The sequence below is a fragment of the Manihot esculenta genome, chromosome 13 (genome assembly GCF_001659605.2).
Source record: "Manihot esculenta cultivar AM560-2 chromosome 13, M.esculenta_v8, whole genome shotgun sequence".
In the NCBI taxonomy this organism is placed as follows: Eukaryota; Viridiplantae; Streptophyta; class Magnoliopsida; order Malpighiales; family Euphorbiaceae; genus Manihot; species Manihot esculenta.
Genome location: NC_035173.2, coordinates 13,225,362 through 13,297,450, shown reverse-complemented (window position 1 = coordinate 13,297,450; position 72,089 = coordinate 13,225,362). Strand labels below are relative to the sequence as shown.

Genomic DNA, 72,089 nt, shown 5'->3' with positions numbered 1-72,089 from the left:
GAGTTTCAACCACTCATGGCTGAAACAAAACTCAAAAAGAAAAATATGAAGAAGAAGAAGCCAATCGACATGAATAAGAGATGGGCGTTCGGCCACTTGTTGGAGGAGAAGAACCAAGATGTGGGGCGGCTCCTTTGTGGTTCTTTTATATGTGAAGGTGTTGCCCAAGTTTATCTTGCTGCCCAAGTTTGCCTTTGATGAGGTGGAGCCTTCTTTTGAATTTTGAATTTTGAATGTTGAAGACTTGGGAGGCAAGTATCTTCTTGAGATTTGGCTTCCTCAATAAGGGAGAGGCTTCTTGAAGATTTGAAATTTAAATTTCAAATTACTTTACTGAATGTACTTTCCTTATTTATCTCTTCTTCAGTTGCAACTTGGCTTGTGCAAGTATGCTTGTTCTTCTTCATCCTATTTTAGGTAGTTTTAAGAGCATTTTCACCAAATTACCTCTTTACACCATTTTCTGCAAAATAAGATCAAAACTACAGAATTAGGCAGAAAAAGTGTAAATTAACATTAATAACAACATAATAAAATGGTCTAAATTTGGACTGATCAACTATCAGCCTTCGATATCAGGTATGTCCTAAGAAAAGCAATGAAGGCTCAGGCGGTAGCCGATTTTATCGCAGAGATGACTCAGCCATTGGAGACTTTGGAATTACTTGAATTGCCTATTGAGGAGTCGAAGGTTTGGGTGGATGGTGCTTGCAGAGCTGGGGGTTTCGAAATTGAAATCCTCCTACAGAGTCAAATGGAGATAAAGTTTTGCTACGCGACAAAACTCGCCTTCAACGCTACCAACAACTTAGCCAAGTACGAAACTATGATTATGGCCCTAAAAATCATTGTGGAAATAGGTATACGGAAATCAATTATTTTTAGTGACTTTCAATTGGTTGTTAATTAGTGCTAGAGACAGTTTAAAATTCGAGAACTGAATCTTGTCAAATACAAATAGAAGGTTCACTCCTTAATGACGAGGATCAAAGATAGGCACGGTAACTGCGAGCTTTACCAGTTGGCTAGAGGTGACAATGAAGAAGCTGATTTTCTGGCCAAAATGGCAGCGGCAGGTGAACAACACTTGACCTAACCATTTTAGTTTGAGGAGCTACACAAACTCGCAACCGACAAGGAAGAATATTTCTCCATAGAGGAAGGAGAATCATGGATGACACCCGTGTATAGGTTTCTGACAGAGGATAAACTGTCGGTCAATAAATTATCAGCTAAACAGGTAATAAGAAAGTCCTATAAATATGCACTAATTAATGGTTAGTTGTACAGGAAATCCTAAACTCAACCATGGCTATGATGCATAAAGGAAAATGAGGACCAAGAAATCCTTGAAGACATTCATGAAGGAGATTGTGGAAGTCACAAAGGAACTCGGATGATCGATCAGAAAGCATTCAGACAATGATATTACTAACAAATGATAATGCAAGATGCAAAAAAATTGTCCAGAGGTGTCATCGATATCAAGTGCATGCAAGCATTCTAATAACTCCTAGAGAGATGCAAGCAGCAATTGGAAGCCCTTGGCTTTTCTTTCAATGGGGGGTAGACATCTTTGGCCCATTCCCAAAAGTAACTGGGTCAAGAAAATTCATAATTGTGGCAGTGGATCATTTCAGTAAGTGGGCTAAGGCTTAAGCAGTTCAATCCATTACCACTTAATAAGCAATCTCTTTTGTTAGCAGAAACATCTTCACTCGGTTTGAAATCCCAAAGGTAGTAATCACTGACAATGGAATTTAGTTTGCGAGTTCTAAGTTCAAAGATTGTTACAGGAAATGAAAGATTGACTTGAGATTCAATTCGACCTATCACCCACAGAATAATTGAATAACTAAGGTTACAAATAGGACCATCCTAGAAGGGCTAAAGAAAAGACTTGATAAAGCCAGGGGCAACTGGCCTAAGAAATTGCCTCATATACTTTGGACATACAGAACAATCCCGAGAACAGCCACAGGGGAAACATCTTTCTCTCTTATGTACGAGGCCGAAGTAGTAATCCCCATGAAAATTCATGTAAGCAATTTCAGGACACAATACCTTGAGATTTCAGGAAGTCCTCCTAAAGAAATGCAACTCAATTTGGATCAAGCTGAATTTTTACGAGAAAAGGTTGTAATCAGAATGTTCGATGGTAGAGTCAAGTCACGTGATTTTAATGTGGGGGACTTAATCCTTAGAAGAATAAATGTAGCAGGCGGTAATACCCGGTCTGTTAAGTTGCGCAAAAAATGGAAAGACTGTTTAGGGTCTCGAAGGTTATTCATCCAGAGTTTTATAAGCTAGCCAAATTAGATGTCCGAGTCATTCCCCATTCCTAGAATATTTGAAATCTGAGAAAATTTTATAAATAACAGTTAATGATATATTTTTTCATGTGTTGTATTATTCAGTAATAAGGAACGATAGGGTTGCCTTCTTCAAAAAAATTAAAGAGCATTCGTCAAAAGTCACAAGGTGGGTATCCATCAGCCTCCATAATCTATTTCTTAGTGTAATACCCGGCTAGACCCCGGCATCGAAATTTCTACCTTCCGGCGGAATCTCCGTTGGAATCCGGAATTTCCTCGGATGTCGGAAGCATTCTAGAAGGGGTAAAATAAAAGTTTTCTAAAATTTTTTACATGTTTTTATGGTTTGATCAAGAAAGAAATTTGAGTTTTGAAAGAAAAGAAAGTTTTGAAGGAAAATGCCAGGTTCGGCAGCCGAACCTCATGTTCGGCCGCCGAAGGTGGCTCCCTTTTGCTGCCGCCGAACCTCAAGTTCGGCCGCCGAACATGGTGGAGTTATGGAAGCACCTTTGGTCTCCGAAGGTGGTCTGGCCAGCCACCTATAAAAGGCCTCATGTCCGAAAAGGGGCGAGTTTTCTCTCTCCTTTTTCGGGCAAAGGTGAGTTATTGACCCTCCATGGTTGATTTTATGTTTTCCTTCAAATCTCCCAGAGTTTTTATGAGTTTTTTTACCATGTTTTGAAGATTTTAAACTAAGATCAAGGTTTTAGAAGCTTGGAGACCTTCAGAGTTCGTTTTCTCCACATCTCCAAGTTTGGGATCGCATCTCCTCTCGATCTTCAAGAGGTAAGTGTAGATCCTCCTCTTCTTTCATGTTTTAAGTAAGTTTTAAGAAGGGATTAAGGGTTTTAATGCATGTTTAGAGTAGATGTAGGATGTTAGGGTTTATGTACCCTTTATGTTAAATGTATGCTTAATGTGATGTTTGTTGGGGTATAAGCTAGTTTTAAGCCCCTAAATGCTTGAAAATCTGTTTATGCATGCTTTTGTGTGAGTTGGTATGAATTGAGAGGCTTTGGGGTGGCTGGATGTGCATGTGAGGCTCGGGTTCTGCCCTTTGGGAGAGCCCAGGTCGGCCGTCGAAGCCAGTTTCGGCCGCCGAACCTGCCTGGAGGCAGCTTTAGGCCGCCTAAACTCGCCCCCGAAAGTTTGGACTTTCGGCTCTAGAGGGGAGTTTCGGCCGCCGAACCTGCCCCCAAAAGTGGGTGACTTTCAGCTCTGGAAGGACTTTCGTCCGCCGAACCCTGCCCCCGAAAGTGCCTGACTTTCGGCTCTGGAGGGACTTTCGGCCGCCGAAAATGCCCTGTCTAGCCTTCCTTTGCATGTTTTCTATGAATGTTTTGTGATGTTTTAGGGAATTTTTGGAGAGATGTTTAGGGTTATGTTAGAGTATGTTTGGTCCCTCATTTGAGTCCACCTGTGTAGGATCAGACCTGAGAGACCGAGGAGGTCAGCAGTGAGCTAGCTGCTACAGAGTCAGTAAAGCGTCAGCCAGAGGTGAGTAGAACACAACTCTTTTATTTTGAAGCAATGAAATCTTTTTAGCATGATCCATGCATCACGAATGCCATGATATGTATTAGGTTGTTTGCATTAGAATTCACGAATATGATGCATTGCATAATATATTGTTGATGTGGATGGATATTGGATGATCCATTAGCCCTCGATGTGATATGATATGTTATGAGATGGAAAGAACAGGTGTGGCCGTATCGCCCCTGGCAATATGTATATGTAAGAGAAGACCAGGTCTGGCCGTATCGCCCATGGCAATATGTAAGAGAAGACCAGGTGTGGCCGTATTGCCCCTGGCACAGTTGGACATGTTATATTATGTTTAAGAGGAAGTCCTGAGGAGCTCCGTCGAGGGCCGGACATTTATTAGATATGTAAATGGCTATTAGTGACAATACCATCTTAAGGTGATTTACTTGTGTTGTGATGCATTTCATGATGGCATACCTTTATAAACTGTTTTACTGTTCTGCTCACTGGGCTTTAGTAGCTCACCCCTTCCCCTAACCCCCAGGTTTGCAGGACCAGAGATAGCACAGGGAGTCAGCAAGGGTAATGGCCATGGTTATGTCATGTAATAGAGTGTTAGTGGACATGTAATGTAATGAAATGTAAAATGATGTAATGTAAAGTATTGTAATGAGGATTAGTATTGTGCTTGGCCCTATTGTTAATTGTAAATCCCTGTTGTACATGATCTTGATGTAAATGTTTTAATGATGAGACATGTTGAACCAGGCTTAACTTATAAGATGTTGACCCAACTGGAGTATTTGATGAGGGCTCCAGTAAGGGGTTTTATGTATACAGTTATGGTGCATGCACAGGTCAAGCTTGGTACATATGTGAAAAGTTTAAAGTTTTTATGTATTTGTTTGATCATGTATGGGATTTATCAGGTATGACAGGATGTATGTTAGGCTTGCTACGGGTCCCGGCGACCTTAAGTCGATCTGGATCCTAGCGCCGGTAGCGGTCCGATTTTCGGGTCGTTACAATTAGTCCCGCTAAAAAGGCATCTTATGTTATGTCACAAGGCGGGTTCCACCAGGCCACCTAATCTGGGTGTTAATCCCGCTAAACAAGACATCTTATGCCAGGCCACAAGGTGAGTTCCTCCAGGACACCTAATCCGGGTGTTAGTCCCACTAAATAAGGCATTTTATGCTAGGTTAGAAGATGGGCATTTGATAGGCCACGCGATCGGATATTAGTCCTACTTTATAAAAAGTTTTTAAGGCATTTTATGTCAGACTATAAAGTGGGTATCTGTCAGGCCATATGACCGAGTGTTAATCTCGCCCCACAAAAAGTTACTAAGGCATTTAATGCCCGGGCAATAAGGCACATATCTGCCAGGCCACATGTCCCGTTGTTGGTCCCATTCTACAAATTTTCCAAGTTTGGCAACGAAGAGGGCACTAGTTAGGCTAGTGACCAAATGTTATGTCATATTAGTGAGCTTGTTTTAATCATTTTTTGGCAAAGACATTGTTTACTAAGTTTTTTGATTGGGTGTTAAACCTTTAGCCTAATTTGTAAATAATTATTTAAGTCTTGATTGGACGAGGGTCCTGAACAAATCAGTGAAGATAATGACAAGATATGCAAAAGAAATATTTTCATTGAAAGATTATAAAAGATTACATAGGAGGAGAGATGTCTTCAGTTTCATCCTCCCGAGTCTCTGTTACATTTTTATTCTCTACCTCTATTACATCATTTATAGAGACCTGGCCGATGGGATTGTCCTTAGCTTGTCCCTCCTCCTCTTGCTCGTCCTCATCTCTCTCCTCCTTTGGAAGATGTCGTCTATCTAAGTAAAGTCTTGAGGAGAAAACCATTTCACTAGCTCCTTCTTGACAGAGTCTTATCCCTCGACGAACATCTCCCCTCCCTAGGCCACTGTCTCTTGAAGCTTGGCCTCTAGTTCAACAATTCTATTGGAGGCAGCCTAGTTCTCCTCAACTTGAGACTGCAGCTCCTGGACTTGGTGTTGAAGCATGAACACTTGATCCTCGGCTGCTTTTGCCTGATTCTCAAAGTATTTGCATGATCCAGGTCTGCTTGGAGCTTGTCCACCGACTCGAGTGTCTCCTTTATCGTACCCTCCACTTCCTCGAATCGAGCCTTCAACCTCGAGCATTCCTCTTGCCTGAGACCTTTGTCTGTCTCTTGGGCACTGAACTCTTAACTCAGAGCCTTGTTACACTCCTTGGCCATATAAGTATAGAGAGCACTCCATTGCAGAGTGGATAATATTATCATAAAGATCGTCTATTTTGATAGCCTTCAGCTGATGATAATCCACGGGCCTCAAGGCATTCTTAGCTATAAGGATTGACAGCCGGGGCTTCTCGAGAAGAGAGTTTACTCGGGTCAAGGTCAGTGCTAGGAACTGGATTACCTGAGGCCATATGACTTCCACTTCAACCTTTCCTTGTGAAGTTCTGGCTTAGGCAGTAACTGCGTTAGGTTCACGCCTCGTGGAAGACTATGGTTGAGTGGGGGCTGGTGCCCGGCAGCAGGAGTAGGAGGGGGAGGAGGAAGCATGATGCCCTCCTCAGCCCAACGAGCTCGCTTAGGTGGAGGTCAGGTCATACCAACAACAGCTTTACCCTTTTGGGCAGCATATGCCGCTTTAGCGAACTTGTTTTATGATTCAGCCCTATTTGCATATAGAAAAAGTTAGCAAGTAAGGCAGTTTGAAGTACAAAAGAGGTTGAAAAGAAAAATACCCTCTTCGCTAGCCAGGGAGGTGCTTTCCCCAAGGCTGGGAAGACTGGGTGGGTGAGGACCCCAAGTCTAACTCGCCTGGAGATGGCTTTGCCAAGATAAAATGGCGTTCCTCACCTCTTTGGTGATGTCTATTTTCTAGGATGTGGCTATCGTCTAAAGAAGGTCCAAAGCCTCTTCCTCACTCCTTCATAGCTGGACCCCATCCTTTATCAGCTCCATATATATGTTCCAGCTCATTCGAGGGGACCAAAACCCTTAGACACCCAATAGTGAAGAATAAAAGATTTATTTTTCCATCGTTTTAAGGATGAGGGGATCCGGTTGAAGAGCGTCTGACATTTCCTCCCGCTGAAGAACCAGAACTCCTCATTCTTTCATGTACCCAGCTAGTATAGTTGGGAGAAAAGCGCAATGTTGGGCTCTATGTTATTGTCAAAACAAACGAACCGGAAGGCCACCAAGATCCTCCAGCTGTTGGGGTGCAGTTGGGCAACTGACAGCTTATAGAATTGAAGGACCTTAGTAAAAAATGGGTCCATGGGAAACCAAAGACCTACCTTCAGCTGCTCTTTATAAACTATGATGCTATCCTCCGTAGGGATTTGGTCATTTGCGTGAACACTTAGGGATGCAGCGAAGACACAAAAAATTTCTCGAGAGATGTGGTATTTATCGTGAAGACGTTCTATATCTTTCTCAATTAGTATGGAAGGGATGTCGCTGATCAGGCTGCCTTCGCTTTCATGCACTGCCCTAAGTGGATTGATGGGAGCTGGAGCCGGAGCATGAATGGAACCGTCGGGAGGAGCTTGAGGCAAAACTTCCACTAGAAGCAATAGAAGAAGTATTTCTATTCGTTGCTATGAAGCTGAAAACGAATAGGAATTACCTTAAGTGTGTGAATGAAAAGTGAGTGGTCGAATCTTTTCTAAAGCAAATAAGTCAGTTGTTTGTAAAAGTGGTATTTGGAGGAGAAGTAGGGATTTTATATGGCAATTTCAACGGTAGGTTTTAGATGCAGCTCGAAGAACAAGGCAATCGTCATTTATACTCAGGGGCAGGCAGAGTAACGCAAGTATGAAAAGCCAATCTAGATATGCCACATACCCAAGATCGTGTAGACAACTATCACCTTCAAATATGAAGAATCGAATACTAGCGGGGGGACTTCTGATATAATACAACAATCACCCAAAGTAAGTTATGAGCTGTCACCATAAGACAGGGTCACGTAGTAAGAGTCTGATAAGCCGATACACAATCCTACCCGTAGAAAGGAAGACTTAGTCACCGTTGTAACAGCCCGGAAACCGGTACCCTCTCTGTAACGGCCCAAACTGCTCGGCACTAGGATCCAGATCGGCTTAAGGCCGCCTAGACCCGTAGTAAGCCTATCCTGAACTCTGTGTACCTGTTAAAATCCCATACATGATCCGACTTTTCTCTAAACCAACCAGACTTAACCTTTAAAACACTCGCTGTAGGTCCAATCATATGAACCCAAATGCTCAGATGTACTAATCTGAACTAGCCCTCGGGCTAACTATAACACACCAGTGATGCTTTACCAAGTAACCTCCATACCCTATGCGCTCTGCAGCATAGAACCCACTCTGTAAGGGTCAGCATATCATAAGTTAACTTGGTTACCATAGAGTCACAGGAATCAAACCTGATCTTCTCTAGTGGTCTACTCTGTGGATCACAGGAATCAAACCTGGTCTTTCCTCTGCACTGGTCTTGGGTCAAAGGAATTAATCCCTGTCTTCCCTCACAGTTATTATTCACTGGGTTTTCGAAACACAACATATATCAAGTCTGGTCTGACCCATTTCTCATCAAGAAACTGTAAAACAGGATACATGCATACACAAGGGATAAACCAACACTAGGCAAAGCACATTCTAAACCATCTCATACTGACTTACTAGCTATTACATGCCTTTACATATCTTTCTTTAATTTACATCATGTCCATACTAGCTATACACAAGCAGTCTTCTAATCAACACTCTGCTGTTGCTGACTTTCCCTGCAATACTGAACCTGCAAAACTGGGATTAAGGGAAAGGGATGAGCTTCTAAAGCCCAGTGAGTAGAAACACTGAAAACAGTTCATTCATACGCACTATATATGCAAATGCATCACAGAACAAACATCTCAATATATCTTGGATTAGACATGACCCCAAAACTCCCTCGTCGGGCTATTGAAGTCGCCTTGGTCCAATCCCCATTAAGGTAGACATGACCCCAAAAATACCCTCTGTCAAAACTGGCCCCCCAAAGGAGCTACACAGGGCATTCCAACATGTACTTGCCCAACTGACCTGACACAATGACAGGAGCCGAAGCTTAGGCTATTGGAGTCGCCTGGGTCCACCTAATCTCTGATCACATAATATGCAATGCTTCATATTCGTGATTCTAATGCAATCACCCTAATACATCTCATAGCATTCATGATGCATGAACGATGCTAAAGCATTATGTTTCTTTAATAAAAGATTAAGTTTAGTTCTACTCACCTCTGCTCCTCAAGCAGAAACCTGACTGACGCTGCAACTGCTAATCCTGACGACCTCCCTGCACTGTCGGGTCCAATCCTACACAAATGGACTCGAATGAGGTGGCAAATATACTCTTATTACCTCACAATCAACTTCCCAAAACCCCTCTAAAAGCTCATAGGACAATCACATAAAGCATGCAAAAGAACAGCTAGACAGAACACATTCGGCGGCAGCTTCGGCGGCCGAATACCCTGTCCAGAGACGAAACTTGCATACCTTCGGCGGCCGAATCTCCTCTTTCGGCGGCCGAACCCTTTCGGGGGCAAGGTTCGGGGGTCACAACACACTCCAGAGACGAAAGTCTCTAACCTTCGGCGGCACCTTCGGCGGCCGAAACCCCTAAACAGAGCCGAACCTTAACACACTCGGGGGCAAGCTGTGGCAGCCTAAGCCACCATGCAAGAGGTTCGGCGGCCGAATGCTCCTTCGGCTGCCGAACCTGAGTTCTTCTAAGAACGCAGCTGCACCCGCAACCTAGCTCCTCCATCCTTTTCACCTCTCTAAACATGCATAACTCCAATCCTCAACTCGCATATACTCAAGTATATGCTCCAAGGGGTCCAAAACTACCTATCAACCCCAACAAAACAGCAAACATAACATGTAATCAAACTTCTCCATAAACACATCAACCTAAGCATACACCTCATGCATCTCTACCCTTGACCACTTTTGGAGCCGTTAAACCTTAGTAAAAGAAACATAAAAGCTTCCCTTACCTCCTAAAACCAGAAGAGGAACAACCTGGACACTGAACTCAGCAACTCCTCTTCAACTATTACCAAAACCTCACTTTTCTCTCAAAACCTTCAAAACGTTCAAACCCTTTGCAAATGACCAAACCCTCTGCATGAGCTGATTAAAGCTTGCAGATGAGTCATGGGAGACGTGGCCTAACCCTCTGTGGTGATTTGGAGGCGAACACCTGGCCAAACCACGGACTGAGGAGTGTGCACAACGAACCGACCATCCCAGTTTCGGCTGCCCAAACTGCATGCAAAACCATGCAACTTTCGGGGGCCGAACATAAACTTCGGGGGCCGAACATTGGGCACTTTCGGCGGCCGAACTTAACATTCGGGGGCCGAACCTGACAGAAACTCCTTTGGCCACTTCTCCTCAAAACTTAACTCTTTTCTTAATCAAAAGCTTAAAGCACTTTAAAACATTTTAGAAAACCTTCACTCTATTCTCAGGAAACCTCTGACATCCTTGAATCCCACCGAACGGTAAGAATTCCGATGCCGGGTTTAGCCGGGTATTACAACCGTAACACCCGGTTCTGCATCAAGACTCCCGCTCTCCTAGATAGGTTGAGTTTTCACATGAAATTACCATTAGCAGGAAATAATCCAGCAACTATCTATTACACCTATAATCAGGGGATCTCCTGTCAATTAGTCATTGATCCCACTGGATTTTCAGAATATGCGATCATTAACTCTATCTTCTTATAGTATAAAAACTAATGATCGTAGAGACCAAAGTACAATATTTTATACAACTACTCTTAAATTCTAAGTAATTTCTTATATTCGTTCTTTTCTTCAATTTACTGACTTGAGCGCCAGAGTGGCTGCTATAAGTGCCGGCCATCTCACTTTTTCTTTCTTGTAGATTCGCCAATCGTAGCACAATTTTTTTTCGGCCATATCAATAAAATTAGGTGAAAAATATTAAGTATGAAAACCATTTCTTATAGTATAAAAATTAATGATTGCAGAGATCAAGGTACACAATTTCTTACACAATTACTTTTAACTTTTAAGTAATTCCTTATATTTGCCATTTTCTTCAGTTTGCTGACTTAAATATTAGAGTGGTTGTTGTAGTTACCAATCATCTCACTTTTTCTTTCTTGCATATTAGTCAATCACCGCACAGTTTTATTTCGGACATATCAATAAAATTAAATGGATTAATATTAAGTATAAAAATAATCATAAAAAATATATATAAGCATATTAAAACAATAATAATAAAAATAGCTTATTAAGAGAGTCAATGTAAATATTTTTTAAATGTATAAGGGAAATATCTATTTAGAAAGACATATAATTAAAGATAAATTATAAATTATTAGTATAGTTACACAAACAAGAATATAAATATATGATTACATAGTTTAATTTTATTTAATTTTTTAAAAATTCAAAAATTAAGGAAGAGATACAAATAATACAAATAAATATTAAAAATAGAATATTTATAACTTTTCATATGAAAAAATATTATAATATTACTTAATATTTATTAGTAGTATTTATTATTTTATATTAATAATGTATTTTTATTTGATATATTAAATTTTTTTATATACAGTGATAATATTAATTTTTTTTTATTATAAATTTAAAATAAAATTATACATAATTATATTTTAGAAATATACAATTTTTATAATATTTATATTTAATAAGTTCATAAACGAGAGTATTATTAAATCTATTTATAAGTCTTATAAATTAATTTAATGGACTTATAAATTAATTTAACTTGTAAATCTCTTAATTAGTTCATTCATGAGTTTTTTAACAAGTTTAAGTAAATTCATGAACATTTTACGAGGTTGCTTGATGAGTCCATTCACGGGCATTTTAAGAAGTATGCTTAATGAGTAAGTTCATGAATCTCTTAAAGAGCCGGCTCATAAATTTTAATGAGTCAAATACTACTAATTTCAAGTTTGATTTATTTAAAAAATAAATTTTAAAAAATAAACTAAATTTAATCAAATTTTTATTGAATCGATCAATTCTCCTTTAACTTTTAATTATAATTTATTTATTATAAATTATAAATTATAAATATATAAATTATAATATTATTTTATATGTCTCATAATTTTTATTTATTTTATTTTGTATATATATAAAAAATAAAATTTTTAATTATATTTATTTTAAATATATTAAATTTTATTAAATATAAAAAATATTTTAATTTTTTTAAAAATAATATAAAATTACATAAAATTATAATAATCAATTTAAATATTATTATAGTATAAAAAATAAATAATAATATTAAAATAATAAAAAAATGGAAAGATGGAGAATGTAATTGTTTTGAAAATGACGTCCTAGTCAAGAAAAGTTTTTTGGGAGACAAAAGTTATCAACAATTTTACCAAATTCTCCCAATTAAAGTGCAATTAATACGGATACAAAGTAGGGGTATTATTGGAATCCAAAGTTCCCGAAACCGAACCTGAATAAAGGTTCATTAGTTCTCTCTCCCAAATTTGTCGCTTTCTAATTCCATAAAGGAGAGGTTTTGGTGTTGGTTGCATCCTGATTTCACCCGACGGAGGAGAGGATTTTGGGGAAGCTGCATTTTCCGACGGGATGAAGAGCCGAACAAAGCTTAAGAAACGGCAGATTGTTAAAGAAAGAGACTGCGAAGATTGGTGTTTCGTCTGCAAAGACGGTGGAGACCTAATTCTCTGCGATTTCAAGTCAGTTTTCTCCTCTTCTCAAAGCCATTGTTTTTCTTCTGCTACATTGTCTCTTTTTGGTTGATTTGCTCCTTTTGCTGAATTTCTCCTTACGTCACTGGACTGGAGTGTGCAGGCCCCTCTTTTTCCCTCTATTTTGTTTGGTTTGTTATAAGGGTATTTTTGTCTTTTTATTGTGGCCATGTGCAAGACAGAGCTTTGCAAGCTGACCTCAATGACGAATATTCTCTCCGAAGCAGTGATTCTACATAAGCATGAAATATTAAGTCCGTTATAAAATAGCACAGCATATAAAATATTAGTTTTGTTTTTTAAAAATGTAATTGCCGATTTCAATTTTTTCCCTTTTAAATCAATCCATGCGTACATGTTTACCCATTAGTTTTATAGAATCTCACACCCTAGCATGTATTTAAAAAAAAAAGAAATTGCTATTTTTTTTGGGTAGAAATGAGTTATTGCTTTGTCTTTTTTTTTTTTCCCTCAATTTTCCTTTTTTGTTTCAAAAGGCTGTCCAATTTAGTTAAGTGGACAAAAAAAGTCAGACGATAATATTCTTGAAATACTAATGAAATTTTTATATACACCCAATAATACTAAATATTAACATAATCTAGAATCCACCTCCATGATTTATTGAAAAATTCGTATGTCAATGCAATATAGGATATACCTAATAATCTCCCCATAAAAATGCCTTTATTAGAAAAATGCATTCTTGTATTTTGGATATACCCTGTAATCTTCCTGTAAAATTTATTTATTTATTAAGTACTGCAAATCGGAAGACATTGACTTTTTTCTTTTTTTAGAATAAAGATCTATATATATATAATGTATGTAAAATCTAAAGATTTAACATAAATCCACATGATATTCCATTGGTCAAAAATAATTATTTGACATATATCACGTGACAAAATCAATGATGTGACATCAATAAATGAAAATTAAATAAAACGTGTTTTTAACAAAAATAAGTGAAAATAATTGTCATCAAAAGTTCGTGAAGACAAAATTTAATTTTTGCAAATTCAATAAAACTTTATTCGATTCTTATTAAAATTTTTTGAAATAATTATTATAATCAATTTATTTAGTATAACTTCTATACATATATGTATACATGTATATCTATACACTATATATACATATGTACATAAGTGTGGCGCCTCAATTCAAAAAGGTTTTGCCTCGCCTCTCACCTAAAGCAATAGAAGACCTTATTGCCTACCTTAGTATCGCCTCTCACCTTGATAACATTGATTAAAAGTCTGTCAAGAAAAAAATTAACTATTGTAAATTCAATAGAACTTTATTTGTTTCTTATTAAAATATATTGAAATAATTATAATCAATTTATTGAAACATGAAAGTTTATTTAGTCAAATAAACTTGCATGTTTCAATGAATTGATTATATATATATGATAGATATATGTTGCAGACCACATATGAAGTTCTTTTTTTGTTATATTACCTTTTATATTTTGTTATTTATCCAAATAAAGTTTTCACCTTTATACATTCCAATAGATTGTATTTAAAATGATTCATCAAGTAAGGACTTCCAATTATTGTCTTGCACCATGAAAATAGAGATCTTTTTCTTTGAACATATTTCAGACATGACACTAAAATAATAAACAAAAATTTATAATGCACTGACATTGAAATATTTACAGTGTCTGGATTGGATACAGAGTTGAGTATCGAAATGTAAAATGCAATGAAGTTCTATGGTAAAGGAAAGATACTTGATAGCAATAATGCATTTTTATTGCTATAACATTATATGGAAATTAAATGAGGTGGAAGATAAAAAGATGCAATAATACTATAACATAATATAAACATGGAAAGAGATGGAAGACAAAAGGAAAAGATATATATAGTAATTGACAATTTATTGTGTAAAAACTTTAAGAAATATCATATTTACAAGTAAGCGATAATTAGGGATGAGCAATATTCAGTTCAAATTGAAAAAACCAACCGAATTGAATTAATTCAGAAATTTGATTCGATTTTTTATTCTTTTCGATTCGGTTTGATTTTTATTTAGCTTATTTATTTATTTCATGACTTTCCCTTCTTTATAGTTATGTTATTTATTTTTCTAGATGCAATAAATTACTTTTGTTTCTTTTAACATGCTAATAATAAAACATTAATATGTAGATCTTATATATAAGAGTGTAGTAGTAGTTAAGAAGGGAGTTATATTCAATGTAGATGTCTGGAGGTTGTTACAGACCTATTAGGAAGAAGGAATTGGCGGGAACAATTGATTCAGACCGCTGAAGTTCTGTTTCTAGTTTAATTGACTTCTCAGAATTTTCCATTTTGTTTTCTCATCTTCAAGCATACCCAGAATAATCTCTTCCAGTTCCAAGTTCTGCTGTTGGTACTTTGACTTTCACAAAAAGCGAAAAATTGGAGGAAAATAGAGGATAATGAGTCTCAAGAGAGTAAGAACATAAGAAAAAAAAGATTCAAGAGGATCAAGAACAGAGAAGAATGTCAAGGAAGAAAGCAGAAAGTGGAGGAAGAAAGAGAGGTTTCCAAAACTCTCACCTAGATTTTATGACCTTTCCTTATTATTGCTTGTATTTGGCACCGTGGTTTATAAATTGGAACTTCCTGCCGATGCACGGATCCCTCCCGTTTTCCATGTCTCCCAACTCAAAAAGGTGATTGGTGACCATCCGTTTATTGCTACTCTACCTCCTAAATTGGCTATTAAAGAACCAATTCCTGTTTTTCCAGAGGAAATATTGAATCGCAGGATGTTGGACTACAATGGAACTCCTACTTAACAATTACTGGTTAAATGGGAAGGCCATCCTGCTGATGAAGCAACCTGGATTGATGAATGTGATTTTCGTGGCCAATTTCCTGACTTCAGCGTTGAGGACAAGGCTGTTTCTGATGTGGGTGGTATTGATAAGAGCATGCAAAGAGGAGAAGAGAGCAAGAAGGGGCAGGATACAAAAGAAGCACACGTGGAAAGTATATTCTAGAAGTTCAAACATGAAATAGCATGAGCTGGCAGTAATTCCGTTATACCAGAATGCAGCAAACATATGAAGAGAGCACCTCAAATATTTATATATAGAAAATAATAGAGGGGGGGGGGGTTTGAGAGAAAACCTGTAATCTTTAATACTCTAACTCTTCATTTTGCTATGCCGTAATCGTGTCGATATACATATTTATGCACTTAGACATTTGAGTGACATATTCATGTGTAGTCAGTAAAGTATTCTTTTCTCTCAAGATGAAGAGCACATATTTATATAAAAATAGTTATGTAGTTGTATTTTGGATGATATTCTTGGTTGTAATCCATTTAGACTATAATTTTTACTATATAACTTTATATATTTTTTATTCTAGTTTATTTTATATAATATAAACGTATCCAAGCGCCCATATCTAAAATTAGATCCATATCTCCGTATTTTCTATTTAGAAAGTTGACAAGTTAGACATAGGGATGTAGACCCATTTTCTGACACCCGTATCCGAGTCCAAGTAACATAGCCTGTAATTACTCCATTTTGGGGTTGGGTCACATAGTATAGCTTATCTCTGTGAGGGGAGAGATTATTTCTTCTGTGATTGTGAGATTCTGTTTTCAGAAATACGGAATCCCTTCCTCTGGTGCCTTCTTCATTCTGTTCTTGATAATTTGTGTGTTTGTCTTTCCTTATTCTATTAGTAAGTAAATTCCTTTCTCTGATTCTCTCCTCTCTTCTCCCCTACTTTATCACAGTCCAAATACCTCAAACAGGTCCACATGAGCTTTGAGGCCTAATAGGCATACATCTATGTTCACATATATGCTGCCTCCACTCACTTAAAGTAAAGCATGGGCTTGTTTTGTAAAAAACAACACTGTTAATTTTCCTGTGTCCTTTTTTTCCCTTTTTTTGCATTTATATGCATGTGCATGTGTGTGAATTCACCACTAGGCATCTCAACATATACTGCTGTCTCTATTACCTTAGTAACTTGTCTCCTCTCTTCAGTGATTGTTTGAAGGTTTATCATCCAGGGTGTGTGGGAAAGGATGATTCCATTGGAGAACATTGGACTTGTGGTAAGCCACTCAGAGTTACTTTTACAGATGAATATATTTACTCAGAGTGTGTGGTGTAATTGAAATGATTCCTAACCAACTGTATGGTAATGCTTGTTGAAAATAAATATTAACATTTTTTTATATATAATAAAAATGAGACAAATGAGACTGCAATAAAGTAAAAAGGAAAGAGATTTTTTTGGCTGCAGTTAACAAATGCCAAGAAAAAGGAAAGTCTGTTTTCCACTTTAATATGTAACTGTTTGTTGTAAAGGAAAAGATAGAAAACCACTTCGTTGTGTAGGCACGTAATCAGTACCTAGTAGTCTACTAACCACTTAAATGCTGGGCAGTGACTGCCAAAGGTAAGCTTGTAAAATTCTTTTCCTTATTAAAATGAAAAGGAAAAAAAATTGCTGTCTTTATATGTTTAAACTGTTCTTATATTCTTGTTCACTGAAGGAAAACTATTTTTTCCAATATATTCCAAATACTAGATATTTTGGTTTAACATTGCAGATCGGCATTCTTGTTTGATGTGTCATAAATCCCCCAAATTCTATTGCTACTGCTGTCCTAATGCTGTATGTGGACAATGCCTCATTGCTGCTGAGTTTGCACCTGTTAGAGGGAAGAAAGGGCTATGCGACGAGTGTTTGGAGCTTGTATTGCTTGTTGAAGATAAAGAGGATTTGGACATTGATGGGGTATGTAAATTATCCTGTAAGTGCTGTAGAAAGATGTGAATTCTCAGTTGCTTCTTTTTCCTAATTAACAGGATGCAATTGCTTACAAATTGCTACTTTTACGAAGGCTATATGCTGCCTTGTAGAAGTGCCCGGCAAAATACATGAATATAACCAGTGATAGCTCTTGGCTTACCCAGTGATACTCTGTACAAAATATGATTTTGTCAACTGGTGAAAATGAGAAGGGGGAAAAAATATATGTTATGATATAGTTGATTTTGTGACTTGGTGATGGTTAAAAGGGAAAAAAATATTTATTATTTTAGCTTCTGTTCAATTAGTGGATCATTTAATTGTTCAGTTTTGAAAAGAAAATCAATACACAAGATGCTTAATTTTATTTTTAGCACTTCATTAAATGTAGGATTATGAGAGAAAAGGGAATGCACTGGAGTTGTTTATCATATTGAATATATTGCATCTGAAATTCTGACATCAATTTAATCTATGTCATTAGCACTATGATTGACCAGCGTAATCATTTTTTTATATTTTTCTCTTGAGAGGAAAAGCAGTAGGGATGTGATGCATTATTGGTTTCATGTGTTGTAACATCTAAATTCATCCCCTTCGTTATTCCATTATTTATTATATTTCAAGTCAATCATTCTGTTAAGTATGCTAAAAGGTATTGAAAAAATATTTAATATAGATGCTGAGTGATTTTGTTAAAAATTAGTTTGATAAGCCTTAGTTATCCTTTTAATAATTTTCCAATTCATACACAATTTCCTCACTAAGAAAATTCAGAAATTTTCAATAAATGAAGTTTCTTTGATTGTTACCTGCATAAATTGCATAATCTAATTTTCCCCAAATTTAGTTTGTGAAGTGCAGACCAGCGAACAAAAAGAAAGAGGAATTTATTCTAAATGAACATAATAGTTGTAGCCTAAAATTGAATTCAAATGAAATAGGTACTTTAGGAGCTAATTAAGAATGCTAAAATCTAATCGCATTAGTATCTAATCTTTATTTTATTATTTATTTTTTTTTTTGTGGAAGTGGACACAGTTATAGGATGCTTCTTTCTTTTTCACTGTGGCATTATTAATATGCAGGGCAAGATAGACTTAAAAGATCGAAACACATATGAATGCCTGTTCTTGGAATATTGGGATATCATAAAAGAAGATGAAGGCTTGAATTTGGAGGATGTCTATTCAGCAGATGCCAGGTTGAAGAAGGGTCAGCTCTCCAAGTGTAGCTCCAAGCCAAAAATGATTGGCAAGGGAAAAAAAGATACTACAGTGATATTGTCTGATAGTGAGCTCGATGATACTGAAGAATTTGAAAGAATTGTAAAAGGCAAGGGGTCCAGGAAAATGGAATTTATGGGTTGGGGGTCGAAGCCTCTTATTGAGTTTCTTGGATCTATTGGTAAAGATACGAAAAAAGAGTTATCGCGATATGATGTTCATTCAATTATTTGTGAATATATTCAAGAAAAAAGACTTTTGGATCCCAGAAAAAGGAAGAGGATCCTGTGTGATGAAAGGCTTTATTCGGTTTTTAGGAGGAGATCTATGAATAAGAACAAACTGTATAATCTTCTAGAAGCTCATTTTGTTGTGAACTTAGACCTATCAGATGATGATGATGAAAAATTGGATAAAGCTGAGATCTGTGCCCTTGGAAAAAATGAAAAGACCTTCACAATTCACAAGAAGCAGAAAACCATTAGTTCTAATGGAAAATTGCAAGGGTTGGAAATAGATCCAAGAGTCCAAGAAAGCTGTTTTGCGTCTATTGTTTCAGAGAATATCAGACTTGTCTATTTAAGAAAAAGTTTAGTGCAGGAGTTGTTAAAAGATCCTCAGAGTTTTGAACAAAAGGTAGTAGGAAGTTTTGTGAGAGTAAAAAATGACCGAAGAGACTGCTGGTTGAGAAATTCTCACCAGCTTTTGCAAGTAACAGGTAGGAATTTCAACTGGGCCTTTTATAACCTACTATATTATGGTAAATGTGGGTGGTGGCTTATATTGGTGTTAATTGTTTACACTTTTTGGATAAATTACTATAAAGTCCTTGTATTTTATCAAAATTAACTATTTAGCTCTTAACATTTTTAAAACTTAATTAAAATGTCTACGTATTTTGTAAAACAAAATCTTTAGTATTTCTATCAAAGAAAATATTGTGTAACTAACTATAAATATTTGTACTATTTAGTCACTGCAATGTCCTTGTAGTTTATTACTTTATTTAGACTATTTCGTCTTTCTGAGCAAGGCTAAAATATGTTGACTTATGTTTTCTTTGATAGAAATTAAATAGGATTAAAGAGTTTTATTTTACAAAATATGGGATGTTGTTTGAAAATAGGGACTAATAGTTAATTTTAGTACAGGGATCTGATGGTAATTCATCCTTTAATTTTTCTTAACTCCATTAATCTGAAATATGATATTCATTAGTGGCAATTTACATCCAATAGATTGCCATTCATTTGCTTTTTCTTAATGTTCCTTGCATTTATATTGATACCAATACTCTCTCTTCCTTTCCTTTTGTTTTCTTATCCTCTCAGGGATTAAGCAAATCTCAACAACTAGTGAAAATGATGGTGATATTGTTCTAAGGGTTTCCAATTTTCCAACAGATGTTTTCATTTCCATGTTGTCAGATTCCGACTTTTGTGAGGTACCCAAAATCTTCCCATCGTAGACATGCTAAGCTTATTGATATATGAGTGCTAAACACACTATAATAATGCTCAAATGATTTGAAGCTTTTCCATTTTCAGAATATTACTAGCTAAATGCAATTTGATGCACCATGATAAATTAAAATTACTCGACTTTTGTTCTCCAAGAAAAAGAAAAAGAAAAAGAAAAATTATTTGACTTGTCCCCCTTATACTAGTTTTGGGTGATGTGGGAATCTTGTTTGGCAGTCATTGTTGGGTTCAATGCAGTACCTCTCTTAGGTAGCTATTAGTTATTAAAGTGGTACTTGAGTTGGAATACTAGGTGCTTCAAGGCCTTCAACACAACAAAGGAGGTTAATCACTCAAGCATGCGCCTCAAAAAATTTTCTTTCTGAATGTATTTGTTTTAATTGTTTAATCCACATCATAAGTGAGCTTATCATGTTCTCCTCCACACCAACTTAAAACAAAGAATGGATGGAAATAGAAAGATCCAATTTCACCAAAGCCCTGCTGGTAAGGAAAGAACAACATGCAACTGCACAAAACACACAAAACTCATGTAGTTACTTCTCCCTTTTGCCTTTTTTATTTTTCCTTCTTTTCTTCTTGTTGGGTTTCCATTGTTCTAGTGCAGCTCCTTCGCCCTTCTCAATCCTTGTTATTTTAGCCTAGTGACTTTCTCAACTGTATTTCCTCCACTTTGCACCTTGTTTTAATTGATCCAGTATTTTTAACCGCTATCAGTTTTGTTCCTAGCTACTTATTGTATTTCAATTGTATCAAATATGTCTAGGTTGTGTGTAATCGCTGATGTGGTGCCCACATGCACTTTGGATATGAATAAAAATAGCTTAACGCTCAATTTAACTCTTGTACTTATTGGGGAAGTTCAATTTGGCCCATTTTCAACTTTTTATCCAAATTAGCATAGAAATTTCAATTTAGTCTAAAAATCAAAGAAATTGAGCTCTTGGTTTTGGGGTTAAATCTAGATATCAAGAAATTTAGCTAAAAAATTCATGAAATTTAGCTTTAATTTTTAATTTAAATAAAAAATAAAGAAATTAGCCGGAAACACATTACGTGAGCTAAAACACTGCAATCCTCCATTCAAATATTTATGAATGAGAATTATTATGAATATGTTAAGCATTTTATGAATATGTTCATGTTAGTTAGCTCTTATTCAATGTTCTATGTCTTATTAATTCCTTTTTTTTAATCCTTCTTTTGTAAATATGAAGTTAGGAATTTCTGTTGTGTTGGTCTATTAGTTTTTACTTTCTAGTTAGTTTTTGGTTTTTAATTTATTTATGGTCTTAGTATGGACTTTCCTTGTGAAAGTAGTAAAATTTCTTTTGCATTTCTACTGTTTAATGGTGTAGTGCCATTGAGGATTAGAACTGGTAATTCTCCTCTATCAAGAATTTCAGAAGTTTTCGAGTTCATTGCACTTATGAAGGATATAACAATATTAGTCATTGTAGGAATTTAGACATGCATTTGAGTATGTAGTACTTCATAACACATATTCTTTGTTCTCTATATTTGTATATTGTTCCTTTAACCTAAGTTATTTTGCATCAGTGGTGAGCATTTCTTTTCCAATTGAATAATTAAAAAAAAAAAATCCTAGATCAATCTTTAGCAGAGTTGAAAAGAAAATGACTAGGAATTGCTGATGCTATGCTGGAACAATATTGTCTTCATGCTAACATCACACTAAGGTCAACAACTAACAAAAAAATTTACATTTAGCCCATGATTGGATGACGTTTTTCCAAAATTCATTGTTATGATAAGAGCATGGGAATTGATCTAATGTCGTCATGAATCATACTTATAATAAAACCTAGGGAATGGGAATGTAATTTTTCTTTGAGTTTCTATTAAGCCAATATGCAAACAAAATATATATTTTTTTTTATGTTTTATTTAGATTATTTAAATTTTGAGTTGCGAATGACTGTTTGCAGGAAGAGATTGATGATTTGAAACAAAAAGTGGAGAAGGAATTCCTCCCAAAGCCAACAGTTGTAAGTTTTAGGCTACTCGTAATAAAAATTTGTGCCTCTATCATTCATTATATAATATAAAAGGGATCCATACAATGTTACATGCTAGATGTATGCACAACTTTGTGTGTTAAAAATTGCAACTGAATTTTAAATCTAGATTCTGCAACCAACTTGTGCTATACTAAACCAATGCCTAGAGGTGTAACTGAGCTAAGTCAATTCAATATAGTATATTACTCAAAATTCAAAGCTCAAAACTTAATTGAAACTGAAGTATGGGCGTTTTTGGTTCAATAGCTTAAACTTTTGTAGTTAGTCAAATGTCGGTGGTTAGCTGCTAGCTGTTGAAGGTTCAAAAGCTGACTGCTGAAAAATTATAGTTTTCAGCAGGACAATTATTACTGAGTTGTTGATCGCTGATCTTTCAAAAGTTGATATAAAAGTAATGTCAACTAAACATCCCAAGTCAACTGTCGAAAACTTAAAAGGTAAAAGATAATTTCCAACTGCCCAACCAATGGGCACAAATTTTTACCTTTTTCATATTCAAACTTACTGTGATAGTAGACTTGCTGTTCTTGAACTCCATTCGGCTTGATTCGGTCACTTTTTAAGTCCAAGTTTTTTTTTTATTTTAATTTTTTAGTATTGATTTAAGTTCAAACTTGAATGAATTTGAGTGGGCTCAAGTTCCAATTCAAAATAAGTTTTTTTCCCTTTTGAATATCTAAAATTGTACAATTAATATACGTTATAACACTTTTCAAGTTTAGCCAAGGCTTTTAATTTTATAAATTTGATACTCAAATTTTGACATCAATTTCATTTTGGCAATAGTTCATTTGTATAAACAATTACTTAAGTTGAATTTGGTTTCTATTACGGGTGCTATTGATCCAAAGGAGCCTAAACCATTTAGAGTGTATTCTAGAAGGCTCAAAGGGAGTAACAGAAAATGATGACTCAGCAGGAATCTTTGGGGAGAGGACAACTAATCCTAGGGAGAGAATCGTTTATAAATAAAGAATTTGAGAATGAGAGGGGCATGTCATTGATAGTCTTTTCTTGTAAACTCTAGTAAGAGTGGCTGGTTATTTGTAATTAGTGTCGTCCTATTTAGCTACAACCATTAATATTAGAAATTGTTCAACTTCCTTCATTTGTGTTCCTATATCCTTGATTTACTGTTCCTTACACTACCAAGTTGGCCTTGACTTGCCCATGTTCGTCCATGCCCAAAACCCGAATGGAATCCTGTGTTGATAAGGTGGAGAGGAATACAATGGCGTTGGAAGATGCTTATGAAGCATTCCGATTAGAACGAGTTGCATGGCGCACCGGTGCTAGGACCGGCGCTTCTCCAAGCTCGAAGCCTTGCTGACTTCTTTTATCAAGGGTAGGGCCATCGCCCTTAATGATTTTTGTATTCCTCCTTCGCCCCCTGTGACATCATCACCTTTTGATCTTTCTACATCCACAACCACTCCTTCCTTATCTGTTTCGTCTTTATCCGAGAAAGTGGAGATGCCTCAGTGGGTTGGATTGCTCGTGCTAAACAGTATTTTGAAATTAATCATACAACGAATAACATGAAAATCTCTCTTGCTCTAGTTGCCATGGATGGGGCTCTGCTGGCTTCTCACCTCTCTTGGTTACAGGTTATTTCTGAGCTGATGATTCGCTACCAAATAGAGGCTATGGATAATCCTTTTGAATATTTGGCTGTGGTGCGCCAAATTGGATCCATTGCATAGTATATCGATGATTTTGTGATGAGAAGCCTAGGTACCACTTCTCTCTGATGTTCACTCCTTGGAATATTTTTTGAATGGGTTGCCTGTAGACATCTAGGTTCACTTGCATTCTCATGAGACGTAGGATTTGTATTATGCCATGCGAATTTTCAGGGAGGTTGAAAGAGAAATTGATTTGTAGAAAGGTTCCAATTCTTTCTCCTCAGGCTCCCTTTTCTTTTAAACCTTTAATGGGCTTTACCCATATGCCTTCCACCTATGTTTTTTCTCCTAAACCCATATCCACCCATGACCCCAAACAAGGCCCTAAGTAGACTCTCAACACATTCCAAAGATTATCAACCCTCCCATCCTCCCGACAAATCTCTCTTTACACACACTGGTCAACGAACTCTCCTCCCACCTCCACTAGACAAATCCTCACCCATTTTTTGCCCTCGTTCTACCCACCACTATTCTCACCAAGAATATTAGGAGCTTTGCTCTCAGGACCTTTGCTTTCACTGCAAACTGCCTTACTCTCCATTGCATGAATGTCCCGATAAATCTCTTCGAGCTCTCATTGCCGTCGAAGATGAGTCTTCCTCTTTAGACGACAAAATTGACAATATTGAAACAAAAGTCTCACCCATCTCTTCCCCTTGCATCGATGAAGTCCACTTCTCCCTTATTGAACTTCCTTTCTTTCTATCGGCGGCAGTACCCACTCAAAAATTATGAAATTCTGGGTTTCAGTTCTTTCTCGACCTATCGTTATTACGGTAGATAGTGGTGCCTCCCACAATTTCATCTCCTTGAAATTTGTTACGGCTTAAAATTGCCAGTGCACTCTACTTCTCCTTTTGCAGTTAAATTAGGCGATGGCCATTGAGTGCTTTCCACTGGCCTTTATTGCAACCTCCAATTGCAGGCTTAATCTTTCGCCATGACAGCCGATTGTTATGTTTTTCCTCTTAGTAGTGTGGATTTGATCCTCAGTGTTTTGTGGCTGGAAGAATTAGAAGATGTTCAAATTAATTGGCGGTATATGACAATGTCTTTCATATCTGGAGGTTCTTGGATTACATTAAGCGGAGATTCTTCTCTGTCATACTCCTCTCTCTGCCCAAGTCATCCATAAAATTAAGGATGTGTCGGGTGTGCCCTTGTTATGGCAAATGGATTCTGTTAAATTTGGGTCAGACCTAACTCATCCCAAAAGCTAGCTTAAGGGGGAGGAGCCCCTATGGCCCATATAAGGGGCACATTATCCTTTTCCACAACCGATGTGGGATTCAACATATCCTTTACCAAGGGAATCTGTCACTGATTCTTCTGAAATTGAGTCTCCTCGATCGGATATCACAACTCTATTGTCTGAATTTGATGAAGAGAAGGACGAAATTTTCTCCGAGCCCAAAAACCTTTCCCCATAGAGGACCTTTGATCATTGTATCCCTTTAAAGCCGGGCACTGCTAATTGAACAAAGCTACATACCAGACCGCTATTCCGTTCTTGTAATTCAAGAAATGCTTGATGAATTGCACGAGGCTCGTTTTTTCTTGAAGTTGGATTTAAAGTCGGGCTATTACCTGTTGACGATTTCCATAAAACAACATTTCGCACACATTTTGGTCATTATGAGTTCCTTGTCATGTCCTTTGGATTGACTAACGCCTCCGGCTACATTCCAATATGTTATGAATAACATTTTTTTACCTCTGTCGCTTTGTGTTTGTCTTCTTCAATATCTTAATTTACAGCCCCAGGGACTCTCATTTGGAGCATCTTAGGTTAGTTTTGCAATTATTATGCTCCAATCAGCTTTATGCTAATAAAAAAAATGTTGTTTGAGCAGAACCTCTATGGAATACTTGGGGCATATCATTTCAGATCAGGTTGTTGCTATGGATCCCTCCAAAATCTCAAGTGTTTTGCGATGGCCTCAACCTAACTCGCCCACCACTGTCTAGGGTTTTTTGGGGCTCACCGGGTATTATAGACGTTTTATTCGTGATTATGGTCTGATAGCTAAACCACTGACTGCCTTATTGTAAAAGGGTGTGGGTTTTTCTTGGAATCCAAATGCTACTATTACCTCCTCTTCGGTTTTACAGATGCCTGATTTTACTAAGCCTTTTTTTCATGGATTGTGATGCCTCAGGCTCAGGGGTAGGCGTGATAGCTACCTTATTGTAAAAGGGTGTGGGTTTTCCTTGGAATCTAGAAGTTGCTATTACTTCCTCTCCGGTTTTACAGATGCTTGATTTTAGTAAGCCTTTTTGTCATGGATTGTGATGCCTCAGGCTCAGGGGTAGGCGTTGTGTTGATGCAGGAGGGCCAACCATCACTTTCTTCAGCAAGGCCCTGTCTTCCAAATTTTTGGCTGTCTCCTTATGAAAGGAAATTAGTGGCTTTAGTCATGTCTGTCCACCATTGGTGACCTTATTTAATGGGACAGTATTTATGGTTCACAAATATCAGCGTAGTCTTCTCCATTTGCTCAAGCAACCTATTTCAACTTCTGCTCAACTGCAATGGTTATCCAAGCTGTTGAGCTATCAGTTTACCATTGAGTATAAGCATGATATTTGTAACAAGGCCGTCGATGCTCTCTCTAGGAAGGATTAGGAGCAGCTTACTCTTTTAGTCCTCTTATCCCACGTGGTTAGATTGGGTCTCAAGACTGCTCCAGCAAATCATTTCAGACTTACAGGCTAACCCTACTGATCATCCTCACTGTGTGTTATTACATCACCGGTTATATTTTAAAGGTCGTTTAGTGATTCCTGCCACTTCCCCCGGGTCTCTAAGCTCATCACTGAATTTCACTCAGACATTGATAGGTGGTCATTCCGGGGCTTATAGAACATATTGCAGGATAGCTACTTCTTTTTATTGCTGTGGGATGATGAAAATGATCATTGTTGCTTATTGTCTGGTTTGTCAATGCATTAGGTACAAGACTCAATCTCCGGCTGGTCTTTTGCAGCCCTTGCCTATTCCACAAGCTATTTGGGAAGATGTTGCTCTTTGATTTCATCACAAGCTTACTTCGTTCTAACGGGGTTGATTGCATTTTGGTTATTGTTGAATGACTGTCTAAGCATGGGCATTTCCTTCCTTTAAAGCATCCTTTAATAGCTAAGAGTGTTGCTGAAGTGTACATTTGGGAAGTTATCCGCCTACACGGTGTTTTTATGGACTTAGCATTCCCAGTGGGTGACCAGGTGTTTCTCAAGCTTAGGTCACACCGACAATAGTTGACTATCTACATGTTTTTATGGGCCATTCATAGTCATTGCCAAAATGGGCGTTGTTGCCTATAAGCTGGATTTACCTTTCTCTTCTCGCATTTATCTAGCTTTTTACGTATCTCAACTGAGTCATAAGGGATCACAATTCAGTTTTAGCCCTACCAGCAGATCTAGCTACTGATGCTTTACCAATAGTACACCCAGTAGCCATTCTTTATACTCGCACCGTCTATCGCAATGGCACTTCAGTACAATAGTTATAGGTTAATTGGGAAGGGCAATCTGTTGAGAGTGCTATATGGATTAATCTAGCAAATTTTCAGGGCGAATTTCCTTCCTTCGGTCTTGAGGACAAGGTTGGTCTTTCGGGGCAAGGTAATGCTATGGGCGCTATTGATCCAAAGGAGCCTAAACCATTTACAGTGTATTCTAGAAGGCTCAAAGGGAGTGGCAGAAAATGATGACTCAGCAGGAATCTTTGGGGAGAGGACAGCTAACCTAGGGAGAGAAAATTGTTTATAAATAAAGATTTTGGGAATGGGAGGGGCATGTCATTGATAGTCTTTTCTTGTAAACTCTAATAAGAGTGGCTGGTTATTTGTAATCAGTGTCTTCCAGTTTGGCTACAGCCATTAATATTAGAAATTGTTCTTCTTCCTTCATTTATGTTCCTATATCCTTGATTTACTGTTGCTTACTCTACCAGTGTCTTAATCATTAAAATAAGTTTTTAATGAGAAATATGAATCCCCATTAAATATGCTTTTCTCTTAATTAGCATGACATTAGCGTTTTCATGTAATTTCACCTATAAAATGACTTGTAAAATTTAGACAAATGTCTAAGGAAAATATTTCTTTAGGATCAGATTGATAAAATTAAGTGTTTTTGGCTAAAATTGAAAATTCAGGAAAATATTTGGATTTTTAGACATTTGGCCGTCCACAAATCATTTAAAAGATATTAAATACTTGATTAGATTTGTGAGCTACTTTAGTTGAGTATAGTACTTAAAACTTTCTATTGCTTGCTATTTTAGTTATTCTTTAATTGAGTTAAGTAATTCAAGAGTTACAATGCCTGCAAACTATAACTACGCCAAAAAAATAGGGGAAACAAATAGAATTGGAGTTGACTGTAATAAGATCTATTTCCTCTTTCCTTTTGTTATTTGGCAAAGAAATTTAAGGTGGTGCTTCTAAAGATGCGTGTATTGTATTGCATTGCAAGTATCTCTTTTAAGCCACTTAGAAAAATGAATAAGATTTAATATCCAAATATCCAATTAAAATTGTTTCTTTGTAACACAAAAATCAACACACTATTGAATATACTTACTAAAATAAAGAAGAAACTTTATGATAGAATTGGATGTATGTTATCTAGTCTTTTTCTTATGTGAATTAAATGCAATTACTAAGTTTACCAACTTTGTGTGATAATACCTCTCTACTATGGATGAAAATTTGGGTTACTCAAAAAATTGATGAGACTACATTATTTGATACTTGATAGGTGGAGCTTGAACAAAAGGCTAAATATCTACACGAGTATATAATGAAAGATGTAAGTATCTTTTACTTGATGAATTATTGTTGAATACTTCTTTTTTCGTTTTGAATCTTTTTCATACCCTTATCAATTGATTAGTGTTGGCATGTAAAATATGCAGAACTTAGATATTAGAACTAGCCCAAGCATCAACTTGGTCAAAGACTTCACATTTGGATTAGAGGGTGATGTTATGAAGGAAATACAAATCTAGGAACAATTTTGATTTAATTCATACTTATGAAAGTTAAGATATTTATTTTATTTCTCCACTCCTTGCATCCAAAATGGTTGTTCACTATTCCTTTTCTAAATGTCCCAAAATATATATGCACTTTCAAGAAGTAGAGAAAAAGTTGAAGAGGGGTACAAAAGGGATAATGCAGTGAGCGAGTTGTAAATTGTGTGGAAAATGAAAGATAAAGACTTTATAAAGAGAAATGGAGTATTTAAGAGTATTGTGCAACTAAAATGTTGGATCTTATCCAGAAATTGAAGATCCTTTTTCTACATTAAAATTTTTATGGGAATTATGGGAAATTAGCCCATTCGACTATTGCCTAATGTCCAAAACAGGCCTTAAGGGTTGTACATAGCCAAATAAAACTAACACCTTTATTTTTCATCCAAATTAATCACCATTTTGCCAAATGAATAAAATATTTTATATATATATATTTTATTTTTTTAATATTTTCCTTTTTATAAATTATGGAATTATTAATTAAAAAAAGGAGAATTTATAGAAAAAGAGCCAAGGCAAATTTGTTACTTGTCTTCTCTCTGTTTCTCTCTCAAAAATGAAAAATCCTTTTGATAGAAAACTCTAGGTTCTGTCTTCTTTTCTTATTGTGATATATAATTCTCTATGGATTCTTCATAATGATCTTGATAAAAATATATATTATATAATGTGTCCTGGTCAAGAACATAACTTGTATTATGCCCTAGAATCTAACTAATTAATAATACACAAATTTTATAAATATACATGATTGACCTTTCATAATATTTCCTCCTCGTGTTGGAGTGCAGAAGTTAATCATGCCCAATATTCTATAATATAGTCAACTCAAGCTCCATTTAGAATAGCTTATAATATGTGGTGTTTGATAAGAAAAAGGGGCACAATAGTGAAGAAAAATTTGACAAGGAAATAATCTACATTGTAGCTTGATCCAACAAGCACCCTAGTTCAGTGTGGTCCTTCAAGCAATTTGGTACCCTCAATTATTAGGGATTCAAGATGAGATAGGTATCAACAGTATTATTTGGAATCTCACATTCTTTGGCAATGAAGGTATGTTCCTTGTCCATAGACTTGTGAATCTATATCTTGCATCATCTTTAATAAGAAAATGGGTGCCACGATTACACAACTACCTGACATCTTAGAAGCAGATTATGGTGGCATCCTAAAGGTTTTTGGAAACCAGTAGCCTACAGCAAGTTCAGGAAGGAACAAGCATAGGAAATTTGGAGAAGAAAAAAGGAAGAAATTAACCCTTTTTACATTAATAATCTATATCTAAGCTAAAGTGGAGGAATCATCTAGGAGTTTAGAATCTTTATGCTAGCCCAATTTCTTGAGTTATCATATTATTGATGACAAGAATATGTGCTGAAGGAGGAGGTATAGGGGAAATGTCTGATGGGATTTTTGTGTCGCATATAGGAGTTAGAAGCATAGGCAGGCTAAGTGGAGCTATAGCAGTTAGTCCCATGGGACCGTCATTTTGGAGGGAGATTTGGTTATAAGTTGTGAGTGGTTGGGAGAAGTCAAATAAACTGATAGTAAGTTATTGTAACAAAGTATAAATAGTGAAGCATACATGTAGAAGAGATTATTCAAAAATAGAATACAAATATACAATATGAAATAGTTCTCTCTCTCTCTCTCTCTCGTGCCACACGCATTATCTTTCCTCTCTATTTTGTTCTACTCCATTCTTAATTCCCTTAAGAGAATATCTGTTCTGTTTAAGTTGTGTAAAGACTTTGAAGATTTTTGAATTTTCTATATATTTCTCTGAATGATTGTTACACGTATATAGATTACAAGATTTTTGAGTGCGGAAATACTCTACAGTCAAAATGAGATATGCTTCCATTAATCCTATAATCATGCTATCTATTAAGGCAAGTTAATCTGCAGTTGTACATATCTATAACACTATGGTAGAGTAAGGAATAATAGCACAAAGATATAGGTATGTAAGAGGAGGGAAAGAGAGCGTTTTTTGATATTAATGGCTATAGCCAAACAAGAAGATACTGATTACAAATAACCAGTCACTCTTTCTAGAGTCTATAAGAAATTACTATCAATAATATGCCCTTCTCATTCTTACATTCTCTATTTACAGACGATTCTCTCTTCTTATCATTAGTTGTCCTCTGCCCCAAGATGCCTGCTAAGTCATCATTTTCTGTTATTCCTTTTGAGTCTTCTAGAATTCACTCTAAATGGTTTAGGCCCCTTTGGATCACTAGCACCCGTAACATTACTTTGCCCTGAAAGACTAGCCTTGTCCTCAAGGCTGAAGGTAGGAAATTGGCCCTGAAAATCTTCTAGATCAATCCATATAGCATTGTCAACAGATTGCACCTCCCAATGAACTAATAACTGTTGTACTTAATTGCCATTGCGATGGATGGTGCGGGTAGAAAAAATGGCTATTGGGTGTACCATTGGTAAAGTATATCCGCTGGTAGGGTTGAAACTGAATTGTGATCTCCTAGGACTCCTTGAGTTGAGAGACGTGAAAAACTGGATTAATGCGAGAAGAGGAAGGTAAATCCAGCTTATAGGCAACAACACCCGCTTTGGCGAACAACCCATAAAAACGTGCAGATAATTTTTTATTAACATGAGAAGTCTGTTGCCGGTGAGGTTGAAGCTTGAGAAGCACCTTGTTACTGACTTGGAATGCCAAGTCCCTTCGCTTTTTGTCTGCTGTTTGTTTCATCCGCTGTTGGGCCTTATGCAAGTTAAATTTTAACTGCCTTAGGATGAAATTCTTTCATCCTAATCAGCCAAGGAGGAGGCTACAGACTCTACTATGGTTTCTCATAGAAGAAATTGAGTCAGTGAAGGTGGGGATCGACCGTAGACAATCTCAAATGGGGTCTTGCCAATAGCACTCTGAAAACTTGTGTTATACCAATATTCTACCCAACTCAAATCATTTGGCTCAAGTCTTGGGTTGTTCACAAGAAAAACAACGCAAGTATGTTTCAATAGTTCGATTGAAAACCTCTGTCTGCCTATCCGTTTAAGGGTGGTAGACAGAACTAAAGCACAATTGAGTACCTTACAGACAAAATATTTCAGACCAGAATGAACTCAAAAAAATAGGATTTCGATCATTGATTATGGTTTTGGGAATACCATGCAGGCGGATAACTTTCCGAGTGAACACTTCAGCTACACTCTTAGCTGGTAAAGGATGCTTTAAAGAAAGGAAATGACCATATTTAGACAACAGGTCAACAATAACCAAAATGCAATCAACCCCATTAGAACAAGTTAATCCTGTGATGAAGTCAAGACCAACAACTTCCCAAATAGCCTGTGGTATGAGCAAGGGCTGCAAAAAAACCAGTCGGAGATTGAGTCTCGCATTTAACTTGTTGACACACTAAACAAGAAGCAACATAGGCAGTGATCATCTTCATCATTCCATGCCAATAAAAAGAAACAGCTATCCTGCGCTATGTTCTATAAGCTCTAGAATGACCATCAAGTAGGGTCGAGTGGAATTCAGTGATGAGCTTTGGGACCCAGGGGTAAGTAGCAGGGAGCACTAAACGACCCTTAAAATATAACCGGTGGTGGATTAATACATAGTGAGGATGACTGGTAGGGTCAACCTGCAATTCTGAAATGATTTTCTGGAGGGAAGAGTCTTGAGCAATATCATTAGCGAGAGAGTCCCAATCTAGCCACATGGGATAAGAGAGTATGGAGAGAGTCAGCTGCTCCTCATTCTTCCTAGAGAGAGCATCGGCGACCTTATTACAAACACTAGGCTTATACTCAATGTGTGATATCTATGCCTACTTGAGAGGGAGTGTTGACAAATTTGGGACTGTATTTTGTCCCTTAATTGTGTGGGGATCTTAGTGTTAATTTAGGGATTTATTATAGGAATCATTTGTTGCCTTTCTTGTAAATTTTTCTGGTTAGGCTTGATTACACTTGTATAACAGGGATGTAATTAGTTTGTAATAAATATCAGAAATACAATTCAGAAATTTCCAAAATTCTTCAAATAGAGGTTATTCGACCCCCCTCCCCCCTTAAAAAAAACAGAAATAGAGGCACAAGGATCCATTAAAGGTGTGGGCATAGTAGAAGAACATCTCAATGTAGTATCGTCGGATGTTCATGCTTCACTTACAGCTGAGGAAAAAGAAAATTCAGTTTTAAAACCCCAAATGTTGGAGAGTTTTATAGAAAATGAAACTGAAAATGTTACAGCATTAACTAATAAAGTCACATTGGAATTGTGGTATGTACAAGGAGAGGAAGCAGGACTCACCAATAGGCAGCAAGTCACTAATGAGAAGGTTCTTCTTGGGAGATTAGGAACTGAATCTTTATGCAAGGAAGTACTGTGTATTGAAACATTGGATGAAGCTTCCAATTTGAGCTGTAATTACTATGCAAATTTTTAAGTTGGAAACTCCAATTTTTTGTTCTTAAAGGGAAGAGTACTGGGTTATGCATGTGATTCTCATTTTTTCTTTCCCATTCAGATTGCAGTTGGAAAGGCAAGGTTACAACAAGGTGCTGTTATGGTTCCTATAACTTTTCATTATGAAGGTACTCTTGTTCTTGGGGGAAGTTTATTTGAGTTGAGATCATTTAATCAAATGATGCTCAAAGAGAATGAGTTTGAAATTGGGAGAAGACAGAGGATGAAGATGTATTTCTTTGGCTATTGCAATCATTTTCAGCTCAAGAGAGAATGAATTTGAAATGAGGAGAAGGCAAAGGAGGAAATTAGGCCCTCACTGAAGCTATTTGTTGCCAAATGAGTCTCTAACTTGCTTGTTACAGTGTTATATTGCTCCAACAGAAGCTGAACATGATGCTCACTGGTTCCAACTTTTCAACCTTCTTGGGGACAAGAAGGTTCTAAAGGAAGGGGTATTGTCACATACAGGAGATAGAAGCATAGGCAGGCTAAGTAGAGGGGTAGTAGTTAGTCTCACGGGACTGTTATTTTGGAGGGAGATTTGGTTGAGTTGTAGGCGGTTAGGAGAAGTCAAAGATAGTTATAGGAGCTGATATGCAGTTAGTGTAACAAAGTTAGTATAAATAGTGAAGCTTTGATTATTCAGTAATTGAAGTATAAATAGTGAAGCTTTGATTATTCAGTAATTGAATACAATGTCAAATATTTCTCTCTTCTATTCTCTCTCTTTCTCTCTCTCTCTCTCTCCCACAATATCTTCTATTCAGTAATTGAAGTATAAATAGTGAAGCTTTGATTATTCAGTAATTGAATACAATGTCAAATATTTCTCTCTTCTATTCTCTCTCTTTCTCTCTCTCTCTCTCTCCCACAATATCTTCCTCTCTATTCTATTCTACTCTTTTCTTTATTCCCTTCAAGAGAATACCTGTTCTATTTCGGTTGAAACCCTGATTCTTTGGCTGCTGCTGATACTTTGATAGATTTGGAGAAAAAAAATATTCAGTTGGATTTTGGAGGAAATGCATTGGTAGTTAGAGCTGTTAATAGAAAGTCAATGAAACTTACTAGCTAGCGACTGTATAGAAAGAAACGCTTTGAGGATTGTTTTCTAGAATGAACAATATGTCAGATGTCTCCTCAAGTTTCCCTCTAATCTTTCTATTCTTTTATATCTTTCTCATGTATTTCTTTCCTTTATTCTCTAAGATCTTTCTTATTCTTATGTAATTCTTCTCTGTTCAATAGAGGCGTTGTTTCGAGGTTACTACTGATATAGAAATCTAGTAGTAATGTATGTGAAATTCATTGTTATGCTAGACAATTCTAAAGAAAGAATTCATGATTTATGGTCAAAAGGTTGCTTATTGAGAGTGATGGTGCAACTATCTTAGAGAGATGAGAAAGTTTTTCATATCAAATTCAAATTTAAATGGTTTTAAAGGATCTGAATGAATGACCAAATATTTATTTATTTCTATTTTTTTGGGAGGAAAGCTTTCTCAGTTTTTCCCTCCATAAGAAAGGGTGTCCAGTGTTCAATGCCCGTGTTGCAGCATTTGGTGTTTTTCCAACTTAGATGTATTTAGAAATTTGTTTTCTGCATATAGCTTTTGAGATTGGTCGACTTTTAGCATTGTTATTAACTTTAGACGAGGCCTATTTAGGCCCTTGAAGTTTAGCTTCATGGCTAAATAAGTCCTTAAAATTTTTCAGGGTCGAAATAAGCCTTTAAATTTTAGAAGATCAAATAAATTGTTCAAACTTTAAAAGTAGATCAAATAAGTCATTCCTGGCAAATAAACCCTTCAAATTTTATAGAATAACTATAACTTTGCTTCACATTCATATATATTTTTTTTCTTAATGTTCTACCTCAACTTTTTATTACGAATTCCTTGCTTGGTATTTGTGATCTTTAAGTTACTTGTTCATCTTGAACTCAAAGGACCAAAATGTTTCGTTTTATATATTTAGCCTCCATCTCCTCTCCAAATAGTGAATTCAAAATATAGCCTCTAAATTTTGATTATTTCTCTCGCACTCCATAAAATGTACCACTCTTTAAACACTATTATCGACATTGAAGAAGATAATGCCTACAATGATGATGAAGATTATTTTCAAAGAACAATTAGAATCAATTCTCGTTAGATCATGTTGTTGACTCTGACACGGATGATGAACCTATAGAGAAGCTTTTTCACCTATTAGGTAAAAATTTATCAATTTACTTTAGGATGCAGCAGATATCCATTGGGATATTACAGATTAGATACACATCGTAGTTGGAGAGGGTCCTGTGCACCAAAAGATCTTTGTGCACAGTCTTGGTAGAATTTGAATTGGAGGTAAGTTGTAGTCCAGTCTCTTTTGATATAATTTTCAAAGTTGAGGGCTTTTTTGTCTTCAAAATAGGAAAAGGATTTATTTGATTTTGTTTTTCCATTTGAAGGATTTATGTGATACTTTCTAAAACTTGAAGGGCTTTTTTAAATCTTGAAAAACGTCAAGGGTTATTTGATTATTGGGTCAAACTTTAAGGGACTGTTGCTTATTTTTAGAACATATAAGTGCTACTTGCTCTTTCTCTCTCTCTCTCTATATATATATATATTTTTTTTCCTTTTCAACCTTAAGGATATTCTTTTTATTGTTGCTTTTGTTGAACCATCATATTGCCTCCTTTTTTCCTTTTTTTTTTTTTTTTTTTCTCCTCTTCTAAATGTTTGGAAAATTTTGTTACAGTGGATTCAGAAAGAGCTGATCAGATTACAAAAGCGCATTGACTTTGCTAATGAGAAGGGATGGAGGAGAGAATATCCTTTCATGGTGTGAGTGGTATAGAGTTAACTATAGCATTATATGCTTATTACACTCCACATAAACTCACTGTTCTTATTTCAAATGACATTAATAGCCTTCACTAGTCACCATATGGAAAAAAAAAAAAAAATGAAAAGAAATAGTTAGCAACAGTCAACTAAGAGTTGAAGCGGTAGCTAATCAACTTGGTAAAACCCAACCTTAATTTTGTGCACCTTCGTCAAAGCTAAAATGTAATGGGTTAGAAGGAAAAACTTGCCTAGCCTTGGTGGTATATAGCGGACTCAAGACACAAACAAGTGATGCGACTCAACTGAAAATTAAGTCCACTTATTTGCGTTTTGAATCTACCATGGACCATATTTAGGTTTTTTCCTTTTGAACCCTTAAGTATTTCCTTCAATCCCCACTTAGGCATATCTTGGAACACTCTTTTGATAGGATAATATGGTTGGTGCAACAGATGTCTCCAGTGTTATTAAGGCGCTGGAAAAGGTGTTGGGTGCCTCTTGCTTGGCCTAGGCGAGGCACTTTCAGTGAAGCGCTTGCATCAATAGAGGGAGGCCCCTGATGTCTCCTCTTCTCTGTTATAGTTTCTTTTTAAAAGATTGCAGAATAGCGGTAGACATAGCTGGAGCCAACGTTACCCACCATTCTTGTAATCTAAATTTGGTGGACCCTCTCTAGCTTGAGGTTGAATATGGGTTCTAATCTAAACCAAGATTCTGAGTTTCTGATAGCCTTTTAACAATTCACGCACTTGTGGGTCTAATCTTCCATGATTAATTGTTCCATATGGGAAGCCATACGTGAAGCATTTATTGGGCTATTGATTTTGATGAATGATGTTTAACCTTAACCTATTTTGCATTAAACATTGGATGAATATTTACAACTGCTGGAACATCTCAAGAAACCATCTGAGCAGGAACGATTAATGAAACAGTCACCAAAGGTTAAAGCAGAGCTTGTCCAGTGCAAAACTTGTTCAGTTGAAGTTGTGGAAAGTTCTCCAGACCACGATGAAACATCAGTGAATCCTTGTGGAGACTTGGATCACTAGTACAAAACCTGTAAGATGATGATGGGACTTCTTGTGAGAGAACAAAATGCTTAAGCAATTCCTGCATTTTTGTTTATCTTTAGAATGAATGTTTTTGCAGCACATGTTTTTGATGTTTGTTCTCATATTTATTAGTAACTGTCTTTGCTGGAACATAAATTATATAATCGTTGCAGTTGTTTTCCTTCCGACACCTCATTTAATGTAAATATTTTTGTCTTTGACAAGGTATCCTTCTATATTTGTTTTACAGTTCACAGAAGACTATTCTCTTAGGATTTGTTGTTGGTTCTAAATTTTTATGTTTTCTGGTTTTTTTTTTTTTGAAAACTAAAAACTTGTTATTTGTTTTTAATTTATGTTTTCTAAAAACTGTTTTTATATTAATCTCTTTTATAAATTGTTACAATGAAACCACATTAACAATTTGTACAATTGAATATTTAATAATAAAATAAACTTACATTTCAAATAATAATTGAACACACACACACACACATATATATATATATATATATTAAAATAAAATTTATAAATTTATTAATAAAAAAATTCATTCTACTCTGCTTATTAATTCCTCGCAAAGATTTATGAAAATTTATTTTTCCATACGAAATAATTCAGAGGATGACCATTTAATATTTCAATTAGCCATTTAGTATTGAAATTATTCGAGGACGAGATTTATTTTTATACATGAGATTATACTCATTATTCAAATAGATGGTTATCAACTGTTCAACCTTCTCTTCAAAGTCTGAAAAAAATTTCTCCAAATCCATTCATGAGTTCTTTTTATAAACCTAAAAAAATTATGTTACAATTAAAAAAGAAATTTAAGATAGTAAATGATATTATAATGAAACAAAGAAATTACAATAAAATAAATCAAACTAAATATTATGAGAAACTTCATAATCTATAATAATTTATTATAACATAATATAAGATCCCAAAATGTATTAAAATAGTATGATTAACATAAAAATTAAAACATAGAAAAATGTATTATTAATTATTGTGAATATAAGTTTAAATATTAAGCAAATCGATCTCTTTTTCTCTCATCCAACATGGTAAAAAATATGGATCATTATATATAAATTGAGTGGCTTTTTTTTTAAACTATTCGATATTCAAAATTCATTGGTTCAGCTAATTTGAATTTGAGTTGGTCAAACTCACTAAGGGGTAAGTTTTTAAAGGTACTCGGTACCAATGATTCAAACTTACTTTTTATGAAAAGAGAAGAATTTGTGTCATTCCATGTCGCCCCTTAGAGTAAATCAAGCGGCCTTAACATAAAATGATCCATCGATTCCTTCAAAAGCATTTAGTACATTAAGAAAATTTATAACAAATTTCTGATCTTGTTTTGAATGTGTCTCGCAACTCTCTCCGCTATCTCCAACTGAAGTGAATGATGTTCCTGAACTCATCCTTCTCTCTAATATTTTTTTTTTTTTTTTTTTTTGAAATTTTCACTTTCAACTATTACATTTTGAAATTGATCTCCTGTTTTGCGATGATTATTTTCTATATTATTTTTATGCTTTTGTCTATGTGGATATCTTCACCTTTTTCATTAGAATTATCAAACCCTTCCTTATCAGTATCTTCATCTTTACTAGTAGAAGAGCTTTTAGTAGCAACATAGGCGTGAGCTCCGGTAATACTGGTATCACCATAAATTAGCATAGCTCCTTGTATACTTTCCATCCATATTTTTTTCTCCTCGCCATCTTGTTCACCTATAAAAGCAAATGTTAATTTATTGAAATGTAAACTTTCCCTAAAAGTGCATAAAAAACTCTCACGAATGCACTTTACATACTTATTCAGGTGTTTAACGAGAGGTTTTTTGAGTCGAAGTTTACTCTCTTAGTAATTGGACTCCACCCCATAAGGATGGTTGGGCTCCACCAAGCAGGTGGTTCTTTGTTACTAAAAAAAATAATAAAATGTTTAAATAATTTTGAAAAAGACCTCGTATAACTTTTTCCAGACATCTTCGCCTGCAACAACTTCACCTGTGATCGAACCATATTCAATTAAATTTACTTTTTTACTTGGACTTAGAGTGTATTTTCTCCTCATTTTGTTTTTTTATTTCTGCTCTAATCCATTCCCAAGCAGTTTTAGTGAAAGAGTGGTAATTTTCCTATTTTCCTTTTTTACTTCTTCTTCGATTAATAATATAAAATAATCTTCAGCTTGTTGAGACTATACAACTCCATTTCCAACCTCAACAACTTCATTTTCATCAATATTCAACTCTTGAATTAAGTTCTCCGACTAGAAAAAAAAACTAAATTGCTCAAAGAAAGAAAAAAAAGAGACTATGAAAATGTAAGTCCTGCTATAATACTCCATAAAAATATGTAGTTTCCTCATACTGAAAATGTTAAAAAGTCATTCGATAAGTCCAACTAAAAATAAGTAAATCTAATTGCTAAAAAATATTAATGTGATATTTTTAAAATAATATATATATTATTTTTCTTAACGAACCATAGCACTATGATATGAAATTACTATAAAAATCAAGTTTCAACCATAGGTCTATTGATTAATTATTAGCTAGTTGTATATAAATATAATAAAGTCACCAACTATGATTTTTGTAATTTAGTTTTGATGGATTAATTTTTTACACAAATTAAGTCTAAAACCATAAAGCAATCCATGAGATGACAATCTTAAAAATGGCTTAACAGGAATTATATCCTATGATTAGTTTGGATAAAATATAAGATATAAGATTGTCTATAATTAAGACACGTGTCCACGGTTCAAATGGGTCTTGGCAATAGAAGAGAACCAATTCCGATGAAGGCTAAGCACAACCTGATATAATCAGGGGATAAATATAAACTTTTAATGGAGGAGGTCGGCTCCACTAATCCTTACCAAGGTTATAAATGCACATGTTATGGATCAAGTTGATGTAACGCAGACGAATGGACAGGATATGGGTTAATCGGCTCCGCATTTATTAGTTGATTGCCCACCATTAAGGGGCTGCCTGACACACTAGCCAAAGGGTGTCCTCGTCCAATATGATAGAACGTGATGTAAGGGTGTCAGAACGATCAGTATATATATACCCAAGAATCAACTCTAATTCGACAGATTGAAATCCCTCAGAGAATTTCATACTTCCATTACTACAAGAACCTTAATCCATCCGAAATAACGCATTCAACTCTATTAACTTTTCAACCACTAATTTCGACTCATTGATTTCCTCGTCAGATCAAATTTTGATCCAAGTGTCTTCACCTGATAAACGTAACGGATTTCAGTTCATCAATTGGCACCTTTTGTAGGAAATGAAGAAGATTATTCTATTACCAGAGTTTTTAAACAAAACCCATTGAGATCCACATTGCCAATCAAGAAAACAACTTACAAACACCCATCGAAAATGAGAACCAAATCCTAGAAACTCCCAACCCTTATGGATTTCCAATGGCCTTATTCCCACTCCCCTCCATTCAAATGATGTCCAACATCCCTTCTGCCAGCAACTCCATATCAACAAATACCATCCCACAAACTCTTTTATCAAACTAAGAACCATGTCAATACAACTGCAACAAACCATGATTTGGATGAACCAGATTATGCAACCAAAAGGCCTCACCCTGCCAATGATCACAAACCCAATGCCTACCGTGACTCCTAACCAAGTACCCACACCCACATTTATTCCTGAGATAGAAAACCATGAGCCAGTGACCACCGTCCATGTAACCAGAAGAAAAAGGGAGGACGAACCAGTTAGGGAACCCTCGACTAAGTATAGAAGTCATGTAGTAAGAAGCTTAATAGAAGGGTATGAGATGGAGAGTGAAGGGGAAGGAACTAGCTCAAGATCCCCAACTAGCACCAAAAAGTCAATACGAGGGATGGAGTAGACAAGAGACTAGAAAGGTTGAAAGAAGAGCTATTGGCTAAGCTTAAAAGCCAAGCTAGAGTGCAAACAAGTTTGAGAATGTCATCCCCTTTTATAACTCGCATTCAAGAAGAAACCATCCAAAAAAATTATTGATGACGACCATGGGAGCATACAATAGCACAGGAAACCCTAGAGACCATGTAATCAACTGTAAGACTTTCATGGAGTTGCAAATCCATTCTGATACCTTACTCTGCAAGGTATTCCTAACTATCCTAACTGGAGCAGCCTTGATATGGTTTAACAACCTGAAAGCAAAAAGCATCAAAACTTTCTATAATCTGGCTAACTCATTTATAAGAAGATTCATAACTAGTATCCAGCTCAACGAAAGACCAATTACCTAAAAACAGTAAAGCAAAGGAGAGATGAGACTCTACGAGATTATGTGGCTCGTTTTATCGTGGAAGCCCTTCAGAGCCCAAACCTCGATGAATCTAGAGCCATAGAGGCAATGCAGAAAGGAACAATCTCTGCTGAATTTTTTAGATCTTTGAGTAGAAAGCCGCCAACCATATTGGTAGATCTAATGCAGCAGTCTGAGAAATACATCAAGGCAGGATGATGCCTTGATGACTAGCAGATTCGCAAAGGAGTCTTAGGAAAAAGATTCAACTCGTAGATGACCGCGAGCACTGAAGGAGGGAACATGTAGACAAGAGACCCGACCGAGGTCTTGGAGCCTTAAACAAGTATAACAATCACCGAGAAGCCAATCAGCGGCCCATACCCCCCTCAGCAAAGAGAAGTCACCCTTCTGAAAGTCTCCATAGTGGAGATCTTGGTAGCAGTACAAGATAAGAACTTGATACAATGGCCTCAACCCCTTCAGTCTGACCCTAAATCCTAAGAACCGAATTAGTATTGTCAACTCCATCGAACAAATGGCCATGACACTAATAACTGTTACCAAATGAGGAATGAGACAAATAAGTTGATAAAAAGGGGCCATCTGAAAAACTTCATTAAGAAGGACATCGCCCATGGTAACAGGTTAGAGGAAAGAAGGAAGCCGACCAGGGAAGAGGCAGCAAGGCCCATGAACGATGGGTCGAGTAGGACCATCAACATGATAGTCAAAACATGATAGTTAGAGAGAAAGCAGAGCAACCTCTCAGAGTGAATAGGAAAAGGAGAAGAGGCGGTAGGTAGAAGGAGACAAAAGTGATGCAAATGACTGAGCACATCCCTGGAGTGGTTCATTTCCCAACTGCTGACAAAGAAGGAATAGAAATGTCTCATGATGACGCTCTAGTCGTAGAAGCCATAATCCACAACTTCAAAGTACAAAAGATCTTAGTGGATGATGGTAGTAAAGTAAACCTCCTCCCTTACCGAATGTTCCAAGCCATGAAGATACCTAAGAAAAACCTGGTAAAGGATCAGGCTCCGGTGAAGGACATAGAAGGAACCTCGATACCGACGGAGGGAAAGATTAAGTTGCTGCTAACTTTAGGGATCCCATCCACAACTCAGACATAGTATGCCATGGTTTTAGTGGTTAAATTACCACTGGTTTACAATACAATCCTTGGTCGGCTAATGCTATATGAATTCGAAGTAGCCACCAGCATCCAATACCTGTGTATGAAGTTCCCCATTGAAGAAGGAATAGCCACGTTCAAGGGAAGACAGGAGGAATCGCAGGCTATTTACTGAGCAGTCGTGGCCAGGGAGGAGGAAGAAGAGGTGAGAGATGAGAAAAAGGAATAAAGAACTTAGCCGGCGAAAGAATTGGAGAACTTTGCTCTGAGTGAAGGCACCCTAAGAAAACCTTCAGCATAAATGCAAACTTGAGCGCCAAGCAGAAAAAAGCATTCGAAACTCTGGTTGAAGGACATGCCAGTACTTTCACTTGGAAGTCGGCTGACATGCCCAGAATTGACCTGCAAATTATATCCCATGAACTGAACGTGAGTCTAAAAGTGAAGTCAATCAAGCAAAAGAACAGGATGTATAGAGCTGAAAAGAGAGAAGCTACAAGGTCTAAAATAGAAAAACTGATAGAAACTAAATTTGTAAGGGAAGTGGCATACTCATAATGGTTGGCCAACCTAGTTCTTGTAAAAAAATCTAATAGTAAATACCGGATGTGTATGGATTTGATCGTCCTCAATCAGACCAACCCAAAAGATTGTTATCCCCTCCCTGATATTAATAAATTGATCGACGCTATGGCTAATTTTGAGTATTTGTCTTCTTTAGATGTTATGTCTGGCTACCATCAAATCCCCATGCACGAAGCCGATAAAGAAAAAACATCATTCATAACTGAAGATGGCACCTAATGTTACCGATTGATGCATTCGGATTGAAGAACATAGGGGCAGTCTATCAATAGTTGATGAATAAAATCTTTAAAGAGCAGATAGATCAGAATGCAGAAATATACGTGGACGACATAATAATAAAGAGCCGATCGTTTGAAGAGCATGTGGAGAATCTAAAGGAGATTTTCACTGTTCTTGATAAATATCAAATGAAACTTAACCCAACCAAATGTGCTTTCTTTATTAGAGGAAAATTCTTGGAATATATAGTCAGCGCTCGAGATATAGAACCAAACCCTGAAAAAGTTTGGGCTATCCTGGATATGCCCCAGCCGACCTGCATTAAGGATGTATAGAGGTTGACTAGAAGGATTATCACGTTGAATAGGTTCATGTCAAAGTTAACAGAAAAGTGTCTACATTTCTTCAAAAAACTAAGAAAATCTCCCAATTTTGAATGGACTGAAGAATGCCTCCAACGAATTGAAAGATTACTTAAGCTCTCCAAAGAACCTCAGCCGACCTGTGGATAAGGAAGACTAGACCTATCTATATATTTGGCAGCTTCCGATCTGACAGTCAGTGCAATGCTAGTCCGAGAAGAAAATGAGATACAAAAACCAATATTCTACATAAGCAGGGTATTGAAAGGGGACGAGGTCAGATATCTTAACATCGAAAAAGTTGCACTAGCACTCCTTCTAGTAGTTCGAAAGTTCAAGGTGTACCTAGAAAATCAACAAGAAGTCATGGTGACTGACCAGCCTCAGGAGAATATTGCAGCGACTAGAAATGTTAGGACGGGTGTTAACTTGGCCAATTGAGATGGGATCTTACTGCTTACAATAGAAGCCTTGCACGATGATTAAAGCTCAAGTATTAGCAGATTTTATAGCCAAATGCTCATTCAACAAAGAAAATAACTTTGAAGAGCTAAATAAGGATGCAGAAGGGGAATGGAGATCATCTAGAATCCTCGATCTGGAAGCACAACCAATTTGGCTCAACCACTTTCTCATCTTCTTCTCTTTTGTTTCTTCTTTGTGAAATCCATTAGTGGCTGAAAACTTACTTCTAGTTGAAGTTAGGAGAAATTTTAGTTTATATATAAATTGGGAGATCTGAAACTTTATTATTAATCTTTTATTCTTCAATATTTATGGAATTTGATTCTTCATATCATTATTACTTTGTTGTTTGGATTAATAGGGCCCATTGTTCTTGATTGCAAGGTAATATAATATTAGTTTGAATACTTTAAGTCAATAATTGCTTAGATTGTTCAAACACGAGTAATAATTAGTGTAACAACTAAAAAGTTGCATAATCTAATTCAAATTCACCACGCGGTTGGTTAGTTAGAATTAGGTTTTTCTATTTCTTAAAGCAGTTAACAGTTGAAAAGTAAAAACTTCCAAGGACGTTCCTTGGCGACTTGTTAGCTAGTGATTGATTAGCGAACATTTCCTAGTTAATCTAAATCTAAGGAGAGATTTGGTTGTGTGGAGTGTCTTCCATAGTCAAAACTAATTTATGGAAACAAATAAAAGAATTAAAGTATCGATGATCAATTCTCAAACTGAAATGGATCATACATTTCAACTAGAACTTTTTCTCATTGATTGATTCTTCTTTTAATTACTACTTTCTTTTATTACTTTCATTTTTTATTTTAGTTAATCATCAAAATCCCCCCTTATTTTATTTTATTGTTGATTTGCCCAAGTCATTGTTAGGAAAATCATAGTGTCAATTCCCCGTGGATTCGATCCTATTACCACCATATACAATTTTTAATTATTGAAATTTTAATAGGTTATTTTTTGTGGCTTCGACACCCATCACCTCCTCCTCCTCTCTCCTAAGTCTCACCCCATCTTTTCTAAGTTCCACGTATAGATTCCAGCTTTTCTTAAGGTTCCTAAAACCCCTAGACACCCTATGGTGAAGTATACATATTCTTCCACCATTTAAGGGATGAGGGGAGTCGGTTAAAAATTGTATGACATTTCTTTTCACTAAAAAACCAGTACTCCTTGTTGACCTGGTACCCAGTTGGTGTAGTTGGGAGAATAGGGTAATGCTCAGCTCAATATTGTTATTAAAATATATAAACCGTAATGCCAATAAAATGCACCAACTATTGGAGTGTAGTTGGGCGATGGAAAGCTTATGGAAATTGAGAATGTCAAAGTAAAAAGGATCAATAGGAAATCTAAAGCCCGTCTTTAATTGCTCCTCATACGCTATAACCGTGTCTTCAGTAGGGACATGGTCATTAGCACAAACGTTCTGGTGAGGAGCGTAGATTGTAAAAGTGTCTAGGGGGATATGAAAGGTATCATACAGGCACTCTATGTCTCTCTCTGATAGCACCAATGTGATATCATTTACTAGCAGGACCTCATTGTCATGAATGGCTCATAGGGGGGCTATTGGTGCTAGAGCTTCAATGGAGCCATCAGAGGAGGAGCTGGAAGAAGAGCTATGCCCATAGGAAAAACAAGAAGAGGATCTGTTTATTTTCGAAGAAGGTAGTAAAAATAGAGTAAGAATTACCTTTGCAGAGGAGTTTCAAGAAAAACATTGCTGGAAAGGAATAAGATTCCTGAATGACAAGAATATGTAAAAAAAGGTGCTAATAATGTGAAGTAAGGAGGATAACGACGAATGGCCTTAATGGATGTCAGGTAATGAAACGTCTCAGATAGACAAAAGGACATGGGACAGGAAGCCAATTTAGTTGCGCTGCACGTTCAGGCAGTGGGTGCCAATTATGGAAATTTGAATATGAAGAATCGAAGAATTTTGGAAGGACTTCTGATATGAATCAATATTCATCCAAAATATGTTACATATTGGCAACCTTCCATTGGTCCAAGCAACGACTCTGTAAGCAGCAGGAAGCTCGAACATCCAGACGTGATTACTCAAGATGTGGAGTCCGGGACACACATGACTAGATGTTTGGTTATGACGAAGACCCACCCAAAAGAGCTGGCAGGCTCTTTTACGAATCTTGATTCTTATTGTTGAAGATTGTTATGGAGCAATCCTCATAATTTCAATTTTCACGAGATTCTTTATCCACTGGCCGTTACAATCCAAATTCTTAGAAAAAATTACTAAGACGGTATAAAAGCAAATCAAAACATAAGTTCAAGGTATATATTCTATTACTTACATACATTACTCTCATTTATCATTTCGCTCGTCTAAGCAAATACATTTTCTGACGTGAGTGTTAGAGTGGTTATTTTTAAGTATCTACCACCTCACTTCTCTTTTTCATAGGTTGCTAGGTTATGTTGAAAGGATTTCCGGTAACATTACCTTTATTAGTTATTTTATATACCATTAAACATAATTTACCAAATATCTAATATGTATAAATTAGAATATCCATCAACTACCTGTTACAATTAGCTATCAAATACAACAATTAGTTGTATTCAATAGAGAAACTAAATAGCCCTAAATGAATCATAATAATTTTTATTGAAAATAATTAAAAAGTGAAGGTACCTTAAAATTTAACGATAGTAATAATTTTATGAAAAATATATATCCTAAATTTTTTAATATTAATATTTTTAATGATATGGGGATGAAATTGAACTTTTCATGCCCATCGGCCATCATAAAATAGCAAATTTGCGCGGATGACGCACAGATAGTATTTTAAACGTGAATAATTTATGCTTCATATATCAATCTTTAAATTCTTTTGTAAGTTTACTTTATAATATTTAATTATTATATATAAATAATGTCATTAATTCTTTAATTTATTTAAAATCTTTACAGATGGTCGATTGCTGCTAATATGCTAATTTGTACTTTAAACGTGAAAATGCATGAATATATTTACCTTCACTTTACATTATTGAATTATTATATCATAAAATAATGCTATTGATTCTTTAAATTATTTAAAATAAAAACTAATTTAAAATATACAAAATAAATCATAATATTTTAATTTGGTTTCATTTTTATATAATTTAAAAGGGTAATAAAAAAATTTGGTTTCATTTCAGCTCATGAATGTCAAAAGCTAATATATAATTATATTTCTGAATTTTATCAAAAAAAATTTATATCGCATCTTAAAACTTCTTTATAATATATCTGAATTATTCAAAAATATAATTAATATAATTTTATAATTTTAGTACAAAATAGCATAAATTACAAATGCATTGATATATATCTACAAAACTCAAAGTGTTATATAATTTAAAAATTAGTAGTCAATAACTTAACAATAATATTCATATAATTTACAGATTTTGAAATTTAAATTCATTATACATTTTCTACATTTAAGAAATCTTTTTTAAAAAAAAATTCAAATTGATCTAAGAATATGATAAAGGACTAATTAGATTCCGTCAGGAGTTTTAACCAATATCGTTTGGCTAAGACGATATAGAAAAAATGATAGATTAGAAACCAAAAAGTCTTATTAAAATTTTTTAAAAATTAAAAAGTGAGTTTCAAATAGTAAATATTCAAGGAAAAACTATTTATAATAGAAAAAAAAATTATAACATGCAAAATTATAAAAATATCTAAAAAAATAATTAAAATGCAAAATTGACCCCTAAATAGTGAAATTTTCGCCTCGAATTTTGTAATAAGCATGTAGCCATCGTCACACTTTTAAAAGTCGTGTGTCTCGAAATTTCCTTTCCGAAAAGCTATTGTGGGTCTCACTCGGACGTCGGTAGCAAAAGTTAGGTCCGGTCTAAAGTCTGCCGTAAAGTTCAAGACTAATTTCTCCGGGTCAGAATACTATAAAAAAAATTCAAATTACCTACTTAATTGAGATCTTGAGATTACTTTTAATTCCAATTTGTATAGTTTTTGGACGTGTAATAGGATGTTTTTAAAGTTTAAGGTGTTATAAGGCTTTCTGATAAAATTTAGAGGTGTAAGTATATATTTCGACATGTTAAAATGATTCGAGTATGACACAATGTATGCATGAGATATATAGGGAGAGAGAATACATCTTTTTTGAAAGTAGAATGAAAAATGTGTCTTATAAGCTAGATATGGTAGTAGTGTATCCTAAAAAATGAATACAATAGGAATGATTAATAAACATAATTATAATTAATGGCATTCTTTATTGGTTAGTGCTTATGATTAAGTTCATTTATTTGATAAATATCTTAATCTAATAATAAAGCTTTTGGTAGTACAAAACTCAGTGTAGAGAAAATTATGAACAGTTCATGATGTGAGATTCCTATATATATTAATACCTAAATAGTCTCTAGTCATGGTACCAATAAGATAGTACATTATTAGTATAGATAGGTTAGTATATGTTATATTTTTTTATTAGATCAAACAGTAATTCTCACAAACCGAAAGTATCGAGATACATATAGTTAACATATATATGCTTGTTACTACAACCATAAATTAACATGCACTTATATCCTTTCGTTGTCAAATCCCGATTCTAGTTAGGACATAATAATGTCAAATCTCAATACTTTAAATTATATGACCAACCCTTAATTTTAATTCTCGATAAGCAGAACTTATAATGGAAACCTTTTCCAATCAAGTCCAGCTATCTTGACCATAAATTTTAAATATCAAGAAAAATAAAATACATATAGGAGATAAGTATTATCTCGGGTTTAAGGATCATGTACATTATTATGATCTAGACGAGTTAATAATGATAATGATAAGCTCAATATGTTCTTCATCGCCTATACATCTTATGTCCTATGGTATGTGACTCGTAACTCTATTATCATCAACGTCTTTATTCTAATCAATAGAGGTAAATAGAGATAACATATTAATATGGATGAATCATATCAGAGTTGAATTGTTAAATAGAACTCCTTAAAGACTCATCATCGTACTGCCGGATATTTTGAAAGTCGAAGGAGAGTTTCTTTGGAGGGATGCATGTAATATATATAGGCCATAGCAAGTTAGGTAAAATTATTGATAGAACATGGATTCAGGTGCTAATACTATTTCTAGGCCAGACCTGTTAAAGTAGATGAGAAGACTCGATATAAGACAAAATCATTGACGTTCGTTCTGCAGTGGTATCATGGTCCTAAAGATGGCCAAATGGCTTCTCAGATTAGTAGTTTCATCATACTTGTCCAGGCTCGACAACTTCATTTGAGAAAACGTCTTCGCCAGTATTTCGTCAAACAGAGTGAGACATCTCCCAACGCGAAATCATCTTCTTACTCCTTTTAGAACCTCTAAACTACACACATCAACTTTCAATCTACATTTCTTAGTGTTTCATCTAAGGATTCCTAATCTTTTAACTTGCTCTTACCTTTGGAATTGACAATCCCAATTCTTGTAATCGTATGAGCTCGTGAGGTGCTTCTACTCTAACTTTGGGTGTCCCATGAGAGGCCTCCTCTCTTGTCCTAGCAATGCCTTGGGAAGCCTCTTTCCTGGCCTTGTATTGCTCTAGCCTGGCTTGCAATCTCATAACATATTATACCATCTGTTCATTATTCATAGCGTTAAGGTCCATCTCAATCGCAATTGGAGGAGTGTTCTGCTCGCTTCTCAATGGAGTGGGAACAACGATTGTTCTGTTTGCAACAAATTTAAAAATATCCTGTGAGTTTTTGGCCATTGGGGATAGTGAAGAATGTGAATGAATAAGAAAATGGAATATAAGGCAAGCCGGATTTTCCAAATGAGAAAAGAAACTCTTTTGAATCCCTATAATAAAACTAAATAATATTGTTGGAAACACTATTTTGTGAGTTGGCAATAAGAAAAAAGAAAATGTGAGGCGGCTAGTGTCTTGTGGGCAACTACTTAGATGCTCAAGTGAGTGTCTGATTACATGGGCGAGTGAAATAATAAATATGAAGTAACTTCAATGTATTAGAAAATCGTACTTGAAACTTTGCATGCTTGCTGCTTTTTTATGCTGTAAGAAAGAAAGGTTAATTAGTTATTTTTCTTAGAATCAAGAGTTTACCCGCTATTGGATAAGAGATCTCGTATTTGTAGGGATCTCTTATCCTTAAATCCCGTATTTGTAGGGATCTTGATGATCTAGGTATAACAACTACCAACGAGAATATGAAGATGACAAGCTCCGTCTCATGATGGGCGAGGGGCGAGTCTTCATATTCTATCATATGAGGATGAGGTCCTATGTGACCGAGCTTAGATGTCTAGGCATGTTGGGTATGAATTATAAACATATTATCGCCGGGTCTAATGAGAGATTGCTGGCATGTAAAGTTTTTTGAGCGAGTATCGAGTCATATTCAATATTAAAATATATTAATATTTAAAAATTTTAAATTAATTAGATGCTTCTTTACTTAAATTTAAAATATATTATATTATTAAAATTTAATAATACATATAAAATTATATTATTAATATAAAAAAGTTTCTAAATATTGAAATTTCATTTGATAAATTTCATAAATAAGAAAATAAATTACTTAGATTAACTATAAACATTTTTAATAATTATTTATAAAAAATAATTATTTTAAATAATTCTTGCAATAAATAATAATAATTTTTTAAATATTAAATGATAATATCAAATGATAATTATTTTTTTCACTTCCACCTATTTCCCATAAACTTAAAATTGTAAAGTGTTAAAAATTTTACAAGGTGAGAAAAAATTATGTGAATGAAATTGTTGAATAACTTTTTTTGCTGGCTTCATTTATCATTACTTTGAAATATTATTATGCTGGTAAATAATATAATTGTTGAAAGTTGATATTCTAATATTATTAGTATTTTATTTTATTCTTTTAGTGATATTTAAGATTAATTTTTTTATTATTATACTAATTATTAGATTCTTAAATGGCTGCAATATTTGGCAAATTTATATATAAAAATAATTAATAATAATTTATTATAATAATAAAATATTAAATTTTACAAATAAAAAATAAATAACCTTCGCCAAAAAGAAATAACATGTTCGAAAAAATTAATATCTATTAAATTTAATAAGATCCTTTTTAATGAAAATAATGTACCATGTAAGACTAGTATTCGATTCAAAATTGAACCGATTGAATCAAATTAATTTAAAATTTTAATTTGATTTTTATTTATTTCAGCTCGGTTCAGTTTAATTTTTAATTTTAAAAATTTCAATTATTTCAATTCAGTTTAGTTTTGATCAGACAAAATAAAAAAAATCAAACCGAATCGATTAACGATAATAGTATATTATTTTCGATAATAGTATATTATTTTCAATAATATAGAGGGATTAGAATTATATTAAAATTAAAATATTTTAATTAAATTTTAAAATATTAAAAATAAAAGATAAAAAATAAAAAAATTATTAAAAATTCAAATAGATCAAAATTGAATCAAATTGAACCGAATTAGACTAGTTCAATTCGATTCGATTTCTAATCAAAATCAATTCGATTTTTATAAATACCAAAATTTTAATTTTGAATTTATTCAGATCGATTCGATTTTGAATGAAATTGAGCGGTTGCTGACTGTATTCTTTTATAATTATATTATTTTTTCAACTCAATTATTAAAAGAGCATAGAAATTAAGTTTAGACTAAATTTAATATAACTTAATTTTTATCAACACGTGTTAGAATAACGAAACAATATTTTAAAGTAATTTTAATAGTATTTAAATCTTCTTTTAACTCTTAAAACTTATGTATATAAATTTTAATATTATTAAGTATGAAATATAAATTATTTAGTTGATACTTAATTATATTTAAAATCATATAAATAAGTTGAAAAGCCAAAAGGACCTTTAAATACTGTTAAAATTAAATTAAAATATTAATTTATTATTTCAATATTTATTAATAAAAATTTAAATATGTGAAATTTAATTTAAAAATTAATTCATATAATTTTTAATTATTAAAAGGGAAAAATAATATAATTAAAAAATAACTTGATTAAATTTAATAATAATAAATAAGTATATGATTTAAAAATATTTATTTTAAAGGACCTTTTTATTAATCAAATAAAACTTTAAGGATCATATTATAATTTATTATTAATTTTTAAATTCAATTTATTTCATTAGCTAAAATGGTGAGCAATATTAAAGTTTTATCTTTATTGTAAAAAAAAAAAGATTAAATATAAATGGTATTTTTCATAAAATTTTAATTATTTATTTAATATTCTAAATAATAGTAATTAGGGCAAATTATAATTTAGTCTTTGTACTTTAATAAAATGTAAACTTTAGTCCTCATATTTTTAAAATTTTACTGTTGAGTTATTGATATTTGAAAAAAATTACAATTTAATCCTAACTTTAGAATCACAATTAATTTATCATTAATTCTAATAAAAATGACCAAATGCCCTTTAGTATATATTTTTCATCTAAAATATAATCTCTAAATGCTTATTTAAATCTACAATTTAATCTCTTAATTTAATTTTTATATTTTTTCAATTCAATCTAATATTATTATAAATTTAACCTTAAATATTTAATTATTTACAAATAAGTACCTACAATTTTATAAGTTAATCTTAAATAATATACTTATTTTAAAAAAATAATTTACAAAAAGCCCATATATTTTTATAAATTAATTTCTAAAAATTATAATTATTTATAATTTCTAAATATTGATTTTGCTATGGCAAATTCATAAAAATATAGGGTTTATTTACAAATTTTTATAATATTTAGAGATTAATTTATAAATTTTAAAAATTTATTTAAAAATAAATATATATTTAGAGATCAAATTATCAAATAAAAAGCATATTAATAAATAATTATAATGTTTAAGGGTTAAATTATAAAATATATAAATTTATTTATAAATAATTAAAATATGTAGTGATTAATTTATAAAATTATTAAAATTATTTATAAATAATTAAAACATTCAGGATCAATTTATAAAATATAAGATCTTGTCCATAAATAATTATAATATGTAGGAATTAATTAATTACAAGTATTATTTGTAAATAAATATATAATGCAGATCATTTTATAAAATTCAGGTACATATTTGTAGATAGTTCAATATTTAAAGTTAAATTTATAATAATATTAGAATTAGTTAAAAAAAAATTAAATTAAAGAATTAAACTATAGATTTAATTAAATTTTAAAAATATTATTTTAAATAAAAAATATAAATATTTTGATAATTTTAATTAGAATAAACGGTAAATTAATTGTTATTTTAACTGCGGTGATTAAGTTATAATTTTTTAAATATTAAGAACTTAATAGTAAAATTTATAAAACGTGAAAAATTAAAGTTTATATTTCACTAAAGTATAGGGATGAAACTGTAATTTATCTTAATAATAATAATAAAAATAATAAAAAAGGACAGCAGCAGAGACAGCGTCGAAGAGGAATGGCAGGTGAGAAATTGCGATTTCATAAGGAGCGAGCCTCTTTCTCCTCCACAGTTGTAGTTGTCCATCTTAAAATAACTCATTAAGACTCAGAGAGAGAACACATACAATTGTACAGCAGTCGTCGTCTAGGGTTCTTCGGATCATAATCCCTCAAAAATCCCCAATTCACCATATTAATACCATCCTATAAATTAACCGCATTGTTACAATTCTTGTTGTCGATCGATTCATTTCTAAGTTCAATCTAATGTGTAGATGTACTCGAGTAATTTGAAAGGGTTTATACTGGCTGTGGTTTCCAGTGCCTTTATAGGCTCTAGCTTCATCATCAAGAAGAAGGGGCTCAGGAGGGCCGGCGTCAACGGCCCTCGTGCTAGTAATCTTTCTAATTTCTATTTTTTAACGAAATTTTTGCTTCTTTTCTCTTTTTCTAATTTAATTTTGTTTTTTCTTCTACTGCGAAGGCGTTGGAGGATATGGTTATCTGTTGGAGCCACTCTGGTGGGTGGGCATGGTTACCAGTAAGCTAAGCTTCACTCTTCTTCTTCCTCTTCTTCTATTACAACCACTTTTTATGTTCATTTATTTGCAATGGAGTTATTTTCAGCTAGTAGTTACATAATATAACCCATTTTAGATCTATTTAATTGAATTGAATTATATCTCTGACTTTCCCTTTAGCTGTATTCTGTACCTGCTAGATTTGACTTTTTACTTGGTAAACTGGCAGTGATCGTTGGAGAGATTTCCAATTTCGTAGCTTACATTTATGCTCCTGCCGTTCTTGTGACGCCTCTTGGTGCTTTGAGTATCATTGTTAGGTAATTTTTATCTTATTATTTTTGTATTTTTCAAATGTTCAAAAGCATTAACAGCTATTTTTTTGACAACTAAAATGTCTTCCTGATACCTACACGAGCATTTGAGTGCCATTTTGTTTAATTTTGTCACCTTCTGCTAGTGTACATAGAACTGATATAGATTAAACATTTTATTCTTCTGCTAAGTACACATGGATCTACGCCAAAATACTCATTGAAGTGGGGAATGAAACATTACCTTATAGATGGATTCAATGTGATGGACGTGTTAGACCACCCGCCTTTTCCCTCATCCTCACTGTTAGTCAGTCTGATTATCCTCTTGAAGGCAATTGCCTTTGGAATAGGGTAGCTATCTACTGCTAACCTCAAGCTCAAATTACCATCCCCCCCTTAAGTAATGGTTATTACACCATTGCCTTGTTACCCTCATGTTACAATGCTCACCTTTGGCACTAATTCTAAGAAGAATCTAATGCTTCAATGGGTTCAAGTGTCTCCTCTAGGTCTTGGAATTTCATTACCTTGACGAGCACTTGGTCCTGGGTTCTTGAGCCTTGAGATACTCTCACCCCATCACTTGATTCTATATGTTTAGTTTACTTTCTACTGATCTACTCACATTAAAATTCACTTCTAAACCATGGTTTGAGCAGAAAATGTGGCAAAGTATGAGTGAACAATCATTGAATGACAACTGGCTTGATTATGGATCGATAATGAAATATATATTTAAGGATATCAACTTCGCCCCATAGGCAGCACATAAGCAGATTGAATGACATTACATGAATCAGTAAAGTGCTAAGAGAGGGATTTATATGGTACCAACCATTGACAATTACTTAACCTAAAGTGGGGAGCAAAACAAATTTGATGTGCTGACCATGGGCCCTGATTTTTGGGATTTTCCAGTAATCCTTTTATTTGTTTTCAACTACCAACCTTTGAGAATTACTTAGTCGTGTTTCTCATTATGCATTTAAAATGTGCAGTGCTGTATTAGCCCATTTCTTGTTGAAGGAGAAACTGCAGAAGATGGGAATGTTGGGTTGTCTCCTGTGCATAGTTGGTTCCACGGTGATTGTACTACATGCACCTGAAGAGCAGTCCATTAATTCAGTTGAACAAATCTGGGAATTAGCTATCCAACCAGGTATTCTACTGGTATTTCCGAAAAGAAATATAAAAAATACAACAAAAAAGATGGGGGAATTGTTGAATTGTTTTTTCTCTTGTTTTTGGCTCTCCACCTAATCAGTTTGATGCTCTTCTCGTCCAGCATTTCTTTTGTATACAGCCTCTGTGGTAGCTGTAGCATTGGTACTGATCTTGTATTGTGCTCCCCGCTATGGCCAGACTAACATCCTCATATATATCGGGATATGCTCCATGATTGGATCATTGACAGTGAGTTATTTGTAAACTGTAGCTATTACATAATAAGCTAAAATGAACTGTCATTCTGTGTTAGCAAATGTGTTTTTAACAGTTTAATCCTGATGGGACATTTGCATCTCTATTTTAAAAGGAGCAATTTTTTTTCTGTTTTGCAGGTTATGAGCATAAAAGCTATTGGTATTGCAATAGAACTAACGTTGGAGGGTATAAACCAGGCCAAATATTTCCAGACTTGGGTTTTTGCAATGGTCGCAATTACCTGTATCATCACTCAATTAAATTATCTAAACATGGTTAGTATCATATAAGCTCTTCTATCCGACCCATTTTTTTTTATGGCAATATTTCAGATAAATCATTTTGGTGTTATTGGTGATGCTGGTAGCTGTGTACTGCATCCTTTCTTCCTCTTATTTTTATTGCACTAAACCTTTATTACGTGTCAACTAGTTTTTCTTTTTTAACACATGTACTGCGTTTATTTAATTAATAGCTCTAGATGATTCCATAAATGGATATGAGTTCAATTGAGCCCTTGTATTTTTATTCAAGGGCCAAACAAGTTCTATTTAAAATTTTGGGCCAATTAAGCCCCTGTACTTCTATTAAGGGCCAAATATGTCGTAACATAATATAATATTATTTTTTAATAAAAAATTAAAATATAAAAAAATTAGTAATTTAATTAACATAAAAATTTTAAAAAATGTGTAGATATAATAAATAATTTTTAAAATTACAAAAATGAATTTTTATCATATAAAAAATATTTTTATTATGAAAAAAATAATATTTTATTATTAAAAAATAATATTATATAAGATAAGGGCTTATTTGGCCATTGAGTTACAGTACAGGGCTTAATTGGTCCAAAATTTTGAATTGGGCTTATTTGGCTCTTAAGTAAAAGTACAGGGGTTTAATTGGACTTATATCCTTCCATAAATCTCTGTCTCCTGCAATTTTTTACTTTTCTGGCAGTTTACTTGTACATTTGCTCTTTTCAATTGCACTTTGTTGTGGCAATAGTACATAATATTTCATGTCTATATTAATGAAAATAAAAGAGTTCCTTTGTCTTCTTGTTAGTAACTATTTAAGTTAATAAGAATATATAAAATGCTGTTCATTCTTTGGTCATATATTCTAAATTTCTTGAACTCTCATTAAGTAATTATGTAAATGGATGATCTTTTTAACTGTATATATTTTGCTTATCCACTGTCTTATTCATTCTTTCTGATAAGGGTCAATTTTATCCTTTTTTTTTTGTTGTCAAGCCAATAAAAATGATTAAATGCACGCAAAAGCAACACCAATCTGTATATATAAGTTACATTTATGGCAGGTAAATCCATACATTGTCTTTTAAGTCCTAGTGAACCAAAATTCTACGTATTTGCTAGCGAGAAAATTGTAATCCCTCTATATCCTATTCATTTTCCCCCACAAAATCCAAAGTTGGTTAAACAGGATTTAATTGACACTATTCTTTTTCATAAAATCCTGACACCTTAGAATCCAAAGTTGTACTTTCAGTTGTTATAGCAATTAAAAGAAGAGAAATAGAGAAAGGAAGAAAAGATAGAAGAGAGAGAGAAAGAGAGGTATGCCAACTTATCTCTAAAGCCAATTGCCAAGGAATTCTTAAAAAATACTGACAGATTCTAAAGCAGCCTTTCTCTCTTGATGGACATCTTATTACAACTTAACCATATTTCGACGACTTGGTGTTTGAATATGTGAGAGAAATAAAGGAGGCTTTTTATGGTTTATCTAAGGTTATGTTGGAACTATCAGATAGAATAGGGGGCTAATTTTGGAGGAGTAATTTTCACTTGTTGTCCCTCAACATTCTGGTCACTCAATGTCAATTTCATGTTAAAATTAATAGATATGTCCCTCTATTTTTAAAACTCAACACACTCATCTTGATTTTTTTAACCATCCAAATTGAAGTTTCTTTGTCAAAAATGCAGTTAATAAAAATGTGAAGTGACTAAATTACCCTCTTCATTCTTCTCCCTATCCATCTTATATCATTGTCCTTTCAATTTGGAGTTCCTTGGACCATTTTCCCAATCAGCCCACATAATACATTTACACCAACAATTCCATTTAAACAAAACTAAGAGTGTCAAAATCCCAGCCAAATTTTTAGATCTACAAAATACTCTTAACTGAAGACCCATATTACATAAACCCAGAGGACGCTATGTCGGTGGCAGAGGAAGACACTATGTTGGCGGCAGAGGAAGTGGATGTAGTAGAGAATACAGTAGTGGTGGTAGTAGCTTCATCGATTTGAAATGATTGGGATTTCAACGCATAAGGTTGGGAGATTTTTAGGAATTACTTTAGCTTGGCATTTTGGCTTCATTAAAATCAATATTGAAATCTTGAGCTATTTCACAAATGGAGTATGATAAGGGCAACTTGTAGATCAAAAGGTCAGTTTTCCCATCAAGTAAAAAACCATAAGCACATCCAAGTCAACCCCATGTTGGGGCCTCTGACGAAAATGGATTTATGGGCACAAATGGGGTTTATATCAACATTGGCTCCAAAGAGGCAATTATTGTGATTATCATCAAGGCAAGGGACTAAAGAGTTTAAGATGAAAATTGAAACACACTCTAATTATCACAATCCCTATCTTGTATCTCTAATATGATACTGTGATAGTATTGTGGATATGTATTATCGTTCTATTTGATAGGTTCAGGTCAAAGTGGTTGCAATAGATAAGGGATTAATATCTTATCTCTAAGCTTAGCTTGTTATCTTTAGTTTGATTTTTAATTATTACCATTAGTTTGAATTTTTAAATTTGAAATTTTAACAGAAGATAGGAATTATTTTTGAATTTAAAATTTGAGGTAATTTGGATGTAGCTTTCACCATAAAAAAGGCATTAAGATCATTAAATTATACATTCAAAAAAATTAATCATAAGTTCATGAGTTTAGAGAATTCTCTCAAACGAATTCTCAATTTATGTCACAATAGGTTTCCCAAAAAAAGCAAAAACATAAACAAGAGAAAATCAGTTTGGCAAAAGGAGGATTTTCGAGTTAATCGACATGGGACGAGATCCTATTCAAGGGAATTTAACAATTGATGCGGTCGTCATGGGTGATTGATCTAACAATTCTAGAAGAGAAGTGAATACTTTCATACAGCAAACCAATGCTCGGTTAATAACTTGGCTCTTCAAATTTTTGAGCTCGCACCTTCAATAGAGGAGCAAGCCAAAACCAAGATGGAATGAATAGCAACCAGCAAAATTTTGTCCAGTCAAATAATGATCGTTTGGAGGGGCACATTGTGCCTAGATATACAAATAATGATCGTTTGACGACTTTAATGATCCGCTTGGATGGCTTAATCATTCTGAAGAATTTTTCCACAATCAGCGAACAACAAAAATAGATAAAGTTAGTCTAGTTGCCCTTCTGTCTTAGTAGTAAGGCTCAATTCTGGTTTTACAGGCTTGAATAGGAGGAACTGGGGATGCCATGGCAAATGTTCAATGAGAATTTCAACTTGCAATTTAGTCCTCCTTTGTATGGTAATCCCTTAGGAGAGTTGGTGAGCCTGAAACAAGATGGATTAGTAGAAGATTATCGGTGCCAATTTCAGCAAAGGCGACAACTGCTCAAATCGATCAACAAGTTGACTTTTTTACCATAGGATTGTTTGAAACTATTCGGCTTGAGGTGAAACTACATAACTCTCTCACTTTAGTTACTATAATGAATTTTGCTCGAACATTCGAAAAGAAGCAACAATTGGATCGCTCAGACAATTAGATGGAGACAACTTATTGGTCATTTTAGGGGCCTCCACGATCTACATGCAGTTTAAATCATGAGTCTAAAGGAAAAAACAGTCCAGCATCTTCAAGTGTGGGAAGCACCTCAACTCCATTTGTTAAACGGTTTAGCAGGACAAAAATGTTTGAATGTTGAGTTAAAGGCCTTTGCTACAGTTATGATGAGCCATATTTTGGGTGGAATTGGAGGATCCAGGACTCCATTTGTTAAATGATTTAGTAGGACAAAAATGGTTGAATGTTGAGTTAAAGGCCTTTGCTACAGTTATGATGAGCCATATTTTGGGTGGAATTGGAGGATCCAGGACCTCTTATTTTCAAACCAGATGATTGGGGGCAAGCCTTTTCTCCAAGAAGGGGGATAATATTGTGGATATGTATTATCCTTCTATTTGATAGATTCTGGTCAAAATGGTTACAAATTAGGGGTCAATATCTTATTTCGAAGCTTAACTTGTTATCGATTTTTAATTGTTATCTTTAGTTGAATTTTTAAATTTTAATGTAATCTGAATGTAGCCTTCACTCTAAAAAGGCATTGTGATCATTGGATGAGACATTCGAAAAATTATTCAATCAGTTTATGAGATCAGAGAATTCTCTCAAACGAGTTCTCAATTTATTTCACAATAGGTTCCTCAAAGAAAAGCAAAAATATTAACAAGGGAAAATCAGTTTAGTGAGAGGAGGATTTTTCAATTAATCGACTTGTGACGAGATCCTATTCAAGGACACTTAACAAATAGTCTTGGTGAAGTAATCCTTGTGAGTCATGAGGCCTTGTTATGGTGCCGATTGAAATGGAAAACAAATGATTTTTATATGTTGATTTGTTTATGAATGGAAAATAGGGGAAGAGTTGCTTGAAATGGTTTTGGTTTACTGTTTTGGACAATTTTAAGTGGACAAGCAGCAAGAAAATTTCGTCATTTCTGTTCATACCTTTGTAATGGGTAGATTTGCTATGTTGAGAAAAATAGAGAGGTTGGGGATTTGGGGGTTTGGGGAAGAGGGTATTTCTAGGAATAAAAAGTATTCTTTAATCTTGACCATATTTAATTCATTTGCCTAGCAAATTTAATGGATGGGGGGACTTTTGTGTGACCTAATTAAAAATAGGGATGAAAGACTTGAGTTTTAAAAATAAAGGGACATATCTGTCAATTTTATTATATCTTAATGACTAAAAAGTTATTTACTGTATCATTAAAGTCTTTGTTACCTGCCATTGCATATTTCTAAATCATTTTCTCTCCACCCACTATCCTAATATAGATTTCTTTTTATTATTTCTACTCTAATACATATATATATATTACTCACATTTTATAAATTGAATATTAAAAATAAATGAAACAAAAATCAAAGATCATTGCGTGGTAATAATTCATGTTCTTTAAAATATTTTTGTAAATATCATTATTTTGATTATATTTTATCAAATATTACTCTAATTAATTTAGTTGTTATTAATTAGTATAAGTCACCATTATGAAAAGCAATTTAAAACTTTTATCTTACTAAAAACTATTTAACTTTATTTGTCCAAAAATAAAATAAAAAATAAATAGTGAAATGAAGGTTGACATTTTTAAATAAATAAATAGAAAGGGAGAAGCATTTGGAAATTGTTTATATTTATTTCATTATTTCATTATATATGGTTTTATTTTGAAAATTAATATTAAATAATGTTTAATTAGATAAAAGACTTGAATTGTTTTCTTAATAGCAGCTTATAATAATCAATAATGTTAAAAAAGCAATAATAATATCTAATAAACATAATTAAAGTTAATAATATTTTAAAAATATTTGAAAAGTTTATACATTATTGCCATTCAATTAACAAGGGAAGAGTGGGGGCATGCCATTCAATTGAATGGGGGCATGCTTAAAAATTTAGCAGGTGCAAATGCATTGAAATGAAAATTAAACATGAATTTTATGAATTGGAAGGGCAATTGAACAAGTTTACTTTGGAAAATTTACAAGGGAAGAGTGGGGGGCCACTCTTAATCCAGCATTGTTGCATATACTTCTGAATTGTGCAAGTATTTTTTTTTTTTTTTTGAATTTCTTATCTGCGTGTGTGTGCCATGTCCCCCTCCCTTTAATAAGTTAATTAATGTTTTGTAAAAGCTAATGACATTGATATGGTTGCAGGCATTGGATACTTTTAACACAGCAATTGTTTCTCCAATATATTATGCCATGTTTACATCATTTACAATACTTGCTAGTGCTATAATGTTCAAGGTATGCACAGTTCTCAAAGGAACAGAGAGAGATAGAGAGATACGATCTGCAAGACATAAATTTGTTTCATGTTTTCTTTAGGATTATTCTGGCCAAAGTGCAAGCAGTATAGCATCTGAACTTTGTGGTTTTGTCACTGTGTTGTCTGGGACTGCTGTATTACATAGTACGAGAGACCCCGATCCACCTTTCATAACAGGTACATCTCATGCATATAGGTGTGGTTGCAAACATGATATTGAAATATCACTTGAAAATGTCTCTATCTTAATTTAAAATGCTTGTTATTGTTAACAACAACAGCAACAACGAAGTCTTAACCCAAATTAGGTGGGGTTGTTATATTTGAATATGGATCCGTTTTGCCATTCAGCTCTATGCTTATTATCATCAACTACCTATCAAATACCATGATCTTTTTAGAGAGATACAACTATTTTAGAAAATAGTTTTTAGTTTAGATATGCCTATATAGGTTGAAAATTTAAATAGATGGTGTGATTCTGAAAAATTGGAATTTATGATTGAACTAATTCAATCTCAAATTTGTCTTCATTGTGGAGTTGCTGCTATTGCTATCTTTTAAATGGGTTGTCTAGTATCATGAACCTTAATATGTTATGTATTCTGCATAAAATTTGTTTTAAACTGGATGGTAATCTATTATGGGCATATGGAATTGCAACTAAACGTTGCGAAGGATAGATTCAAAATCATATAGTAGTATAATAGTTATTTATTTTCAAATGCAAGGAAACTGTCAATAGCAGAATCGGTGCTGGTTTCTCAAATGTAAGCTAAACTTATTGATATCTTCGGAATCCCCTCCCTTCCCACCAACAATGACTCATGGGGTTTGATCCATGATCTGATATATCCTCATTGGTCAAACAATTAGTAATACAGTAAATACATTTTCAGTCCAGGTTCTCAAATGCTGAATAATTGGCCAATATTTTAGCATGCGATATTCTGTAATATGAAAAGCAACCTCCAAATTCCAATTCATCTTACTCTATACTGAATCAAATTAAACTTAATCACTGGCATGATTGTTGACAATTTTCACATGAGTATCTGTAATATATAATATATCTTGGGTGAAAGGTTCAGCTGTTCGAGGAAAAAAAAAACGGAAGAAAAATTATGGAAGAGTACAAGACATGGTGATAGTCATGAATAATCTCAAAGTGAATTTTGCCAGTTGGATGACATATAGGATTGTTTAAGAAAATTTCTTAGTGGGAAATATCAAATACCATTTACCATTATGTCTCTAATTGGACAGAGAATCCATTTACCTAAACTTGCTTAATCACTTTGTACATTCTAGGTGACTAAGGTAAATTGAATGGAGTAAATTCAATTTTTAATTTGTATTGCATCTGTATTCGAGTTAAGTCAGTTTTTATTCACGATATTTGTTTATGAGCTTAAAAGTTCTGTTGTCAATTCAACTTGAGTTTGGCATGTGTTCATAATTAGTTACTTTAGGGAGTTAAGCCGATATTTGGGACCTTTCAACAGTGAACAGATATGAAATGCTACAATCTTCACCATTTTGTTTAGACTTTAGAGACCTTAATTGCTTGGTTTCTCCAGTTTTTTTTGCTTCTACGTTTTTCTCCCTATCCAGTATTTATGCCAATTATTTGCATCAAATTCTTCGGATTTGCAGTTCCTATTATCAAGCTCTAAATCCATTTTCTCCAGCCCTATATAACTCCAACCCCTTTATATGTTCAAGTAGGATTCCTTCACACTCTGCTTTTAGAATTAAGATTAGCCTTCAGGTGATATTTCTGCTTCCCAGACAACTTGTACCTTTTAGAACAAGTATTTCAATTAGAAAAAAAAAGAAAAGAAAAGAGAAGCATTCTTTCATTTGCCAAGAAATCTCTCCCTCTATTTTATAAGATATTTTATTGAGAAAGATCAAAAGTGTACTCACCCATGGAGGAAAAAGGGATCCTTATAAAAACATTAAGTAACATGAAACCCAAAAACTATTGTCCCCCTATCAAGTGGATTATGCCAAGAGGATATCCCCAAAATAACTTCAGCAGTGTATGACCACATAAAAATGTAAAACCATTCCCCAACAAAGTAAAAGACAAGCTCTGATTTTGAAGATGTATGCATATGTTTCCATCCAAGGACTCCACAATACAAAAGAAAAAAAAAAGAGAAAAAAAAAGGAAGAAAAACTTCTGCATCTTTATTGCAATCAAAACACCTCCATTTTTTACTGAGGACTTTGGCACATCTAATGCTCTTCAAAACTGCTAAAATTATAAGCGGACGAGAGCAGAAGAATAAAAGCCTGATATTTTCTTTCTTAAATTTTTTGTGGATGTATATTGTTAAACTTACAGATTCACTAAAAAGGAAGAATTCAACGTTACAGCAGTATTAGTCCACAATCAATGCACACTAACATAAGGCACAATTACAACACTCTCTTTAATCGAAGGCAAAATTATGAGTTCATAACAATTTTTTGGTTGAACTGATGAAAATTTTCCCCTAATTCATGGGATACGATTATGAGAAATCATTTGATTGATTAGCAAAATTATTGGCTTGATAAATTCTTGCCCTAATGAGTGATTTATAGGATACCATATATATCTTGTAAGTTGTTTCTTCCATTGTTAATATGAATTCTTATGCATTATGCTTACATACAAGTGAACAAATGTAATTCTTAGAGATCTTGTTTCAAATGGACATAGGCTTTCAATAACTAAACCATGTAAACCCTTCTCTTCTTATTTTCTTCTACATTTTTTGTCATTTTAAATTTTAAAAATTTACTATTTAGACGCTAGGCTTTATTGTTAATAATGATTTGGTATTCTGCTTTTGCACTTGATCTAGTCACTTCATCCTTCTTTCCTAGGATATTAAACTCTCCCTAATTTGGACATATACCGGAAAGTAGATTGGCTATTTGAAGAACCTACCCAATTTGTCTCAAGATACTAGCAATCTATGTGTGTCATCGTCTTCATATAATAGTCCTTATGATAGGGCTCCTTTAATATATCAAAGGATGTGAATTACTATATTCCAATGATTGTCACAGAGCTTGAAGATAGTAACTAACTGCACTAACTAGAAAAGAATTACCTGGTCCTTTGATTGTAATGCAAGTGAACTTGCCAACAAGACTTCAGAATAAAATAGCATCATCTAGAGGCTATTCCTGTTATTGTTTTAATCATGGTTGGGGCTGTAGGTAATGAAAACAGGCCTATAATAGCCGTAACACAAGTTAACGGCCTTTCACAAAGCAACATTTTTTTTTGAAGTTTTGCATTGTTCATGAATGAGTAGATATTTAAAGATTGCATTCTACATCTAACTTTTCTTTTTCTTATATTTTTATTTGTACCAAAAGGAGAAAAATGTAGGAAAAGCAACGAATTGTAATGTTTTGACATTTCGACTATTGTAAATTTATTTTGTTACTTAGTCGATAACACTCAAATTATTTCTTAAAAAGGAAACAGCAAAAAGTAGTGGCCTTAAGTTCATTACACTTTTGGGTAGCCTGGTTTGATTTTTGGCATATGGGCCAATAGTCTGGCAGCTCTAGTTTTATGTATGTGTGCATGTCTCAAAAAATACTCAGTTTTTGCGATGCTAATATTGTGATTTTATTTATTTATCAATCTATATGTCTGTTTATTTATCAATCTATATGTCATTGTTATAGTTGGATTTTGAATTTCTTATGAGCGTCAATTTAATATTGAATTCTTTTGCATTTTCTTTTAAAACTTTTTTGTGCCGACCTCTCTCAGCTCAGGCACTCAAGGACGCCTTTGCTAAATCAAAATTCTTCCATTGTTCTCTATTGGAGACATGGCGTATTCTAGAACATATTGCAGTATAGACTAGGATTGTAACTGAGAATAAAAACAGAAGAAAATTGTGATATAATTTTCAGCTTTTAACATAAGTCGAAGTGTGTCTAAATGCATCCCAGATCAAGGAAGAAGAGATTGAAATTCTTTTTGGTTGGAAAGATTTCCTTCATTTCTCACTAAACAGTGTGTTTACTAGATAGAATTTTCTGATATAATGTTAACATAATTTCCAAGGTTTGCATTTATTTGATAATTCCAAATTTGCAGATCTTTATACTCCATTATCTCCAAAAGTATCATGGTACATCCAAGGCAATGGAGAACTTTGGAAGCAGAAAGATGAGGATGGCCAAACCCCTAATTTTGTTACGGTTCTTCGGCAAGACTACTTCAAGTAAGTAAAAAGTATAATCAATTTGGAACAAAAGGTTTGAAAATTATCCAAATGACTCAAAGAGCTTCTGAATCCTATGGTATTGTGCAGGTGATTTTTATCTGGTGATATTTTTGTTAGGGAAATTCTTTGTATTTGTTTCACCTATTAAAGCTGCCAAAAAAAAAAAAAAAGAAAAAAAATTTACATTTCCATTTTGTGGTGCAGTCCCGAGTGACTATTTTTTTTCTTTGTTTTGTTTTTGCTTTTTCACATTTCCCCTCTTTTCAACTTGTAGTTATATCATATTTCATTGTAAAAATGAAGTCTGGTCTCTGGTGTGTAGCCTTCTTATTTAATCTCTCGTCCTTTTCTTTTTTTCCTCATGCCGTTTTCTTTGTCCTTGCTTATAATAACAGGATTCATTACCCTTTTATGAGATTAACACATCCTATTCCTAACAAAATTTAATCATTTAGCCCTGGCAAATACTTTCGAGGAAATCTTTTCTGCAGATTCTGGTGTTTGGTTCACTCAAAAGATGAAGGCATTATTTTTTAAAGAGAATAATGGAAAGTATTATTCTAATAAAAGAGAAAAATGTGTATTTTTTTTTTTAAAAATAATTCTCTTCTTAAGAAGAAGGAATTTGCTAGACTTAAATAATCTTGTTAATGCTGTTAGATTTATTTTTTTTTAAGAAAAAAAATTGAATTCTATCAATAGAATTTAATTTATTTTTATTCATAAAAAGATTTATTTATTTAAAATTAATTTAAATATAATAGGATTTAATTGAACTCTTTTATATTAAATAAATAATTAATAAATTTAAATTAATTTAATTTGTTCATATTTTTATTATTTTTAAATTAAATATAAATATTTATTCTTATAAATGATATTGATTGAAATATCATTATTAATATTTTTACAATATTTTAAATCTGAAATTATATAATTTTTTTTCATTAAAAAATATAAATTAAGATTTTCTTTAAATAGTTAGCAAAATAATATAATAATTTTCTTAATATTAATTATAAATGTATTAAATATTAATAGTTTAATTTTTTAAAGAGTAGTTATTAATTAAAAAAAAAGAAATAATTTTAGAATTAAAATAAATAAAAAAATAAAGTATAAAGAAAAAGAAAAATAAAAGAGCTTTCAAGGACTAATTAAATCATTTCTTGCAAAATATAAATAATTTTGTGAGATTTATTTTTAATTTAAAATTAATTTTCATAAAAATTCAAGAGAATTAAATTATTGCACTATTAATTTTGTTAAACATAAAAATTTAAAAAAAATCATTTTTAAATTTTTTTTTAAAAAATAAACCCTTCCAAATAAGAGTTATATGAATCTTAATGTTAAACTTAGATTTTGCTTGTACGGAAAATATATTTTAGAAAAACACTTTTCACAATTTATGCTGTTTTGAATTTTATTAATATTTTTATATATAAATTTGTCGTTATGTTTTATTTTTTAAAATAAAATAAAATAATAAAAAATAAATTATTTTATTTAAAATACTTTCATAAAAATATAATATTTTTTATAAAAAATATTTTTTAAATACAAATTATTTTTTAATAAATGAAATCTTAAGCATCAAATGTTATTTGATGTACCTAATTATTTTTCTTCTCTTCATTTTCCTTTTCGTCCCAGTTGTTAATGTGGTTTATTTTTTCATCAAAACGGAAGAGTATATTGTCCTACGTGAAATTTACAAAAGAAAAGAAAAGAAAAAAAAAAGAGTATGAGCTTCATTCATAAGTAAAAGGCCTGCAAATAATAGGCACTAGAATACAATACTATCAAGTTAAGAACACAGATATACAATATTACAGTCCTCGAGGAAATCATCAATTGGGTCTTGCATTGCTCTTCATTAAATTTTTTTAAAAAAAAAAAAAAAAAAACTAAAGAGAAAATGAACATCAATTAGTTAGTTTCACCTTATTTAGTCTTCTCCAAAGTATGTCCTAATTAATTCACAAGCAGTAACTAGTTCAGGACGTCAACATTTCAACAGCCGAAGCTTTATGAAAGCCCAACCGCAAGCCAATAGTGAGCCAGCACAAGCAGTAAACGAGAACCACGACGAGGCGTGCGCACTTATATTCCCACATCCCAACCATTAAGGTTCTTCTCCATTGCCGACTCCTTTGCTATACTCAAATATAGAAAAGGATAAAGATTCTCCAATAATATTTCATATGAATCAAACGCATAAAACTTTTGTAGTTTTATTAATCGTTTTTAGAATTGAGAAATTTTAAATTTAAAATCTAATTATAGTCAATTATACGAAAAAAAGCACTTATTTCACTCAAGAGCAAATAATATTCGAAATAGCTAACTCTAGATAAAGATGCCAAATTACGATCCGAATAGATTTAAATAATGATCAATGTTCAATATTAAAGATTGTGTAAATTTTTTTTAATTACAAATCATATTGTCATTTTAATTTTTATAAATATACTTTTTGAGTAAAATTTTATATTAATTCAATTAAGCAGAGCAAATAATTTTAAGTTGATAGAGAGTGTTGCGTTGACTCTCAATTTTACATGTCAAGCTCAAAGCATTTTGTAACTATACGTTATTTGAGCATGAATAATTAATAAACAGAGTATTTATAGTCAGTTTTTACAAATTTTACGTGTAAATATTAAATTATGAGAAATGGTATCTGTCACGTGTCTTTAATTTAGCTTTTGAATAATTCTTATTTTAAATAAATTTTGATTTTATTTGTATTTTATTTGTTAGTTGCTGCAAATAGTATATTTAGCTTGAAATTGTTAGCTTGTTGGTTATTTAAAGTGAATGAAATAAACATACCGGGAGAGAAAAAAAACAATTTTCAATACGTTACTTGGACATAGAGGTCTGGTTTTCTCAATTAAACCATTTTTTCTTTTAATTTTTTCTTCATTATCGTATAGGTTCCAAAAGTAAAAAGCAGTTTGTAAAGGTATAGGGGTTTATTTAGCCAATTTTTACAAATGCTGCATGTAAATATTAAGTGGGATAACCTCTATAAAAAAAAATTCTAAATTATTCTTATTTTTTCTTTTATAAAAATACTCTATACTAATTATATTTTTATAATTATACCTTCCATTTATATTTCCGTTAAAAAACTAATATGAAAAATAAGTTCAAATTAGAATAATATTTAAATCTAAAAATATATATAGAGTTACCCAATTCAGAGTAAATAATAGAAATATAAATAAGTGAACCACTCTAATTAAAGGTTTTGTTTAGTAATATGAAATTTTTTTTATGTTAAACTGATTTTTTTTGTATTGTTTTTTAACTGAAAATATAAATAAAGTGTACAATTATAAAAAATATTATTAATATACGATATTTTTATTTAAAATAATTTAAAAATACGCAAAATTTAAAATCTTTATGAACATTTCTCATACTAAATTATGATTAAATTATCATGGTATCAGGGTTTATTTTAGCACCACATTTACTGTTGTAACAAACGGTATATTGTAATTTTATACGCTGCTCTTGCGGTGAGAAAAAGTTTTGTATGACAAACCAATTGTTGCCTTACATATGAATTTAGTTTCTTGTTGTGATTGAATGTATACTAAATATATATTTACAACGTTGAGTTTTTACCAAAATGTTCTATGATTTGATATGGTCACAATTCGGTTCAGACCATGAATCGAATTAGAACCAAATCAGTTAAATTGGAAATCAAATTAGTTAATCGGTTTCGATTCATAAATTGAAATCTTAAATTAAGAGGGCCGATTATGATTTTCTCTTATGTGAATCAAAATTGGAATTGAATCGAAACTGATCAGTTCGAATCGATAGTTCAAATTGGTTCTGATTTAATTTTTATTTTTCAAATAAATTATTCTAAAAAATTGTATCACTTAAAATTAATACATAAGCAAGTTAAATTATCAAATAATTAAGTTAAAATTTATTTTTAACTTGTAAAAAAAATTATTTACATGTAATATTATTTTATTTTTATATTATATGTATATTATTTTATTTTTTTATATCATGTAAATGAATACATTTTATAATTTATTTATCTAATAAAATACATATTTAATTAAGATTTATATTTATTTCTTTATATTTTATTTAAATTTTTTACCTTTAAATTTTTTTTAAATCGAAATTGAATTAACTATTTATAATTTAAATTTAATTAAAATTAAAATTGAAACTCTCACTAGTTTAAACCCAAATTAGAATCGAAAAAACTGTTAAAAATCAAAATCATCTTTAACCATTTTAAATCGGATTAATTCAAAAAATAAATCAAACTATCGATTCTGAACTGAAACCGAACCAAAACAGAGCCATAGCCATGTTTATCTGTGAAACTTTAAACTTTAAAAAGATATTATGATACACATGAACTATTCATAAGTGTGTAATTAAGATGACTTACATGACTTACAATCATAGTATAAGGACAAAAGTGTTAATATATATTCACAAGATTTAATTATTGCCCAGTTTTATATCTAACTGTTAATAATTTAATAATTAATAATAATTATATATAATGTATAAATTTTAAAACATAAACTCTATGTATTTTAAATTTAAAAAATCTTCTCTTCAAATTTAAATTCGTATGGTATAAAAAATTTCTACTTAATGATAGGATAAAATCATCTTAATTCAATCTTTAAGTAGTATGAGACATTTTTAAAATTTAATTTTTTTGACAAAATTCAGGAATATAAAAATTGTATCAAAATTTTTATTTTTTTTTAAAGGCAAAACTACTGATTGTATTAATAAAATTTCATCAAACAAAAAGGGATATCATTTCAAACAGAGAGACCATCATGCCTAATAGATTTTCTAGCCAAAGTATGGCAATTAGAGTGGCATGACGACGAATCATCTAACAGAAATATCAGTTTTAGAGTCTAACAAAAATTTATAATCATTCAAAATCAAACCCAGTTCAAAAATGTCTAAATGTGTAGACTGAAAAGTTTGAACTACCGGCAAACAATCTATAAGAATGCAGCTATTAAAAGGCAAAAATTCTGTCACAAAGAGCAAACAGTGATGGAGAGCTAAAACTTCAACAATTACTGGCGTACCATTACCTTCCAAAAAACCAGAAACACCACGTTGAAATATACTCTCAGAATTTTCCACAACAAAACCATAGCCAATAAACTCTTGAACTTGAAACAAAGCCCCATCAACTTGACAAAGCCAACTGAAATTATCCAAACTTGAAGATGACGCACAAATTTGAAGAGGAATGGCTTCAGGATCACAAGTAGGGTTGGAAGAATAAAACAAGTTCCTGCCCTGATATAAAGTAGCAGTGGTATTTCCATGCAAAGCACCAGCATGTTGAGTAGCTTTCCGATCCAAGATATGATGCATGACGTCTTCCACAAGGTGAGCTGCTAAATTTTGCACCTCGTTCCATAATAATGAGTTCCTTGCTGACCATAATTTCTATGCACAGACCATTACAAAGGTTTTTTGAAATTGTCTTGGGATTTCAAAATCTGCAGTAAAAAATTAAAAAAATTATCATTAGGTCTCCCACTCCCCCTAACCTCCAAACTTCCTTGGACATAGGACAATGCAACAAAATATGATT

General features: G+C 33.4%; 2 protein-coding genes across 3 annotated transcripts; both read left to right on the top strand.

Annotated features, from left to right (window-relative positions):
- The first annotated feature begins 12,383 nt into the window (after window positions 1-12,383).
- LOC110630429 (uncharacterized protein At5g08430) lies at window positions 12,384-37,479 on the top strand. Of its 2 annotated transcripts, XM_043949662.1 has the most exons (9): window positions 12,384-12,602; window positions 16,636-16,706; window positions 17,208-17,395; window positions 18,499-19,354; window positions 19,968-20,080; window positions 22,067-22,126; window positions 28,615-28,665; window positions 36,102-36,172; window positions 37,056-37,426. In XM_043949662.1, exons 1-9 carry the CDS (start codon window positions 12,493-12,495, stop codon window positions 37,240-37,242), a joined length of 1,707 nt encoding a protein of 568 aa, XP_043805597.1. In that variant the 5' UTR covers window positions 12,384-12,492; the 3' UTR covers window positions 37,243-37,426. The 2 variants fall into 2 exon arrangements, with proteins under 2 accessions (XP_043805597.1, XP_043805598.1); XM_043949663.1 differs by lacking the exon at window positions 12,384-12,602 and having other exon boundaries at window positions 16,631-16,706; window positions 17,208-17,411; window positions 37,056-37,479.
- A 16,376-nt stretch (window positions 37,480-53,855) lies between these two features.
- Window positions 53,856-66,795, top strand: LOC110630100 (probable magnesium transporter NIPA6). Its single transcript, XM_043949567.1, has 10 exons — window positions 53,856-54,248; window positions 54,337-54,393; window positions 54,603-54,693; window positions 55,689-55,849; window positions 55,976-56,103; window positions 56,250-56,387; window positions 62,096-62,188; window positions 62,270-62,387; window positions 66,331-66,457; window positions 66,548-66,795. The coding sequence occupies exons 1-10, from the start codon at window positions 54,128-54,130 to the stop codon at window positions 66,549-66,551; spliced, it is 1,038 nt and encodes a 345-aa protein (XP_043805502.1). The 5' UTR covers window positions 53,856-54,127; the 3' UTR covers window positions 66,552-66,795.
- The last annotated feature ends 5,294 nt before the right edge of the window (window positions 66,796-72,089 follow it).

Excerpts from the sequence above, each read along its gene's own strand:
- LOC110630100 (XM_043949567.1), top strand. The coding sequence starts at position 54,128 with ATGTACTCGAGTAATTTGAAAGGGTTTATACTGGCTGTGGTTTCCAGT. Across the intron at positions 56,104-56,249 it reads CCATGATTGGATCATTGACA|GTTATGAGCATAAAAGCTAT; the intron begins GTGAGTTATTTG and ends TCTGTTTTGCAG. Across the intron at positions 56,388-62,095 it reads AATTAAATTATCTAAACATG|GCATTGGATACTTTTAACAC; the intron begins GTTAGTATCATA and ends ATATGGTTGCAG.
- LOC110630429 (XM_043949662.1), top strand. The coding sequence starts at position 12,493 with ATGAAGAGCCGAACAAAGCTTAAGAAACGGCAGATTGTTAAAGAAAGA. Across the intron at positions 20,081-22,066 it reads CAGATTCCGACTTTTGTGAG|GAAGAGATTGATGATTTGAA; the intron begins GTACCCAAAATC and ends GACTGTTTGCAG. Across the intron at positions 28,666-36,101 it reads ACGAGTATATAATGAAAGAT|TGGATTCAGAAAGAGCTGAT; the intron begins GTAAGTATCTTT and ends ATTTTGTTACAG.